Source organism: Choloepus didactylus, assembly GCF_015220235.1.
Source record: "Choloepus didactylus isolate mChoDid1 chromosome 23 unlocalized genomic scaffold, mChoDid1.pri SUPER_23_unloc3, whole genome shotgun sequence".
Lineage (NCBI taxonomy): Eukaryota > Metazoa > Chordata > Mammalia > Pilosa > Megalonychidae > Choloepus > Choloepus didactylus.
Genome location: NW_023637597.1, coordinates 471,923 through 544,011, shown reverse-complemented (window position 1 = coordinate 544,011; position 72,089 = coordinate 471,923). Strand labels below are relative to the sequence as shown.

At 41.5% G+C, this 72,089-nt stretch overlaps 1 protein-coding gene and 2 pseudogenes across 1 annotated transcript; 2 read left to right on the top strand and 1 right to left on the bottom strand.

Moving 5' to 3' along the window:
* Positions 1-1,926: 1,926 nt before the first annotated feature.
* On the bottom strand, positions 1,927-6,412 carry LOC119525019 (basic proline-rich protein-like). The gene is made up of 3 exons (XM_037823712.1): positions 6,213-6,412; positions 3,928-6,150; positions 1,927-3,215 (listed from the first exon to the last, which is right to left on the bottom strand). Exons 1-2 carry the CDS (start codon positions 6,410-6,412, stop codon positions 4,923-4,925), a joined length of 1,428 nt encoding a protein of 475 aa, XP_037679640.1. The 3' UTR covers positions 1,927-3,215; positions 3,928-4,922.
* Positions 6,413-43,036: 36,624 nt separating this feature from the next.
* Positions 43,037-44,092, top strand: LOC119525036 (annotated as a pseudogene).
* A 21,379-nt stretch (positions 44,093-65,471) lies between these two features.
* LOC119525018 lies at positions 65,472-66,332 on the top strand (annotated as a pseudogene).
* Positions 66,333-72,089: the final 5,757 nt, after the last annotated feature.

Here is a 72,089-nt window from a genome sequence, read left to right as displayed (position 1 = left end):
GAAGCTGGGTCCCAGCTTAGAGCCCAAATTCCTGCAATGTAGATATGTGGAGGCTAGGACCTGGCTTGGAGCCCATATTACTCTGCTGTAGATATGTGGACATGTGAGGCCCAGCCCGGAGCCCATATACATGTGGAGTAAACAACTGGAGGCTGGGACCTGACTCTAGGCCATATTACCACAATGAACATGAGTGGAGGCTGGGACCTGGCTCAGAGCCCATATACCTGTGGTGTAGACAGGGAGAGGCTGGGGTCTGGCTCGGAGCCCATGTACCCACAATTTAGATGGATGGAGCTGGGGCCCTGCTCAGAGCCCACATCACCACAGTGTAGACTGATGGAAACTGGGGTCCGGTTCGGAGCCCATAACCCCACAGAGTAGATGGGTCTAGGCTTGGGGACCAGCTTGGAGCCCATATACCTGTGGGGTAGACAAATGAAGGCTGTGGCCCAGTTTGGAGTCCATATCCCCAAAGTGTAGATGAGTGGAGGCTTGAGACCAGCTTGAAGACTATCTATATACATGTGGTGTAGACTGGTACAAGCTGGGGCCTGGCTCCGAGCCCATATTCCCACAATGTAGTCACTGGAGGCTGGGTTCTGGCTCAGATCCCATATCCACATAGTGTAGATGGGTGGAAGCATGGTGCCTAGCTTGGAACCCATATAAATGTGGGGTACACAGGTGGATGCTGGGGCCTGGCTCAAGCCCAAATATCCACAGTGTAGATGGGTGGAGGCTGGGGCAGGATTCAGAGCCTAAATCCACACAGTGTAGACAGGTGGAGGCTGGGGCCTGGCTTGGATCCCATATCCACATAGTGGATGGAAGTATGGGGCCCAGCTTGGAACCCATATAAATGTGGGGTAGACAGGTGGAGGCTGGGGCCCAGCTTGAGCCCAAATCCCCAGTATAGATGGGTGGAGGCTGGGGCAGGACTCAAGAGCCCATATCCACATAGTGTAGACAGGTGGAGGCTGGGGCCTGGCTAGGAGCCCATATCACTGTGGGGTAGATTGCTGGAGGCTGTGGCTTAGCTCAGAGACCATATTCCCAAAGGGAAGATGGGTATAGGCTGGGGCCCAGCTTGGAGCCCAAATCCCCACATTGTAGACAGCTGGAGGCTGGGGACAGGCTCAGTGCCATTATTCCCACTATGTGGATGGGTGGAGGCTGGGGGCCTGGCTCGGAACCCATATCCTCAAATGAGTGGAGTCATGGGTCCCACCTTGGAGCCCATATTCCTGCCATGTAGACGGGTGGAGGCCTGGGGCCTGCCTCAGAGCCCATATACCTGTGGGGTAGGTGGGTGGAGGCTGGGGTCTTGCTCAGAGCCCATATCTCCACCATGTAGATGGGGGAGGCTGGGTTCAGCTCGGAACCCATATACCTGTGTTGTAGACAGGCAGAGGTTGGGGACCGGCTCGGAGCGCATATCCCCACGATGTGGGCAGGGTAAGGATTGGACCTGGCCTGGGTGTAGGATTGGAGACCACAGGGCTCCTGAAATCCCCTCTGCCCTTGAACCCCCACCCCCACCCCCAGCATCCACTGCTTCCCTTTTCTTTCCCTACAGGCTCTGACAGTGGAGGCAGCGTGGTCTCCGGCTTCAAGCAGGAGGATCCCCTGCTCTGGGAGGGTCTCAGCTGGGGCCTCCTGACCTTCCCCCAACCCACAGGCATGGGTGAGTGGGCAAGGCCCATGGGGGCCCTCCACAAGAACCCCCCCCCCCATGCTCACAACCCTGGGACACAAGCATATATGTGTAATGAGAAACAGTTTTCCCATTCGATGAATATTTTTCAGGGTCTCCCAGTGCCAGAAACTGTGTTTTTGAATCCAAAATTCTCTTTACATTAAAAAGAAAGAAAAATAAACCAGTCCACATAAGAAATATGTAAATACTGCGTTGTCTTCTACTCTTTTAAAGCCTTTGCCAATTAATGATCAGGGCACAGACTCACAAATAAAGCTACACAGTCAGATGCTCTCGTGAGCATCCACAGGTTTACCAAGCAACACCCCACTCACCAAGTCACACACTAACTAAACAGCGTGGACGCTGACCACTGGGCATTGAATCCGCAGTCTGCCGGCACGCGGTTCCAGGGTCAAGGGCCTGGGTGCACAAAGCCAAGGACAAACAGACGAAAGCACAGACACACACTTGTCGCCCTAGCAAGTTCTCAACGAGCCCTGGAAGCTTTACTTCCGGAGCATGTGGAGCCCACCCGCCACACTTCCCAGCAGCAAAAGGTTTGTTGGCTAGAATTAACCCTCCAATCCACGTCTAAGGGAGTTTTCCTTCAATTCAGAAAGGAGAAGGGGCTGGAATGATTTCCGGCCTTCCAGTGCCTGCTTCAGGTCCCACAGCCCACAGACAACCCCACAGTTGTGGCCCCATGGAGTTGCTTCAGCTTTTTGAAGGATTATTTTTTTTTAATCCTGCAATTTCATTAAGTATCGACATGGAGGCCTCTTTACCTTCGCTGCAGCGCAGTGATCAGTGAAGTGATTCAAAGACAGAGAAAAATAGGATAAAGTCTTTGCAAAAAAGTAGATGGAAAGTATTTCTATACTTCTGCGCTTTGAGATCGGATACACTTAAGGAGGTGAAGGCACAGCTGCCCCCTGTCCCCTCTGGGCACACTGACAGGACACCCTCCACTCCCCAATTAAGCAACTCAGTTTTAAACGAGGTTCCCATATCCTCCCGGGCCCACTGCAGCCCACGTGGACTATGGTCAGAAAAGCAAAGCACCTGCCCTCCCATCAGAAGCAAAGAAAGGTCCCTGCAGCAGAGGAGGGTGGGGGCACCCCGAGGGAGGCAGAGGGGAGAACAGCGTGCTGCCCAGGGCCCTGGGGCACCCCGAGGGAGGCAGAGGGGAGAACAGCGTGCTGCCCAGGGCCCTGGCAGGCCACACCCGTCCTCTGTCCCTCGGTGCATCATGGCCCATGCCCAGTGTGGGCTGGACCGCAGGGCCTCTGCCCCGCAGGGCCAGGCCCCGCTGGGAGGCAGGCCCACTGCTGGCAGAGACCCCCTGTCAGAGCTGCAGCCCCAGACCACAGCAGGCCTCTCCCTGGGTTCTGTGTTGGGAACATTGGCCAACAGATGGGCCCAAGGGGTGTCGATTAGCCACAGGGTGGCCTGCAGTGCCACACAAAAGCTGAAGTGTGGCGAAACGGCTCCCTGGTTTCTCCATTTTTCACCCCTGAAAGAAACAGATCCAGGGAAATGGCTATTTAAACAGCTCTTTCCCACTCATCCCCAGACAACAAGACACAATTGTCCACCTGCCGTCTCTTCTCCCTCCCACTGACTGGGACGCAGTGGGACGTACAACCTGGTTTCTAGAGAGGGCCCTGGCCAGGGTCCCTGCCACCCTCCCCAGAGCTTCACGTCCCCCAGTCCTCTGCCAAGGCTCCTGAGCCCCAGTGTCATCTCAGTGAGGATGGGATGCAACTCAAGCCCTGACCTTTCCAAGAGGAGCCAGGGTTATAGGAATCCAGTGGAGCAAGCGCAACAGTTGTAGGATCTGTAAAGCATGACTCGCAAGGCTCCTGGAGGCTGGGCAGGCCTGCACTTGCACCCCATTGCCTGGCTGTGCCTTCAGAGAACACACCTGACCCTGGCCCCATGGCCCACATCCCCGTCAGTCACCTGTGTGCAGGAGGTGGACCCCCATGTGGCTGCTTCGTGTAAACCTTGTTTCTGCGAAGGGTGGTCATGACATCTTTCCTCAAAATCCACTCTGCTCATGAACACAGTTATTCTTTTCAGTATTAACGTGCCCCACCCTCCACTCTCCCATCCAACAGACAGGTACTCTTTCTTCCTGACCAAATAGTGCTGTCTCCTTACAACCCAGCTTCTGGGAATGTGGTAGTGTCCCTAACACACCCAGGGGAGACCCTGCCATGCACCTTGTATCAGCTGGTGTCTCTGCTCTGTCGCCAACCACAGCTTACAAGTGAGAGAAAATCCTGGCAGCACAGTAAACCATGACCTGACTGGGGCTTCCGACCACAGAAAAAAACACCGAGAACTGAATGTGCGCCTCCTCCAACTGTTCATTTCCCTGAGAAGGAAAGATCAACAGGAAGGGGCAGTGAGAATTCAGGCCAGGCGGAAGAGCCGGGCAGCACTGAGGCCTGGAGAGCTCCGGGTGGATCCCACCGTCCACTGGGCGTGGGCACCGGTCGCCAGCTGAGGGCAGCCCTCTGGGTCCTAGGGTAAGTGGCTAGGGTACAGAAAGGCCACAGAGCCAGCCCTGGGGGGCCCACTGCTGAAGTGGTCAGTAAGCTGGGGGGAAAGCAGATAACTTTAGGAAGGATCCGTCCACCCTGGCTGGGCAGGCCAGGAACCCTCCCATGGCCGCCTCTCTCTCCCAGGCCTGCTTCCACCTCTGCCGGTGGCTGCACCTGCACCAACAATGGGACACCTCCTGGCACCCCCTTCCCACCCCTACCTGCTTTCCCAGGCACCAGCGCTCCTTAATCAGGCAGAGAAACAGATGAAGTGGCAAAGCCCTTTGTAGGAACCAGAGCTAATGAGATCAGGTGCTAGGCACCCGCTGCACCAGCCCTCTCTGTGCTGGGCTCTCACTGCCAACCCGCCAGCGTTGGCGTGGCTGGCGCGCAAGGGGCACTCGGCCGACATTTGACTACAAGCAGGGAGCACTGGCCGACCACAGGCGGCGGGCGCTTCCTGTCTCAGCCTTCCAGTGCCAGCCCTTCACGCTAAGGGAGCGGTGCGCTGGGGATGCGGAGAGGGGAGCCCAGGGCTGGGAATTTCTGAGAGTGCGCTCGGGGTGCCCGGGGTTCCTGCAGCCTCTTGCGAGAGCGCCCTGTGCCCCGAACTCTCTGCGGGAGTCTCTAGACCGAACAGCCCCCACAACCGCAAGGGTCTCGCCGACACCCTATGCGCCCGCAGCCGAAGTCCCAAGCATGGGGACCCGGGAGCCCCGCGCTTGGACCGCCCAGAGAAAGGAGGAGCCCAACGCTGCGCGAGCCCGGCAGCCGAGCCCTGCTCCTGGAGAAGCGCGACTTGGGGAGCGGGGTGTCTGCCGCGAAGCCCGGTCCGGCCGGCGTGGAGCGCTGGTGCAGGAGACCGGCATGGGGATGGAGGCTTCGGCTTGGGGCGGGACACGAGGCTTGACGCGGGAGGGCCAGGGCCCCCGCACCCGGACCCCGAGCCGCCCGAGTCCCAGAAGGGCGCGGGGACCAAGGGCTGGGGCTGGCCAAGGGAAGCGGTCGGTGTCTTTCAGGGCGCGTGGAGGGATGGGGGCGGAGCCGGGGAGGGGCGGGCGTGGGGTCGGGAGTTTTAAAAAAATCTCGGGCCGCGGAGGCCGCCACTCTAACCGCTCCGCCACCATGGCAGGCTGCGGGGTGCGGGCGTGGGGGGCGACCCGCCACGCCCGGAGGAGCGCGCCTGCCGATCCCCGAAAGCCCCGGCCGTACTGCGCAGCAGCTGGGCCGCGCGAGGTCCCGTCGATCGCCGCCGCTCTGCCGCCGCCTCCCGCGCTCTCTCCGGCGGGGGAATCGGGGGGCCGCCGCCGCCGCCGCCGCCAAGGACCAGGCTCAAGACTACGCGCGGGGCGCTGGGCGCCGCACCATCGCCGCCAGCCGTGGCCGCCCCGGGCCGCGCGAACTGCTGCGCCAGGGGGTGGCGGACCGCCTCCCTGGGTGGCCGGCCCCAGGCCCGTCTCGCCGTGGTCGCCCGAGCCCGCGCCGCAGCGGTAGCGACGAGGCCAGGACGAGGCCGGGCGCGAGCCTCCCGGAGCCTCCGGGTGATGGCGGCGGCGGTGGCAGCGATGGCGCCTACAGGTAGGTTGCCCCGGCCTGGCAGACGCTCGCGCGCTGGGGTGGCCCGGGCCTCTGAAAAGCGGCGGGCCGGGAGCGCGATGCCGTCGCGGCCACTCCGGACTGCCAGGGCCGGTGGTGAAGGCTTGGACCAGGCCCAGGGCCCGGCCCCGCGGCGTCTGCGCTTCGTCCGAGCCGCAGAGGGGACTCGGAGGAACCGGAGCCTGGCAGTGTTCCCATGGTGCGCCCGCAGTCCAGCTGAAGCCTGCGGGTCGGGCTCCACCTAGTGGCGCGGGGGCTTCCCTGCAGAGCCTGCCCGGGTTGGGTGCGTGTGCCTCGGGCCGCCTGCGTGGTCAGGGCGCCCCTTTCCCCTGCCTTGCTCCAGGGTTTGGGAGAGGCGGGCGCACCGGGGCCCAGGAGCTGGCTGCTGCGCGGAGGTCTCAGGGCCGGCGGCACTTGGGAGGGAGAGCCCAGGGTTCTGAAACAGGCACAGGGGCCTGGAAACACACTCAGGCAGGGGCCCGCACACGCCCACCTCCTGGCCCCAAAGTGCCACATCCCTCAGGCCAGCTGCTTGGCTCCCCAGCGCGTGGCTCCCTGGGCACATTCCCCGCCCCCCTCCTGCTCCAAGTGCCACAAGCCTGCACCTTCCTGCCGCTGGCTCCCTCCTGCCACTGGGAAGGGCAGGTTTTTGTTTCTAACCCAGTTTCCTCCCAGCCTGGGCTAAGGGCCGGGGGCATTGATGTGTCACTCAGAGGGTTACCCTAGATGCCAGCACAGAGACCCTGGTGGGAGCCTCAAGACATTTCTGCAGGGGTTGAACTTCAAATTCAAATTCAAACGTGGCTCCCAAATGCCCAGCAAAGAGTGTGGAATGGGTGTCAGGAGGCAAGCCATGGACTGTAGCTGTGTCCTTGGCTGGTTGGGGTGGGGTGGCTGAGAGGGTGCTGGAGCTCGCCTGGAGGGCAGCCCCTGTGATTTGCCCGAAGGTTGCTTTCTTCACTCACAGATGCTTCCTGAGCACCTACTGTGTGCCAGGAGGGGGAGGGAGCCAGAACCATAAGGGCTCTCTGGCTCAGCTACATCAAGTACATTTGGGGAAAAGGAGGTCCAGAGAGCCAAGGAGATGGATACCAAGTCAGGTATCGCCTCGAGGGCAGAGCCCAGCTCGGCGCCCCTGCCTGTCTCTTCTGGGCCCTGCCACAGAGGGTGGCAGATCTGTGCCTGCTGCTGGCAGCCCCTCACCCCAGAAGATGCCTTTGAGACAAGAATGCTGGGCCAAGCACAGCACACCCCAAACAGAATTGATCCAAATAGACCTATTCCAAGATACTAAACAGATTTTCAAATGTCAAAGACAAAGACAGGATTCTGAAAGCAGCAAGAGAAAAGCAATCCATCACATACAAGTGAAGCTCTATAACACTAAGTGCAGATCTCTCAGCAGAAAACATAGAGGCAAGAAGGCAGTGACATGACATGTTCAAGATACTGAAAGAGAAAAACTGCCAACCAAGAATCCTATATCTAGCAAAACTGTCCTTCAAAAATGAGGGAGAGTTAAAAATATTGACAGATAGACACTGAGAGAGTTTGTGAACAGGAGACCTCCTGTACAGGAAATACTAAAGGGAGTGCTACAGACAGATGGGAAAAGGCAGGAGAGAGAGGTTTGGAGAAGAGTGTAGAGGTGAAGGTATCCGGAAATAGAGGGTAGTGATCAGACTTTTGATGTTGAAGGAACATAGAATGTTCTAGGGGGTTGACTGTGTAGTTCTAGAAATGGATAGCACAATACTGGGTGATAGTAGCACAATATTGTAAGTGCACTGAACAAACATGACTGTGAATATGGTTGAAAGAGGAAGGTTAGGGGTCTATGTGACACCAGAAGGAAAGACAGAAGATAAAAACTGGGAATGTATAACTTAGTGAACCCTAGAGTGGTCAATGAGTGTGATTAAATGTACAAATATATGAATGTTTTTGCATGAGGGAGCAGAAAGAAGGAATAAAGTTATGAGGCATGCAATGAAGTGAAGGGACAAGGAGGACAGTAGGTTGAAGGAAATAAAACAGAAATGAAAAGACAAACATTATAATGCCTCACTAAAATAAACTAATAACAATGTGTAAACTCTGAGAATTGAATCTGGGAGCATGGGCTAGAAGGAAGGTTTATGTAAAGGTTCCTAGATTGTAAGCTCTTACAGCTGTCACTTTTATTCATGAGTTGTAACAGATATTTCTAAATTTTGAGATTCTGACATGTTTGTGTGTGACATGGTCAGTCCCTGGAGCTTCAGGTGTCTGTGTGGCACCTGGAATTCAGAGCCAGAGTTCGGCAGCTGGGAGTGTCAGCACTGCCCCATGAATCACCTGCTAAAGAGGCAGAAAAGGAGATTAAACTTCGATTGGAGATATAAACAAAATGGACTTGGTTGAGATTGGGGTAGATCTGACTAAAGGGTAGAGGATGATACTAACCATGTTTTGAAACATTGACTTCTGTGTGGGACCAAAGGAAGAGATATTTATTTGGCACAAAATCTATATTTTCTGTAGCACACTATATAATTTAACTTGTATGGTCATTTTACTCAAATGCAATAATTACATGGAAACTTGACTAGGGAGTGAGACCTTGTTGTTGTACAGGTTAGCATAAAGCCGCCATACAACCCAGAGTAATTTGGGCAGAGAATAAAAAGTATTTCCAAAGCCCCCTTGAGAGACTGTGGAAAAATGTGGAAATACTGAACTCCCCCAGCTGGGGAATTCCTGATATTCTTGCAAGCATTGGGGACCCCCAGGTTAGTAGGCTGAGCCCTTGATCTTGGGGCTTTTCCTTACAAAGTTTGATACTACAAAGGAGAGGCTAATCCTACTCATAATTGTGCCTGAGTCACCCCCACAGGCCCTCTTTTGTTGCCCAGATATGGCCTCTCTCTCTAAGCCAATTCAGCGGGTAAACTCACCGCCCTCCCCCCATGTGGGAAGAGAATTGAAACAAAGTTTTAAAGGCTGAGAGATTTCAAATGGAGTTGAGAGGCATTCTGGAGGTGACTTTGATGCATTATATAGATATCTCCTTTTAGTTTTTAGTTTATTAGAATAGTTAGAAGGAAATATCTGAAATTGTTGAATTGCAATCCAGTATATATGATGAGACTGTGAACAACTGTTTTACACTTTGGATGATTGTATGATATGTGAATATATTTCAATTAAAAAAAGTAAATGGGGGGAGTTGGGGCATGGGATGCTTTGAGTGTTCTCTTTTATTTTCATTTTTATTTTTTGGAGTGTTGAAAATGTTCAAAAAATGATTGTGGTGTCAAATGCACAACTATATGATGCAACTGTAAACAACTGTTGTACACTTTGGATGATTGTATGTGAATATATTTCAATAAAATTACATTTAAAAAAAAATTAAAAAGCATATGATCTTTTGAAGAAACTTTAAAAAAATCAAGTAACAAAATTAAACATCCCTACTTGATAAAACACTAAAAAAAAGTAGGCACAGAATGGAACTTCCTTGACCTGATAAAAGTAATCAATCAAAATCCAGGAGCTAACATCAGAGTTAATGGTGAAAAAATGAAAGTTTTAACCAAAGAACAGAAAAAAATACAGGGATATATGCTGTCACCACTTGTGTGCAATGTTGTATTGAGGATTCTAACCACAGCTAATAGGCAAGAAAAATAAATTAGTCGTGTCCATATTGGAAGGGAAGAAGTAAAACAATCTTAATTTGTAGATGACATCAAAATTTAATTCATCCAAAATGTATACATAAATGTTCATAGCAACATTATTCATGATAGCCAAAGAGGGGAAACAACCAAAATATCATCAACTGGTGAATGGATAAACAAAATGTAGCATATCCATATGAGGAATATTAATCAGTTATAAAGAGGAGTGAAGTATTTGTACATCCTACAACATGGATCAACCTGGAAACATTATACTAAGTGAAAGAAATCAAGACACAGAAGGCAAAATATTATGTTCTTCTGTTTTTATGAAATGACTATTATAGACAAATCTGCAGAAACATAACATAGTTACCTTGGCTGGGGTGGGTATAATTGGGAGGGTTTCCTTTTGGAGTGATCAAAATATTCTGGAATTACATAATGGTTATGGTTGTACTACCTTGAGAATATATTAAAAGCCCATGAATTGCCCACTTTTAGCAGGGTGAATGTTATGGTATGTGTATTATATATCAATAATAAAAGAAGACGCCTTAACATTTTTCTAGTTTTTCCCTAAACCATTACTGTTGAATCAACTGAATGATTAAGTCTCCACAGTACGTTGCATGTGGCAGGTTGTAGGTTGTGATATTTGATGGTCTGTCCTTGGCTTTGGGCAGAAGCCCATTTTGATGCTGTTGAACCACAGCTGGGGATGAGCCATCCATTTTCAAGATGGTCCATCAATCCTTCTGTGCATCCCATGTTTGAATCCATTAATATCTGTTTCTTTTCTTCTTGTATCCTTGAGGCAAGGTCCTGGAAACTGCATTCACAATATGGAGAATTATTGACATCTTGCTAGGAGAAGAGCATGGGGAAAATGTTAATAATATATGCGAAAGTCAAAATTGTGAACTCACTATTCAGAAAGTGCCTGAATCAAAATTTCTATTAAGCAGGTGGATCTTGTACTTTGGTGCACAGTTAAAATACTCAACAGATTAACTGAATGGACAATAGATGAGACAATACAGGAAGGCTGCACAGCGCAGTGACTGAGAGCATCCCACTCAGAAGCCACATGTTCCTGGGAAGGTAGCTTAGCCCATCTGGGCCTCAGTTCCTGGTGTGGAAATTTTAATAAGGCTTTCTTATTAGTATTATGAGGCTAAAAATGCGTAAATATATGTAAAACCTTAAAAAAATGACTGGTATTTCATACAATTTTATCAATTGCCTGGAAGAATAAGCAGAAAACATGGTAATGGTTGCTTGCAGAAAGGGTTCTTGTGTGGTTTCAGGACAGGAGAGGATGGAAACTAACTTTCAGCCTTTCCATGGGTGTTATGCATTACAGCTCATCGAGAATATGTGTTATCAAAATAGTTAAGGACACTGATGTTTGGGGAAGTTAGGTCACTTCGTAAAATCAGAATGTTGATGTATGTTGGATCTGGGGAAGGGAGTGTGGATGGATCCTTGGGGACAGAGATCCTCAATAACAATAAAAATTATTGCCCTGGACCCCTGGACCAATAGTGCCCTTCACTCCTTTGGGGACTGAATCACCTCCCCCCACAAAAGATATGTCCAAGTCCTAATTCCAAGTCTGCTGGGTGTAAATCCACTTGGAAATAGGACCTTTGGAGATGCTATTATTAGTTGAGGTGTGGCCCAACTGAATGGGGGTGGGCCTTAATGCAATGTGTCTGAGGTCCCTATAAGCAAAGGACTTTGGATGTGGAAGTAGAAGAGAGAAGTAGGAGAAGCCACAGAGAGTGAGAGAGCAAGATTGCCATGTGATGGGGGATTTCTAAAGTCTTTGGAGAAAGCATGGCTCTGCTGACACCTTGATTTTGGACTATTAGCTTCTAAATCCATGAAAAAATAAATTCCTGTTTCTTACACCAACCAGTATGTGGTATTTATCAAAGCAGCCCTGGCAAAATAAGCAGCCCTGGAAAAATCCCTTTCCTTTCCTGAACCAAGTGAAGGACCCTAATCCTAACCCAACTTCATGCCTCTACATTTCAATCCCTGACCTGAAATACAAAGCAGTTTTCCCCAAATGAAGTGCCTCTGAAGGATCAGGAATGTCCAAACTTGTGGCCATGCTCCTCAAGCATCTTCACACTGTCAGTTGCCTCATGTGAGCCTTCCTGGGGATCAGGTGACCACACAAAGTAACCAGTTGTCTGCTTGGCTCCCATGCTGGCTCAGAACCCAGAACATTCCAGACCAACTGCCATGTAACAGCTCCACAAAGAATTAGCAACTGACATGTAACAGCTCCACAAAGAATTAGTTTCACCTTCAACCGACCAACCCTGGGCCAGCATCTGGCAAAGTCACCTGCTGGGCTGGGGCTTGCCAGTTTAATGAGTTTAATGAGTGAGGTCCATGGACCCCAATTGTCTCCTTGACTAAGGTGTGCACACCTGTCTGAGCAGCCTGGACTGAGAGGGCAGTGGCTGCAGGAGCACTGGGTGTGCACCTTTCCTCCTAAAGTCCTTCCTCACCCAGATTGTGTCCATTCTGTTAGATATGGGAGTGAGGCCTTCTAGTTTTAATATGCATTTTGCTGATTACTGATGACATTGAGCACATTTTCATGCCCCTTCTCCTGCTGAACTCAATGTAGACACTGATGTATGACTTTTACAAGAGGGGAACTGGTGGATCATTTTTCTCTTTCAGAGAGCGCCACATCCTTTGAGAACCCCAGCCTGCTGTCAGAGTGATCCCAAATCCCCCAAGGGAGACACCCCCCTGTTCTCAGAGTTATTCCACAGCCCTGATTCCCAGTCCCCTTGTGACTTATCAGAGACTTGCAGCCCTCCGTTAAGGAGAATTACATCCCTATGCTGAAAAACAAAAAACAAAAAACAACCACAGAAGAAACCATATCCCTCAGAGGAGTCCACAAATACATAGTAAGCTCATCCAGAGCTGAACCCAAATGCTGTTATATAAATTAATTAATCACAAAGTCTCAAGAGTGAAAAGTTTCACCACCATGAGTTTTCACAAAGCTTTCCCTCTTTAGCACAGATGGCAGCAGCAGGGACATAGTCAATGAGTGCAATGCTAAATAGAAGGGAACACAAAAAGATACACTATGTAAAATGTGACAAAAAGACTAATTCCATCCACTAATCTCACCACAGCCTTTGTGATTCAATTTTCCCATCACTTCCTGCGTATTCAGAAAATAATGTTACAAGTATGCACAGGCAGGAATTACAATGAACTCTGTTGAAGTGGGCTGGAATTTTTTGAATTGATGTGAATTCAGGTGTTTAATGAATTGATAGATATAGGATTAACTGTAAGGAGGGTGAAAGAGCTGGAAGGATGCCTGGCTCTGGAGTCTGAGATGGTCTCAGTCTTCCACATGCCGCAATGCATTGTTGATGCTCAAAAGTGCTGCTTCGTTTTCTAGTCTATATCCTCTGCAGCAGTGGGAAGTCTCCAGTGGAGGTACATTAGCTTGTGGTAACATTTTGCTGCATGAGCTCGTGGGAGAGGACTGGGAATTCTGGATGGATCTGCTTTCTGGGGTCTTGGAATGGAGGTTTCTCAGGAGAGGCTCAGGCCTGCAAAGGAAGGAGAGGGCTCCAGTGACCTCAGGGGCCTAAATGCAGAGTGAAAACTACCTGGTCCAGGTGTATTCTCTGATTATCCTGATGGGTCCTGGAGAACTGGGGAGGTCAAAGGCATGAAGGGGTCTTGTATGACATAGCCCTCATATTTTATAGAGATGTCAAAAGAAGCTGTTATCCATGCAGTTGTGAACAGGCTGCACTGACTTCCACAGAGGACCGTCCACTCAGTGAGCAGCAGAAGGTCCCCAGGGTAGAGGAAGCGTGCAGTGCATTTCTGAAATCCCAGAATTTACTCATTTGTAGGAGTCAACTTTTTAAAGGTTTCAATCCACAGAATTCTTACTAATAGACTTGTTTTCCAGATGCTTAGTAATTGAATCATGGTATAATGTAACTGGCAGGATTTTATGTGTACATAAATGTTTTAAAATCAGTAAACAGAATTCAATCAGTTCATTCTTTCTAGAGGTTATTTCTAAAATTGTTCTTTGAAATGCAGTATGGACAAAAGTTAATTATGATCCTTTGGACAATGTGATATACATAAGTTACTTTGGCAGATCTTGGTGTATATGCCTGATAATAGGAAAGCCTTTTGGTGGTAAAATCACAGGTCCAGCTGAAATTATTCTGAACCTATGTGATTAGCAATAGAAATAAATTTTAAAAAACAAGTAAAAATAAATTGCCATCATTAAAACTAAATTCCTAAAATTTAAGACTCTGAAATCAAATTCCTCAAATATAAATGATGAAAAGCAATGAAAATGCTTCACAAAAATGTAATCAGAAACAAAAATTTAATAATTTTATGAAAAATATTCATAAATATAAGTTGAAATTCAGAAACCATATGCATTTTAGGACATATAATTGAAAATGTATTTAAAGGCAAATTGATACTGAATATACACACATTTAAAAGTAATGACTAGATTTTGACAAGATAGTGGAAGTTGTTTCCTTCCAAGATAAGACTCTAAACAAGGGGCAATGATCAGTGATCAGATGGAGAAACAAAATAGAGAAGGACAAGTGCAGCAGAGATAGTGAGAGTGAAGACCCAAACTTAAGAGTGGATGAAATACAGAAGCAAGAAATACCAAGAAGCAAGCTGCCATAGATTTTAGAATTGCCCAGAAATAACAGGAGAGAGAGACAGCTTGGGAGGTTGGGAAAGCTACCCTGAATCATACTAATGTGTACAATATTGAGAAAAAAATTCATATAAAATGATCAACAGGAAGAGTATTCATGACAACTCCCATGCAAAAATAATATAGGGGAAAAAGTAATAAATGCAGTGTAACAATATTACAAATAAATGAAAGGTCTTTATCTTGCTCTATTTTATATACTGTAATGAAACACATATGAGAATCAGATAGAAAAACCTTAAAAAATGATGATCTTAGCTTAGGAAATAAGAAAAAATAAAATGAAAAAAGACTTGATAAATGAAATGTAAACAAGAAGAAACACAGTGACAAGATAATGCCTTCAGGAAACATAAGGTGAACAAGGGGACAATATTAAAGATATCAAACACAGATTGTAAAAGATTGAGGAGAAATGGCAACAGTTGAAGATAGGACTAGAACATCCAATATATGAACCACTGGAGTCCCTAAAAGAGAAACCCACAACAGAGATATGAGAAAAACATGAAAAATTGCAATTCAGTTTTTTTCTGGAAATGCAAATGCTTTAAGCTGCATATGTGAAATAGATATTAAGCATTGCCTAAGAATGAATAATAGCATAGAATATTATAATAAAATTACTGAGTATTAAAGAAAGAAAAAAATGCTTTGTGCATCTAGAAAAAAGCAAGTGGCCTAATGGAAATAACATAAGAATCTCATCAATGATTTTGAGAATAATACTTTGTATCAGAGGAAAATGGATAAATGTATTTGTGTAAAGAAACTGTGGGTCATGACTTTTATCCCCAACAAAACTGACTTTTATTGTAAGTAAAATAGGCATTGACATCCAAGTTATCCTGTTAGACCTTCTTTAAAATTGTTCCCAGTATTCCTTCCAGATGAGTGAACTGATGCCAGTGAGAAAATATCTACAAAGACATTGGCTTAAGGACAGATTCTAAGTACTAAATTTGAGTCATTTATTCAACAAAGAGGGAATGAAGGTTCTATGAGAGAGGGAGAGACCTTGGTTGTAGCCACAAGGGGACAGCCTTACAATCATTCATTAAGATCTAACTTTGTTCATGATGCTTTCTTATTTATGTGTTTATTTCATGGAAAAATATTAAGAAAAACAACTACTAGTAGCATAGTAGTGTTTACTATACTAAACCAAACATTAAATATAAAACATTTCTAAAATTAACACTAAATTTATAGAATTAAAAAAACTAAACTCATTTAATTGTTTGATTAGGGAATGGGATATAAGCGAATGAGCATGAGGTGGCTCTTTTTCCTTTGGATCTTGTCTGATGTCAACCACCAACCACCATATGATGCCAGGATGCTTGAAGGCTTAGACTGAGGTCTCCAGCTCACCACCACTCCCATTTTCCATGGTCGGATCTGCAACAAAAACATAGGTTCTGGAATCACTGGGGTGGCAGAAATGTGGATGAAGGAGGAAGCTTGCTGGGGTGGGTTGCAGGACCCAGTAGGCACCTCAGACTCTGGAGAGGTGACACTGGTTCCCTGACATCCCCAGGAGTCAGACCCACAGGGCATCAAGGCCCCTTTGCTACTCTGTGCTGAAGGAGTTGTCTTTTGGCATAGACTGGCTATAAATGCTGCTTGGCTGGGCTGTCTTAAGGTAACTTTTCCCTGATGAGTGAAACTAATGCAGAGGAAAGGGGAGGGCTCTAGGAGTCTGGGATGAAAGGCAGATGCCACATACTCAGGCTGTGATGAGCAGTTGTGAAGGAACAGGGGTGGGAGTTGTGACCTTGCTTCCTCCATCCTTCTTTTCAACACAGTCCACTCATACATGCCCTCATTAAAAATGAACAGCTTCCTGGAGCTCTTCCTTTTACTCTCTTAATAATCATTTTTCTTTCTAAATCTACTACCAAACTTTGCCTGTGCCTTTATATTTTAAAAAATCATGAAGTTTGATTAAAAAAATGAAAATATTCTTACTTTATCATATTCTGAGGTATAAAGGTTACAAAAGACACCCCTTCTAAAAGTATAATAACAGCCATACAAGCACTAGAGTCCCCTCCTCCAAATTAAGGAGCCAGTGGAGGGCATGGCTGAGCAAGCTCAGGGGCTTATATTGAATGGGTTTCTGGTTCCAGGAGAGAGGTTCTCAGAACATCATTTCACTTGCCTGCACTTATTTTAACCATCAAGATCTTGTCTCCACATCCATGTTCTTGCTCAGTGGTGACCACCCCAGTGAGCTCAGTAATGCTTATTTTCCTGAAGTGCCAGAAAGAAAGTTGGGAAGCAATGGAGTGTGTGTGAGCTTTTCTCCCTTCCCCCCTTCATCCTACCCACTCCACATTCACATTTCCTCTTCTTCATTTTCCTCTCGTTTCTCCTGGTTTATGTTCTCTTCCTCCTGACAGACAGTAGAGAGCTGTAGGAGAGAGAACAAACTTGCATGTCTGGCGCCACCATGTGTAGGAACAAGCTTCTGAGGGGGGAGCCCAGCCCAGAATGAACTACACAGGTGTCCCCTCTTCAGTGTGTGGCCCAAGGTATCAGACTTGCAGCACGGCTTCTTCCCTGATCCATTCAGGATTATGTGAGAATATTCAAGGTATAAAGTAGATCTGGAAATCAGGGCAATGCTAGAAAAGTAGGGGAGGAGGTTGCAGAAAGTTTTTATAAAAATTGTCATTCCCATGACCTAAATTTCCTTGGTGAGACCATGAACTTGTGTGACTATCAAGTAAAGATAGGAAGATGGAGTAGGGAAGAGGTACAAACAGAAGCTTAAGAGATAAGAAACACAGTGATTAAAAAAGAGACCAATAAAAGAAATAAAGTACATGGAAATTGTCTTCTCTGTCAGAATCCTCAAAATCAGTAAAGAATGCCTCTGAATGGATGAGGGCAGTAACCATGATGGGGCGGCCTTGGAAAAGGAAAGAGTTGAGTTAGAGTTGAGGGGAGAACTCGAGCCCTTTTGTTGGTGTAAGGGTGTGATCATATCCCAGGACACAATTCTGTCCTCACCACTATACTCTCCCAGGGCCTCAATCACTTCACCTCTGCCATGAGGAAGTGGGTCTAGGATCTTCAGAGTCCCTTTTCTGGCCTCCAAGTACTGTAAATGTGGAGAGGAAGAAATGCCCTGTCTTCCCTTTTTTGTAAGGTGGCAGACATGGTCTCCATATCTTTCTGTGCATGATGAAGCCTTTCTTCCTTCTTTCTCTCCCTCAATACCACCTTGCTTCTTCTTTCCCTCCTAAGTACTGCCCATATCCTTTCTCTTTTCCCACTTCCACTAATCAAATTGTTCTCTAGCATGACATCATTACAGGAACAATCAAGAATGTACTGTGAACCTCTCCAGTTAATCAAGTGATCAATTATCCGAACCATCATTACACATGGAGCAACTGTCAGAGGCCTGGAGTTGAATCCAGTCCTGTGGAAGAGAGTGACCACCAACCCAACAAATCAAGTGATTGTCCTGTACCTGGTTTACTCTTAGGGTCATGAGAGACACTTTTCCTCACAACATCCCTATCGTTTTCCTAGCCCATTAGGATGAACGTGAAACTAGAGATAAAGTAACTTACCCAGATTCCCTTAGTCTTCAATTCAGACAATAATTGTACAGGAGGTGTGACCACTTAAGTCTGTGGAAGCTTCCAGTGTTTTATCAAGCCTTGGAAGAATTGGGAGGGAAGTGCACCTGGACAAGACTGAGGAAGGAGAATGGCTGGAGTGTGGGGACAGGGCAGAGCTGTCTGGCTGGTGCTGTGTGTTCTGAGAGGAGAAGTGTCACCCTGGTCCAGCTACCCAGAGGCTCTGTCCTGGGCCTGGTCAGTTCCAGGAGGCCAGGACTGTGGGACTGTGTGAGCCAGTGAGTGAAACAAGCCAGCAGCCCCTTCACACTAGCCCTCCAGAAACCCTGCCAGGCCTTGGAAGGTATGTAGAGGCCAGCTAGGCACAAACCACTGTCAAGTGGAAGAAAATTCTGATTTTATTGCTAATCCCAGGATTTATATTTCTATCGTAAGTGGAGACTGCAAGTTTGTTCAAGTCTATGCTTCCCAGCACACCTCTCCAGGACATGGGAACATGGGCAGTCAGCCTAGAAAACCAAAGACTCTGAGCTTTGGTGGTGGTTGAGGCATGAAGAGAACAGAGCTAGTGGGAAAGCAAAGCAAGAAAAGATGATGGCAAACACAAAACACTTAAAGCCCATGGTTGTAATACCTCTATTATGTACTTAAAATATGATAAAGAACAAAGCAGCCCTCCAGATACGTTTTCTCTACTTTCAAGTTTCTCATTCCTTTGTTCAGTCTAGAAATTAGCAGGTGGAATACAAACAGCAGGTGCTCCTGGCACCCCTTTCCTATTGGATCCCTCCTTGAGAATTGTTACCTACCTGGATTGTCATCTTCATCACTGGTAGAATCATATCTTTTACCTGCCATCCAATCTTTAGGAATGCAAAGATCCACAGAAGATTATTAGAGTGGCACACCCATCCCTCCATTATACACTTGAGACCTTACTGGCCAGTGAAGATCACTGTGCTTTTCCCCTTTGGCCTCAGACCTTCCCTGGGCTCCATGCAGTCAGAGGCCTTCAACAAGACACTGCAAGCAGTTTCCAAATGAGAGGAGGTGAAGGAATCCCCTCTCAACTTCCCACTTCCACATTTAGCTGGACCATCACAACATTCATATCCTATCGTAGTCTGAATTTCTGACTGTTGTGGACATGCTCTGCAATAGGTGAGTTCGATGAACAGACCCAGTGCCAGTCTCTAGGCAGTTGCCCAGAGAGTATTTTATGAGGATGGAAATGTTCTCTCCACATTGTCAGTACCACAGCTAACTAGTAGAGAAGCCTACTTGCCTTCTGAAAAATGGCTACAATTAAAATGTGCTACAGATACCCTGACTGTGTGGTGCTCAGCAACAGAAATTTAAATCACGTTTTCCCCAAACATTAAAAAACATGCACATTGAGAATCACATCACATACAATCACATATGGATACACACCTCTCATATGTGCACAAACTGATGCTACCTAAACAGAACCCAAATACTCCAGGAATATGACCCTAGTTCTTACCTGGAATATTGGTTTCCTTCACCACATCCCAATTCTTATTTCCCCCAGACAGCTGAAATTGGGGGTGGAAGTGGGGTAGAGCCTCTCTAGACTAAAGCCAGCAAGGAAGACTCATCTTTCTTATTTAGGTTTTTCCTCATGAAATTACAATCTTGAATACCTACCATTGTTGTCTATTATCCAGGCTGCCTGTAGTTGCAGAAAAGAAAACACTGTGAGGACCAGAAGTGGATGTATAGCACTTGCAGAGATTTTTGTCCTTGTGTTGCTTTTAGAAAACCATTTGAGAAAGAGTGGTCAACTCAAGGAAATCCAAAAGCAGGTGAAGCAACCTCTGTGGAACATACATGAGCTTTTCCTGGATGGTGTATCTCTGGTCAAGGAGAACATATTTCTGCTAAGGAAAATACACCCTACCATAAAATATAAGTGATGCTGCCATTTGTAATTTCCCTTTTGAATCATGGATCAGTTAGTATAGACTCTCATTGAACACTGCCCCTACCAAGGAAAACTGTATATATCAGCTATAGTGTACATGGTCATATTTCCATATCTGAATTGGATTGAAAAAGAAGAAACCAAGAAAGCAACAGTTTTATCTCAGACAAAGAAAGGCAACCTTCCCTCAGAATTACATGGGGTCTCCTCTACTACCCTGGCCTTCAGAAGTTCCTCTTGCAGGCCCTCAGGAGGAGCTAGGAGGACACAGATTAACAGTCAGTACATTGGGGGTACTTTGCTTGATTGGGAAAAGGTCAGAGTAATATGGAGGTGGGTAGTGAAGAAGCATAGAATGAGCTTCTGTGGGATGGAAGGAGGCTGGCAAGGAGAAGGAGCAGGAGAAAATAGGAGGGAGTCCTTGGTTTTGTAGCTAAAGACATCCCAAAGCAATGTGAAATAGTCAGTCTACAAATGCTATGAAAATACATGCTATTTTTCAATGTCAGATTCTTATTACTCCTCCTGCCTATTTTGAAGCCCAACTAAAATGCCACTATCTCCTTGACATGTTCTAAGATCATCTCAGTCTCCATAACTATTGTGCTCTGAAGGTGGGAAAAAGCTGGGGAAACAAACACACTCATCCCCATCACCATCTTCACAATCACACCATACAGACTTACACAAAGACTCTTCCCAATTCCTGTACACACCAACATTCACCATCTAAACAGACACAGCTGCTTGCAAGGACTGTAGAGCATGGCCATTTTTCTTTACCTACAATGTAATCACATCCCCAGTCCTCATTCCCACTTGGAAGCTGGAATCTGGGTGCCTCTCCAGCCTAAGGCAAGCACAAAAGTCATAGTTTTTAATCTAGAGCTTTCTCAACAAGTGATTCCAAAATACATACCATTTTCACTCAACTCTGAGTTCACCTGCAGTTAGAGAAAAGAAAACACTCTGAGGAAAAGAGCATACTGTGTTGTGTTTGGAGAAGACCTTTGCTCTCTTGATGTATTTAGAAAAGCAGATCAGAAACAGTGGTTGAGTCAAACACCCCATAAACAATTATAGCAGACACATGTGGGAATGCACAAGCTTTTCCTGTATGATGTATCTATTTTGTTTGGGAATTAAAAAATTCTTAACCCAAGGAGGAAAACCTACTTCTGAGGAAAAGGCCCCATGTCATACAGCTGACTCCTTCCTGCTGCCCTCTTGAATCGGGGATCTGTAATAGGCACCTGGTAAACATACCCCTGACCTTGGAAATCATATATATTTCTGTAATCACATAGACATATCTTTCTATCTGATCTCATTTGAAAAAAAAAAAAAAAAAGAAACAACAGCTTTTATCTCAAAGTAAGGCAACCTTACCTTGGAATGAAATGGAACTTCCTCATCTGCTATGTCACCATGAGGCTGCTCCAACAGGCACTCAGGGTTTTCTAGGAGGACACAGAGTTAGTGTCAGTACATCAAGCTGTAGCTTATGGGTTATTTGGGGAGCTGCACATATCTTGGGAAGGGGCAAGAGAATAAGGAGGTAGGTGGATGAAAAACCTGGAAGGAACTTTTCTGGGCCCTCCTCCTTGGAGAAAAGGATGGTAGCAGAGAGGGGCAGGAAGCAAATGAGAAATAAGATTCTTTGGCTGTGTAGCTAAAGGCATTCATATGCAACCTGAAATAGTCCATCTACAAATGGTACTTAAATAGATGCTGCAATTCACTCACATAGTCCCACCACTCCTCCCACTTCTGTTGAAGTTAGGCTAAGTGTCAGGGTCCTAATGGAATTTCTCAGATCATTGCAAACTCCATGGATCTGATGAGCTGCTGTGAAGTACTCTTTTCTTTATTATAAGCAACCTATTTTGGTGAACTGAGTTTCATTCTAGGAAACTTCTTTTCTATCAAGTTACTAAGATTTGTCATAAAGATAATAATTATAGAGGTTTCCTTACTACTGTTGCATTATTTCTTAAAATAACCGTTGTACCGGTTTGTATATATTATGTCCCCCAGAAAAAGCCATGTTCTTTGATGCAATCTTGTGTAGGCAGACCTATCAGTGTTAATTAGATTATAATTCTTTGAGTGTTTCCATGGAGATGTGCCCCACCCAACTGTGGGTGATGACTCTGCTTGGATAATTTCCATGGAGGTGTTGGCCCGCCCATTCAGGGTGGGTCTGAATTAAATTACTGGAGCACTATATAAGATCAGACAGAAGGAGGAAGCTGCTACAGCCAAGAGGGACACTCTGAAGAATGCTCAGGAGCTAAGAGAGGAGCTGTGGATGAGAGACAGTTTGAAGATGGCCGTTGAAAACAGACTTTAGCTCTGGAGAAGCTAAGAGAGGACAAATACCCTGTATTAGTTAGGGTTCTCCTTGGAAACAGAATCAATGAGAGATGTCTCTTATTATCAAATTGTAAAAGTGACTCACGCAACTGCGGGAGCGCACGAGTCCAAATTCTGCAGAGCCGTCAACAAGCTGTCAACTCCAAGGAAGACGTCCGATGAACTCCTCGGGAAATGAACAGACAACTTTGACGAACTCCTCAGGAAATGAACTGGCAACTTTGAAGAACTCCTCAGGAAACGAACCGACAACTTTGACAAACTCCTCAGGAAACGAACTGGCAATTTCGACGAGCTCCCCAGGAAAAGCTTCACTGAGCAGCTGAAGAAGAAGTGAAGGTTCTCTAACCGTCCGGCTTATAAGCCTCCAACTGATCACCCGGCCCAAATCCAGCCAATTGCATTCTCTCACTGTGGAAGCACGCCCCTTGATGAGTCATCAGTCAGCTGCAGTCAATTGACTGATGATCTGACAAACCAACCAGCCTTAAATAGCCTCACAGGAATCGTCAGGCCAGTGCCGGCTTGACCAGACAGCTAGGCTACCTAGCCAAGTTGACACATGAACCCAACCATCACATACCCCAAGAGCAACTGAAAGTGACATTTTTGAGGAACTGCAGCCTAGAGAGAAATATCCTGGCAGAAAGCCATTTTGAACCCAGAACTTTGGAGCAGATGCCAGCCACATGCCTTCTCAGCTAACAGAAGTTTTCCGGACACCATTGGCCATCCTCCAGTGAATGTACCCGATTGCTGATGTATTACCTTGGACACTTTATGGCCTTAAGACTATAACTGTGTAACCAAATAAACCCCCTTTTATAAAAGCCAATCCATCTCTGGTGTTTTGCATTCTGGCAGCATTAGCAAACTAGAACAACCATACAATATTTTTCCTTTGTCTTCCTATTCATTACCATGTATTTGTACTCACTGGGTGGTGTGACTCTTTGTGCTCACAGTAACCAGCCCACAGTGGGACATTTCTTAGGACAGAGGAATGTGTTGAGTACTGAGGCTGTGAGCCAGATAAGAGAGACACATGAGGGCGATGAACATTAGGCTATTGACTAAATGGGCATTTGAGATCTCAGTGTTTATTGTCCCTTTTTGTGTAGCTCACAGGTTTGATCACTTGTAGGGCTTGAGGTCATGAAGTTATCAAACAGATGAAAATATCTTCCTGATTCTTGTCTGCTTGTGCCATGTGCTGAGAAGTGATGAGCATGGGCAGAAGTTGACTAGCCTGTCCTACTGATGCCTCTCAATTCCCAGAACCTCTGAGTTTTCCATAAACTTTTGGGGATTTCAATGTGCTTTTCACAGTAATAACTATGTCTAAATATCTGGCATAAAGCGCATAATGCTAACTAGCACTTTATGGCTCTTGAGTCCACCAAATATAGTAGAGCACTGTTTAGGATCCCTGTAAACTTGAGCACTTCCTGGAATATATAGAGATTATAGAAGTCCCTTTCATGGTTACTGATGTCCCATAGCTGTGACAATAGTTCAGAGTATCAGCAAAGGGGCCACTTGCCTGGGTTTATATTCCTGTCTCTTCCACTTAGGGACTTGAGATCTGGGGTCACTAGTCTCCAAACCTCAGAATCTCTATGTAAAGGATGGCTAAAGTAAACATAATGAGGGAGAGGAGTGACTGTTCTGAGCATTTTATGAATGACATTATATACAATGTCTTAGGTGTCATGGGATTATTAGTGAAAAATTTGCAATGGCAGTTATGCAAATTGAACAAATCTCTTGGGGGAAACACAAACACTAACTCCCTTTTGCCCACCACATTCACAATCACACCACACAGAGTCATACATGTCCCACAACCCCCATACTCAAAAATCCATGCCACCTAAAGGCAGAACAGTGGCTTTCAGGACTGTAGAGCAAGCCCATAGTCCTTCCCATGGAAAATACTTTTTATTAACCACATCCCCAATCCTCATTTCCACCAGGAGCTGGAACAGTGATGGCTCTTGAGGCAGACCTATTAACAATGCCTTGGGTGACTTTCATGAAAAATTGTTCACAGTCAGTAATTCTAGATACATACCATTTTCACATGGTCCAGGTGGCACCTGCAATTAGAGAAAACCCTATGAGGATCAGATCATGCTGTGTCCCATTTGAACAGGAATTTTGCCTCATTGGCAACATTAGAAAAGCAGTTGGAGACAGTGGTGTAGCCAAAGGTCCCATAAGCAAGCATGGAAGATACATCTGGAATTCAAGAGCTTTTCCTAGACATATACCTCTGAAGTCCAGTTCAGTAGGTGATTATAAAATTCTTAATCCAAGAAAAAAAAATCGCAGCTGAATAAAAGGCCCCCTACCATGTACTTTAGAACCAGCTTCTACCATTTGTGGATGCCCTTCTGAATCATGGATTATTTGGAAGAGGCTCCTATTTAACACTTTCTGACCCAAGGAAATTGTATATATTGTATATAATGTACAAGAGTAGACATCCTGACCTGAAATCAATTGGAAAAGAAAAAAACCAAAAAGCAACCTATCTTAAACAAAGAATAGCTACTTCACCTCCTCATTAGGTGGGATCTCCTCATCCTCTTGGTCACTTGGAACTGCCACCATCAGCTGCTCCTGGGGAGCTAGGAGGATACAAGGGAAGTCTCAGCTTTTTGCTGTGTTATTCATGAATTGCCCAGGGAGTATTCTGGTTTGGAACAACATGCAAAAGTGTGTAGAGTTGACAGTTTAACAAGCATAATGTGAGCTGCTGAGTGGCCATCTTTCATGATGAAAGAATGATGGCAAACAGAGTAGCAAGAAAGAAACAAGAATCAAAGCCTTAGTTTTGTAGCTAATGGCAAGCTAAAGCAACTGGCAATAGTCAGTCTATGTATGCTACTAAAGTGCATGCTATTATTCATTGACAGAGTCCCATCACACCCCTTGCTTACTAAGTATCTCACCTAAATTGCCGGTATTTTCTTTACATTTTTAGATCAATTTCCACTTGATTAGAAGCAACCAATTAGAAGCAACCTTGTAGGTGTACTGGATTCAATTCAAGGCAATACATTTTTTTTTTTGTATTTATTCACTAATACTTTGTTTTAAAGATAATTATAGAAGATTTGAAAATATGGAAAATCTTAACCATTTAAAAATCATCACTTATTAATCATAGAGTTTTCATGCAGTCTTCCTTTTCTATACTATATTGTGTATTCATTGAATTGTTGGTTGTCCATCATTGGCCCTCAACAGTGGGATGGTCATTATGGAGGGATGCATAGTTTGAGTGCTGACACTGTCTAACCCAGGTGTCTAGCAGTATTTCAACAAAGGTATTGGACAGCAGGGGAAGAACCAAGTCTTATTTGAGTTCTTATTTGTCAGTGACACTAGTATGTGTCACTCACAGGATTTGACTATTTCTAGGGTTCATGGTGATGATGTCATCAAATGCAACAAATTATCTTCCTGATGCCAATCTACTTTGGGTGAGCTGCTGAACCATGCCCTCAGTCCTGGTTGTTGACCAGGTTCTCCTACATGATGCCAACAGATCAGAATTTTGATCTGATGGAAGTATGTGGACTTTCTACATGCTTTGATGCTGAAAACTATACAATTGTCTGCAATAATCACATAGCTGGCTTCCCTGGCCCATGGGTCCACTGAGGCTACCTTATGATGATGGATAGTTTTGGACTCTGTAGGCTCAGGTAATGCCAATCACATACAGAAATGCTGGAAATCCCTTGTACAGTGTCTAGTGATCATTTGGCTGTGTGATAAGGGCATCAACATTGGGGCCGTAAGCCTGAGTTCACATTTAGGACCTTCACTGTTAGCAACCCAAGAACTTGGGCCATTCATCTCTGCACCACAATTTCTCTATCTATGTCACAGGGGTGGTAAGCAAACCACAGATACAGCTGTGGTGAAGAATGTACATGAAATGTGTAGTGGTAATGGGATATATTTGAGAAAATTGTTACTAGCAACTGTCCAGTGTAGGTGGGACATATCACCTGTGGAAATGCACACAGTCACTCCCCCCATGCACATACAAACTCACAATTACACCACAGAGACTCACACATAGACTTCCCTAATCCCCCACACACTCAAACCTGCACCACCTAAAAGGAACACAGGCCCTACTAGGGACCACAGAAAGGACGACAGGTTATTTAACTGAATTTTTTCTTATATCCCCAATCTTCATTACCCCATGAAGCTGGAAGGAAGCTGGCTCTCCAGGCAAAAGCTCCTAAGAAGACCCCTATTTTATCTTGATTTCTTCCCATAGCAGTTGGATGAGCCTAGAATACCTACCATATTTGCTTGTTTTCAAGGTCATTGCAATTGCAGAGAAGAAAACACCATGAGGATAGGACCATGCTGTATCATGTTTGGACAGATCTTGACATTTTATAAAAAAACAGATGGAAAACAGTGGTAAAGTCAAGATCCCATGAATAATGTGTAGCAGCCTCCTATGGGAAAGGCTGAAGATGTTCCTGGAGGATGTATCTCTTAAGTCCATTTTGGTGGTAATTACAAAAATCTTATTCAGGAAGAAAATGTCTGCTGGGTTGAAAGTCCTCTCCCATACAGTTTATAAACAAGCTGTAATTTGTAATGCCCCCTTGTACCAGGGATCTGTTATAGGAGTCCCCCTCCAACTTTTCCTTCCCCCAAAATAGGTAAAATGTATAATGTACATCATCATATCTTAAGATCTATATTCAATTGACAAAAATGAATAAGAGAAGAAACATTTCTATCTAAGACACAAACAGATATCCTTACCTTGGCATTAGGCAGGGACTCCTCATCCACCCTGTCACCAGGAGCCTCCTCTGTCAGATCCTCCAGGGGAGCTACTGGAGACACAGAGGAACCATCAGTACACTCAGGATGCAGCTCGCACATTGCTCAGGAGACTTTGCTTGACTTGGACAAGGGGCTACAGTGTATGGGGCTGGCTGGTTAGCAAGCATGGACCCTGGTGCTCTTGGCCTTCCTTTGTGGAAAAAAGTGAGGCCCAGGAGAGGAACCACAGAGTACTATGAAACAGAGGCCTTGGCTTTGGAACTAAAGACAGTCAAAATCAATATGAAATTGATCATCTCCAAATGGTACGAAAATATACACTATGATTCGATGACAGAGCCCTAACATTTCTCCTGCCCATGTTGAAGCCCAACTAAATTGCCAGTATCTCCTTGACATAATCCAAAACCATTTCAGCCCCTGTGGATCTTTGTCTACTGTCATCATTTTTCTTATCTATTCTACAGGTTTGTTTAAAAATTTTAATGAGGTAGCACATATACTATAAAGTGTGCCATTTTAACCGTTTTATGTGTATAATTAATTCAATGTCAGTAATCACATCTACAAAGTTGCATTTTCATCACCACCATTTATTTCCCAAACTTTTTCTTTATTCTGAACAGAAAAATTATATTCATTGCCTATTTACTATTTACCCATTCCCCATTCTCCCTTCCCTTTGAAACCTCAAGTCTCATTTCTCTATGAGTTTTCTTATTCTAGATATTTCATATAAGTGGTATCATACAATATTTGTCTTTTTTGGGTCTGGTTTGTTTCACTCAGCATGAAGTTTTAAAGGTTCATCCATGTAGTGGCATGTAACAGAACTTCCTTCCTTTGTAGGCCTGAGTAATTGTGCCCATTGTGCAGATAGACAACTTTTCTTTATCCCATTTATATGTTGATGGATACTTAACTGTTTTTGACATTTTGGCTATTGTGAATAATGCTGCTGTGGCCCTTGTTTCACAAGCATCTCTTTGGTTCCTTCTTTTCAATTCTTTCGTATATATATACCTACCAGTTCGATTTCTGGTTATATGGTAACTATATGTTTAGCTTTTGAGAGACTGCCAGATTGTTTTCCACAGTGACTGCTCCACTTTAAATTTCTACCAGCAATGCTTGGGGAAACGGAGAGGTAGTTGGGAGGGGACTGTTTTGGAGAGATATAAGAAGGAAACACACCAATATTTTAACAGGGTAAATTAGGTTACAACTTGGTTGAAAGAGAGATTTAAATATTTATTAAATGGGTAATTATCAAATGACATTAGAATTAATTGTAAAGACTCTTTTAAAAGTGCAATGAAGTGTTTATCATAAAGTTTTAACCCTCCTGACTAGAACTTGAAGAAGGAAACAAGAAAAGAAAGAGAAAAAATCAGAATAAAGTTTGCAGGAACTCTTTTGGAGATAGGAAATTAAATTAGACCACTCCAGAAAGAAATGTTTCCCTAGCCAGAACAGTTCACTGATGGAAAGACAGACATTTAAGCCCGTACCCTAACTCCCTAACCCCACATGACTGCTGTCTTACGGAAAGAGAAGGGACACAGACAAAGACACAGACACAAAGGGGAGAAGGCCAAGTGAAGGTGGAGGCAAACTCATGTAGCCACAAACTGGGGGACCCCAAAGATTGCCCTCCTCCACCAGAAGCTAGGGAAAGGGAGAGGAGAACCCCTCCCTAAAGCCTTCACAGAGAGCATGGCCCTGTGACACCCTGGTTGCAGATTTTTAATACAGAATAAATAGATATTTATCCCCTAATGAATAAATATCTGTTTTTCTTTTAGATACCAAGGTATTAGCACTTTTTATGGCAGCCCTAGAAAACTAACACAGTGCCCTTCATGGCATGGGAAGCTGCAATACAAATGCTCATCACTGTCTCACCACAGATTGTTTCAACTAATCAGTTAGGTTGTTGATGAGTTACAAAACTGAATATAAGTGGTGTCATATTATCCCCAGTGCTTACCTAAGTGAGGGGAATATTTGAGCAAGTTTGGGAGTTAACAGGTAATACACTAATATCCTAAATGGCCCCCAACTTGATAGAAAAATAAGAAAAATATAGATTGAGAACAACAAAAAGTAGAAAATGGGTTGATATTTCTGAATGCCATTTGGAAAAGAACTGAAAAAGAATTAGGAAACATGTTCAGAAAAATGCAACCATCCAACTGGAGGAATGGCATTCTAAAGGCTGTGCTATGACCACTGTAGACACTTCATGTTTTTGGAGAACATTTCGAATGGAGCAGAGTATGACCCTCCCAGCTGCCTTCTCTGTATAGTCACATACATGAAGACCAAATGAGTAAATAAAGGTAAAGCCCTTAAAAAATGGTGGTGCATTGCAAGTGTGAAAGTTCAATTACTAAATCTGGAAGGATATGCAAAAACTTAGGAGTTGTTAATTGAAAGGCAGAAAGTAGAGGCTGCAAACAGGGAAGGAAGGTCAATCAGATTTCAGTGTGCATTCTTGTGTACCTTTTTCAATTTTTTACAAGTGTGTTATTTTTTGCTCTTATACAAAAAAACAACAACCCTATTTCCAAATTAGTTGCATTAAACAACCTTTTAACTTTGTGCTTGTTCCATGGGGTTAGCAATCAAAAGAGGGCAAGTGGGGATGGCCATTTGTACTCTTCAATGTCTGGGGTTTTAATGGAAAGATTCACTGGCCAGAGGTGGCTTGACAGGCAGGAGTTGGAAACATCTGGGTTAGCTTCACCCATGTCTGTGGGTTGAAGCTGGATTTCAGTGGGAAGGTCTATATGAGACGTCTCCATTTATTTGTAACAGCACCATCCCATTTCCCAGTACCAAAATCTGTATTAGTTTCCAACAGATCACACAATAAATTGCCACAAATTAGGTGGCTTAAAACAACAGAAACGTATTCTCTCACAATTCTAGAGATGAGAAGTCCAAAATCAAAATGTTGGCAGCACCATGCTCTCTGAAGTCTACTGTGTACTTTTATGAATAATATATAAAAAAGATTTAAATGAATTTGCAATGAAACATGCGAAGAAACAAGTGGACTGTTATTGACAAACTTGATAACCAGAAAGAAATGGAGAGGCAAAAGACGGGATTAAGAACGAAATGAGAAACAGATTCCTTGGTTTACCACCAAGGCAAACTAAAGTGACTTGAAATAGTCAATCCACAAATTGTTACACACTAAAATATCCACTATGATACAAAGACTGGGTGTCTTCATTCCTCCTCCCCATTTTTGAAACCCAGCCTAAGTGCCTCTACTTTCTTAACAGCTTCCAAAACCATTTTTTCATGGATCCACAAATGCTGCTTCTGCATTTGTCATCTATTTTATGAGATTCTGTACTCTATCAAGTACTCTGATTGAATTCTAGGCAAAATGTTCTGTTGAATTTAAATACTAACTTGTTATAAATGTAATCAAGTATTGAAAATTTGAAACTATTGAAACCCTACTATTTAGATATAACCACAATTTGATCACATATTTTCCTTCCAGTCTTCCTTTTCTAGTCCATGTGTGTGTTTTCTTGAAGAGACCTGGCTCTCCTTGCTCACACTAACCAGCACACAGTGGGAGAGTCCCTTAAGGAGAGCCACCATGGGTTAAGCACAGATGCTGTCTAACTCAGGTGCACAAGATTGTTCCAAAGGGGTGGTGCAGGCCAAAACCCAAGGTGGATTTTGAGTTCTTATTGTCACTCTCCATAATATGGGCAGCTTGCAAGACAAGAGTATTTCTAGGGCACATGGTAATGGAATAAATACATTAAAGTTTCTCCCCAATTCTAATCAGATATTGGCCAGGTAATCTATCAGAATTTCTCTATCAGATTTTTACTTAACTGTCCAAATTGGTGACTTTGAACTCTGAGATCTGCAGCTCACAAGAAGCACATGAAAGTGGCAGTAAGATGTCCTGGGTGATGTGACTACTGAGATTACCTTCTAAGGATGGTCAGTGTTTGGGAACACTGCTGGTTTGGGAAATTTCAGGCACATTCACAGCTGCTATACATTCATTGCACAATGTCTAATATTCCTATGGCTGAGTTTTAAGTGCAGGTCAGGTGTTCAGAGTATCAACACTGGGCTCACATGATTGGGTGCACACTTTATCTCTTCCACAAAGAAGCACATGAGACTGGGGATATGTATCTCTTCCTCCATTACTCTGAGTCGTGTGTATAGTAAACAAACCCACCTCCTATGGCTCTAAGGATTGAATGCGCTATTATACATAAACTGTGCTGTGCTCGGATGGGATTATTTTCTTGTCATAGTTGACACTGGCAATTGTCCTGTGGTAAATAGGACCTATATCAAGTATAAATACATATAAGCACTTGTGAATACACACATATACATTCACAATCAGACCACAATGACTTACCCACTGACACCTCTGAAATGCAACTCATGCTACTTCACATCACCCAAGGAGAACCTAGCTCCTTCCAGGGACTTAGAAATAAGGTTAGAGTTCTTAACCTGGAAATCAGTTTCTCTCACCACACCACACATTCTCACTGCCACATGGAATCAGGAATCACTGTGGCTCTCCACACTAAAGCTAGCAAGGAAACCTCACCATACTCTTCTAGGTTTCTTTCCTTAGCCAGTGAGTGAATCCAGAATACACACCTTTTCCTCTTGTTCTTGAGGTCACCTGCAATGAAGAGAAAGAAACACTGTGAGGATCAGAGCATGCCGTACACTTGTTGTGTAGGTTTTTTGCTGTCTTAGTTGCTCTAGAATACCAATGGGAAACCATGGTTGAGTCAAAGAACACAAAAGCAAGAGTAGAAGGCACTTGCAGAAAAGGCATATACTTTCTGAAAGGATTTTTCTGTCAAATCTGCTTTGGCAGGAAATCACAAAATTATTTATCCAAAGAATAAAAGAATCCCACTTAGGAAAAGTCCCTTTACAATACAGTTTACAATCTGATGCTACCAAGATTGAGGGACCTTCTAGAACAAGTTGACAGTTGGTCAGAGATTCTGCCCACCTCCTGCCAAATAGAAAGTCCCTAAATTGTATAATCTACATGATCAAGTTTTCAAATCTGAACCTGATTATAAAAGAAAGAAACCAAGAAATCAATACATTTATTTCAAACAAAAGAGACAACCTTACCTTGATGTTTGATGGGTCCTCTTCATCTGCATTGGCATGAGAAATGTCCTCTAATGGGGCCCCTGTGGGAGCTGAGAGGATACAAAATAACCATCAGTACACTGTTGGTGCTGCTCATGAATTTCTAGGGAACATGACTTGACTAGGATAAAAGGCCACTGTTTATGAATGTTGTTGGTTAACATTCATGAATTGAAATGTTCCTGGGCCATCCACTTCATAAATTTTATTGCCCTTCTCATCTATGTACATTCCCTATTTTCCTGTATGTGTAAATAACTGTCAACATATTTGGTTATTTTTCAGTCCCTATAAGTTCAATTGGCCTATTTTTCTGTCTCCAACTATTTGTTGAAAGATGGATTCTCATTGGTTAACTGCCAAAAAGTTACTCGCTTCTCACCATACTTATCTTTAGGGAGATGAATGGGTTGGGTGAAAGTTTACATAGTTATAGCTGTAAAATGGGGGTTGGGGTAACCACCATATATGAAAGGTTTTGGCTTATAAATTAGACGTACATATTCTTAAGGTGTTTTGGAAAACTAGTTATAAGAATGGAAGCAACAGGCACCCAATATACTGAATGAAATAAACATTTCAATGTGAAAAGTAGCAGGAAGGCATGATAAAACCAAGATAGGAGCCCTTCCTTGTGTGGAATACATTCCTACTCATCTCAACCTATACAGATTCACACCAAATTTATGAAATTAGTAATATACTATTACCTTAATGAGTACAGAACAGTAAAAGAGATATTACCATATTCTCCTGAATGAATAACTAATGTGGAAGCAGTGAGGGGTGCAGGACATCATAAGAAAAACTAAATTTTTCTAAATGGAGACTAATTTTAATAGCCATCAGCTTGGTAGTAAAAACAAAATATAAATAAGAAGTAAGATAAAACCATAAAACATTTAAAACTGTGTTGCAAACTGTAGAGGAGAAATTGATTTAAAAAAAAAGATGAGAAACAACTTTAGAAAAGTTAAATTAGTGATTTGGGGGACTGAATTAATTAAGCAGGTCAATATGAGCATACCTTTTGAGCAGCAATTGAGATTTCCCATCTCTGGACTGAAGCTGAGTGCTTCTCTACCTGCCACCAACTTTGAATCTCTCTCTGCTCAGAGTGACAGAACTGTGAGCCATATGTGCATCGTCCAATAACCATGGCGATGGCTCATGACAGAATTTTCAGAGTGCATGTGTTCTCCACAATGCAAGGTCCAACAGCTACTATCTAGACAAGAGTGTTTTTTTACATGTATATGTGTCAATTAAGAGCAACTGTTTTGTTTTAAAAACTGAATCCTGTACCCACATTACTTTTTGTATTTGATAATCAGTTATTTGAAAGAAAGTGATATACTCTCCCTCCCATATAGTCAATAGTGAGATTGCAGGATGAAGAGGAACAAAGCTGACATTCTCAGAATAGAGATTTCATTTTCATTTGTAATAACACCCTTTACCCAATTTTACAATTCCTGAGTCAGCAAACAGTTCTAAAAGAAATAATTTAAAACTTTTTCAGTATTAAATAAAAACAGCATTAATATAAATAGTTTAAAAGGTGTTATTTCTATAAGGATTATCAGATTATATATATCCTTTTCTAATCATCTCTGCATATTACCTAGTTTTCCCCTTTCTGCAACTAAGTCTGTATACTTGGCTTTCTCTCTCTCTGTGAATTCACTAAGCCATGTGTTTATTGTTGGGCAGGTGAATGGCTGGCTTTTCACTAAGTAATTAAGAAAAAAATCACTATATTTTCACCAGGGCATTCCTGTTGTGGATGAACATGATGGGTGAAAACATGTAGCTAATATAAATGTAGGATTGTGATTGTGGTCTCATATATTGACACCCAATCATACAAATTTTTAAACATCTGTCTATGAAAACTAGCTGTATGAAGGGATGTGATCTGCCCTGAAATATAAGGAAAGAGTGAAAATTTTAGAATGAAGAGGAGAGAGCTCCCATGTGTCAAACCAAGTAGATATACCCTCTTATGGTATAAAATGCTACTCTACAAATGACCATCATTGCTGATTCATCTCAAATTGTTAGAAGCAATAAATCAAATAACTCATTGACCAGGTATAAAAACTGCATTATTACAGATGCTGCAATTTTCTCACATTATTTACCCATCTAAGGAATTTGACTGAATGGATGTGAAAGACAATAGTAATAGTGTATTTTCCTAAACAAACCTCAAAGTCACCTAGCTTGACAAAAAATTATATACACTTTGTTAAAAAACACAACAAAACTAGAAATCTGTTTCACAGATGAATGTCAAACTGGGAAAGAAAATGAAAAAATGAGTAGAAATATGTAAGAAAATGTAAACATCCTAGTGAAGGAGTAGCATTTGAAAGGCAAGCAGTACAGGCTTCCCATTTTGGAGAACAGTTGGATGAAGATGAGCACTTTCCTTCCTCCTGCCACCTAAGTGACCACAATAAGTGAAGGGAAATCATTAGAAAAATGGCTTTCATGTTGCTGCAGCAATGGGAATTTTCCACTAATATATCTGGATGGATATGCGTAAATATGAGTTTTTATTTCCAGAGGCAGACCTGTATAGCTGCAGAACAAGGAAGGAAGGAAATTCAGATTTTCATGTACATTCTTTGTACCATTTGACTTGAATACAAGTGAATTATTCTTGTTGCTATTACTAGGCAGAAACCCTACAGTATAAAATAGTAGCATAAAATAACCATTTTACTTTGCTCATGTAAGAATTCAGCAGGGCCCAGTGGGGGTGGCCATTTCTGCTTTATGAAGTCTGGTCCTCAGCAAAGAAAGCTCCTTCACTGGGGATTTTTCTACAGCCAGAGGCTGAAATCATGTGTATCGATGTCACTCAAATGTCTGTGGGTTGAAGCTCTGCCTGGAAGACCTACCTGAGTCATCCCCATGTCACCAGGGATTCCTGGCAGCAGGGAAGTCTCAGGGTGTTCAGAACCTTCCCTGGTGGCTGAGGTCTCCCTGATGAGTGACTGACATGAACCAGGTAGAGATTCATGGCCTTGTCAACATAACCATGGATGCTACACTGCCTTGTTTCCATGGCATTCTGTGAGTGACAAGTGACAACTAATGTCAGCCATGCTTAAAGGGGAGGAGCCTAACCCCTGCCTGTCAATGGGAATTAGGTCAAAGAACTTGCAAACATGGTTTCAATCCACCACAGGCACGGAGCAGTTTAAAAAATACTCACTGGCAGGAGAAAATCTGTGATGCAGGAGATGTTGCCCATGGCAGAGGGACACAGGTTGGTTTGTACAGTGATTATGTTCCCTGTAGCCTTGAAGCTCTGTGATGACAGAGGCCACAGGTCTTTTGCTCCTTCTCAGCTTTTGACTCAGTGATGAGCACAGAGAAGAGCTCCACAGGTGGCACCATGTCTCTCCTGCTCCAGTTCCCACTTTTAAGAGTTTCCCTGCCCAGAATGCAAGATCTTCCTATAGCCTTCCAGTGTCCTTCATGTCTATTTCATGCTTTCAAAATTCTGGGAGGCCTTTTACCCAGAGTCTTCATAGAATCTGAATGACAGCTATGTCTTCAAGAAAATTCCAGAGTTTTAGGCAACATCCCTATAAAACACATGTGGTTGTAGCTGTGGTACGTATTTAGTGAACAGATCAATGAAACACTCCCAAAACTGAGTTGTCTGTATGTATTTGATATATAATAAAAAGATATGTAAAGAAGTATAATTATTCAACAAAAATTATTTGAAGAAATGGCCATAATATGAAAAAATATTTTCCACTTCACATTGTATACCAAAATCTCTAGGTCATGAAACTGCTGAACTGCAACCTGGTAGCCTTGATTTTTGAAGATGATTGCATAACTATATAGCTTACCCTGTGTGACTGTGTGATGGTAAAAACCTTGTGGCTCGCACTCCCTTTATCTAATATATGGACAGATGTGTTGAAAAATGGGGACAAAATTAAATGAATAATAGGGAGGGATGGGGGATGGGATGTTTTGGGCATTCTTTTTAACTTTAATTTTTATTCTTATTCTTTTTATTTGAGGCAATGAAAATGTTCAAAAATTAATTGTAGTGATGAATGAACAACTATATATTGGTAGTGTGAACAATTGTACACTGTGGATGACTCAATATATCTCATAAAATTGAATTTAAAAACGTCTAGGTCAATTTGAAGTTTAAATATAAATATGAAAATATACATGGACAAATATTTATATATTCTTGGAGGAGGGAAATTAACTACAATGTGTAAATTCAGAATTGAATCTCAGAGCAGAGCCTAATAGGGGAACGATTATTGTAATGGTCCCTAGATTGTAAGCTCTTACAGCAGTCAAATCTGTTCCTGAATTGTAATGGCTATCTCCAAACTCTGAGATGATGATCCCTTTGTGTATAACCTGATTGATCTCTGGAACATTGGGTATCTGTGTGACACCTGAAACTCAGAGCTAGAGCTTGGCAGATATGAGCATCAGTATTAGCACATACAGCAACTGTTAAAAAAAAAAAAAGCTGAAAAAGAGCCTAGACTTCAATTAGAGATATCAATGAAGCAGATCTGGTTAAGACTAGGGCAAATTGGGCCAAAGGGTAAAGGTTGCAACTGACTGTGTGTTAAAACTTAAACTTCCATGTGAGACCAAGGGAAGAAATGTTGATTTGGTGCAGGATCTATATTTTCTAAACAATGTAACTTCTACAGTCAGTTTTTTCAGACACCACAATTACATGGAACTTTGAATAGGAAGTGAGATATGGTAGGTTTGTATAGGTTAGACTGAAATAGTGTCACATCCCAATGTAATTTGTGTGGAGAATAAAAATATATATGCAGGGCCTCCCTGAGGAGCTGGGGGAAATCGCGTTAAGTGTTGGACTTCCTCACCTGGATTGTTGCTGATGTTCTCACAAACATTGAGGACTGACAGATTGGTATGCTGAGCCCTCTATCTTGGGGCTTGCCCTTATGAAGCTTGTTACTGCAAAGGAGAAGCTAAACCTGCTATAATTGTGCCTGAGTCTCCCCCTGAGTGCCTCTTTGTTGCTCAGATGTGGCCCTCTCTTTCTAGCTAAGCCACCTAGGCAGGTGAACTCACTGTCCTCCCCTCTATGTGGCACCTGACTCCCAGGGGTGTAAATCTCCCTGGCAACACAGGATGTGACTCCCAGGAATGAATCTGGACCCAGAATCCTGAGATTGAGAACATCTTCTTGACCAAAAAGCAGATGCAAAATGAAATGAAATAGTTTCACTGGCTGAGAGATTTCAAATGGAGTTGAGTGGTACATTCTTACACATTATATAGATAACCCTTTTTAGGTTTAATGTATTGGAATAGCTATAAGTAAATACCTGAAACTATCAAACTGCAACCCAGTAGCCTTGACTCTTGAAGACGATTGTATAACAATGTAGTTTACAATGGGTGATGGTGTGATTGTGAAAACCTTGTAGATCACACTCCCTTTATCCAGGTATGGATGGATGAGTAGAAAAATGGGGATGAAAACTAAATGAAAAATAGGGTGGGATGGGGGGATGATTTGGATGTTCTTTTTTACTTTAATTTTTATTTTTTTTATTTTTTCTGGTGTAAGGAAAATGTTCAAAAATAGATTGAGGTGATGAATGCACAACTATACGATGGTACTGTGAACAGTTGATTGTACACCATGGATGATTGTATGGTATGTGAATATATCTCAATAAAACTGAATTTAATTTAAAAAAAGTTACTATCTGCACAGATTAAATATGTACCTAATTGTATGTCAATAATGCTTTGATAAAATGGTATTAAAATTATAAAGATTTAAAGGAGCAATGTCAGACATTCATGACATCTAGGGGATAAATGAAGCAACAGGAAGGGAGAAGCACCCCATGGCAACTGCATGGTAAAGGGGCCAAGAAGCAAAAAGGAACCTTTTCTGAGACTACAAAACCAGAGAGAAATGCAAAATAGAAGGATTCACGATCCCAAGCATAGCAGCCAAACTATCAAGCATTCAACTAAACAACACAATAATTTTGGATTTTGCTATCCTGACAGAACTGGACACCATGAGCTAGGAGTCTAAAAAATTACACCAAATGGTATTAAGAAAAAAATACTGAGCAGCTGAAGTCAGCATACTTCCCAGAAATATTGAAAAAAGTCTGGATATGAAATTTCACATACATCAACCATAGAAAACTCATCCAGGAACAATAATCAACAGGAAAAAACAAACAAACAAACAAAAAAACTGTAGGATAATGCCAAAAGCAGAATGCAAGATTCTGAAAGAAGTATTTGAGTATAGAAAAAATCACCTTTATTCAGAAATTCAAATACCAAAAGCATAAATTGTCAAAAAAGTGTGGGGTATGTGAAAAGAAATGAGAATAGACTGATCATAGGAAATATTAAAACACTGAAAATTGGCTCATAAATATGAATAAGTTATAAGGGTCACAAAGGAGAATGAACTCATGAAAATTTAATAAAGGATATGAAGAAAGGAAAAAAATCCAGAAGATGAAACAGCATAAGTAAAGAATGAAAGGGTATGATTGCGACCGATAAAATGGAAGAAAGCCTGAGAGAGATAACATTTGTATTCTCAACACCCCCATGAAACAAAAGTAAAACTATTGATTAGAGTAAACATTTAAAACAACTATCCAATGAAACTGAATATACACATTGGAATGGCTCATCAGGTAACTGGGAAAATTAACCCAGAATGCTCAACTCACAGTCACATCCAAAGAAAACTATTAGATTTCTGTAGTAGAGATGAATTCTTCAAGGCTCCCAAGAAAAAAGAGCCAAAAACTATTAGATGGGCACAAGAATTTTCAAAATTAACCTACAAAGTGAGGCAACAACAGAGCATAGTTGAAACAACAACAACAACAAAGCTCAGTGAAATAGTGACCCAAGGATTTTAAACCTGTTCAAGTTTCCCTTCAAGTATCAAGGCTGTCAAAAAAGTCTTCAATATATGAGAACTTAAGTATTTCTTCTCCATTAGTGCTTTTTGAAGAATCTGTTAGAGGATGAATTTCATCTAGCCAAATGCTAACTGCAAAAGTCACATCAAAAGGACTGTTGGTAGGTATTTTAAAATTCTTCAATGCACATCTGAGATTCAAACAAACTTGAGAAAAAGGGTGGGTGACTAAGTTTAAATGTTATACATTCTGATAAGTAGAAATACTACAACTAAAAAATAGGGGTTGGGAGAGGGAGACAGAAAGTGGAGAAATAAATGAACTAATGGTTATAACAGGTCCAAGGATAACAATTAACACAGATAAACCAGGCTGTTGAGGATATAAGGAAACAGGAAAATAAGGCCATCAAAAGGCTTCAGTACAAAGGTAACCAAGGGAACAATATTAAACTTCATAAATATGAGCTTTTAATAAATAAAAGAAGAATTTACATAATTTAGAGACAGAAATATGGAACATATACTTTCCAAAGACATTGGCCCAAGGACATTCTTGAGGCAGCATGGCTTGTAAGAATAAATTTTGAGAACCATATTTGCCCATCAGTGTGATGCTGGGCAGTGTATTTGGTATATTGCCATCTGTGCAGGTTTATATATTTATGTCCCCCAGAAAAAGCCGTATTTATTAATGCATTCTTGTGGGGGCAGATGTATTAGTGTGGTTTGGGTTGGAACTTACTGGTTCGGTGTCCATTAAGATGTGACCCACCCAACTGTATGTGATAACTCTGATTGGACAATTTCCATGGAGGTGTGGCCCCACCCATTCATTGTGGGCCTTGTTTGGTTTACTGGAGCACTATATAAGCTCAGACAGAAGGAGCTCATAGCTAGTTGGAGCTGACACAGACATTTTGAAGATGGCCATTGGAAGCTGATGCAGACATTTTGGAGAATGCCATTTTAAAACACAACCTGGGAGAAAGCAGACACAAGCCATGTGCCTTCCCAGCTAACAGAGATTTTCTGGATGCCAATGGCCTTTCTCCAGTGAAGGTACTCTTTGTTGATGGACACTTTATGACTTTAAGACTGTAACTGTGTAAACAAATAAACCCCCTTTTAAAAGCCAAGCCATTTGTGGTGTTTTGCATTCCAGCAGCATTAGCAAACGAGAACACCATCTTAGCAAAAAAGGAGATAGGCAGCTTTTCTATGCTTAGGATAACTCCTTGACATAGCATGGTTTCCTGCTGGGGAGAGGAACTGTAAAAAATTGTGTTGGAGTGATAAAATAAATTTTCTCTGTACAATTTATCATTTGTGTATTCAGTCTTATAATTTTTAAATGAACACATACAAACTTTTTAAAAAGTAGAAATAGAACATTAAGTGAAAAACAGGAGAATAGGAATAAAAAAGGTGTGAGTTCTGCCTGAGACCATAAGAACCAGGAGACCCACTGAAGAACCCACTTCAATCTTTGATAAAGGCTATTTTCCCAAGAAAATTTATTTTCTTACTCCATCCCAAATGTTTTCATTTCCCCTCCCCAATTTCAAACAGTGGTGACTACATCCTTCCAGAGATATCCATTGAAAAAGTGCATAACCATTTTTAAATAGCACATTTATTGAGATTTAATTCACTCATTGAAAGTGCACAATTCAGTGGTCTTCAGTATATTCACAGAATTGTGCAACCATCAACACAATAAATTTTGTAACATTTCCATGACCCCAAAAAGAAACTCTACACCATTAGAAGTCACTCCCCATTTCCTCCCAACCCCTCAGTGGTGACCAAGTACCAGTCAACTTACTGTCTCCATTGTCTCCATGGATTTGCCTAGTCTGGACAGTTCTTATCAATGGAATCATACAATATTTGGTCCTTTGTGAATGACTTCTTTCAGTTAGCACAGCATTTTTGAGACTCATCCATGTTGTAGCATGTATAAGTTCTTCATTCATATTTATTGCCAAACTAAATTCCATAGCATGGGTATATGAATATATTACATTTTATTTATGTATGTATGATTTGATGAACTTTTGGGTTTTCTCCACTCTTTGGCTATTATGGACAATGCACACATGGAATTCAAGGACACATTTTTGAATGAACAGCTTTAAAACTCTCTTGAGAATGGAGCTAAATTGCTGTTTTACATAAGCACTTTATTATTGAGATGGTAAATAGAACAGTTCTGAACCTCTCTTTGCTTATACTCAGCAAAATATCTTGGTGTGGGCTCTTTCATTAATACATGGAAGTTTATCATTTTTATTTATGTCTGCTTAGTATTCTATTTTTATATGCAATGTGATTATTTTGCCATGGATTTCTGGAGAGTTCCCACCATTCCTTGATAAAGAACAGCTCACCATGCCTAAACAATTTGTGCAGACACTAAGGTTTATGATAAACACCTCTTTCATTCTGAGATATTTAAATTCATGCACATGCTAGGTCAAGGGGGTCTATATGAGCAGTCTCCTATACAAACCCTGGGCAATCAGTGTCTAATAACTTTCTTTGGCAGACAATATTTAAACATGTTGTCACAACTTTTTGCTGGAGGAATTCAGTGTGTCTGTGTGACTCCACTTGGGGAGGCCTCTTGGAAACTTGAGACTCTTTCCTCTGAACTTCACCCCGTAGACATTTTACCTTTGTAGATTTTTCTTGGTGTCCCTTCACTGTAATGATTCACAGCCATGAATACGACTAAGTAGTGAGTCCAGTGAGGACTCCTAGAGAATCACTAGACTGGAGACTGGTCTTTGGATCCCTTGACACCAACCAATACATAAGGGGAAAAAGCAATCACTAGAAACTATCCCTGAGTAAGTCCAGGCATTGGAATTACATATTAAGAAACTGAATTACAAAGATCAAACTAAACCCAAAGAAAACAGAACAAAGGAAATAAAGATTAGAGTGGAAATGGGTAAAATAGAGAATAGAAACACAGTAGAGAAAATCAATGACCAAAGTTCTCTGAGAAGATCAACAAAGTGGATGAAATTTTATCTAAGCTGATCTAGATGAAAAGAACTCAAATTAATAAACTCAAGAGTGAAAAAATGGTATTAATACCAACTCTACATACATAAAAAGGGTTATAAGGTAATACTATGAAGAATTCTTTGTCAACAAATTATGTTACATAGAGGAAATGAGCAGATACACCTTAATGAAACTGACTCAAGAAGCAACAGAAAATCTGAATGAACTAATAAATAAGTAAGGAGATTGAAATAGCTAAAAAAAGAGAGAGAAAATAAAGCTTCCTATAAAGAAAGGATTAAGAGCAGATTGATTCTGATTCACTGTCAAATTCTCACAAATTTTGATAGAGAAATTAATACAAAAATTTTACAAATTCTTCCAAAATATAGAAAAGAAGGGATCGTCTCCCAACATCTCATTCTAATACCAAAACAAGTCTTTGATATCAAATAAAATAACAGCTCAGTATCCCTTATTACTAGAGATACAAAAATATTCAATAAAATTTATCAAACCAAATACAGCAATAAAAAAGGATTATACATTCTGATCAATCCCAGTAATACAAGTTTGTTTGCATAAATGAAATACAATCAATGAAGTCCACCATATTAACAAAACAAATTTTAAAAAGTATATCATTGCAGCTTGGGCCTGTGGGCAGGTAGCAGCCTGGGAGTCTCCAGTGGCCTGCAGGAGGGAGCAGAAGCCCCGGGTGGGCGCAAGCAGGGTGGGTGAGCTCCGTGCTCCCTTCCTATGGCCAGGAGCGGGCAGCAGTGGCAGAGTTGACAGGCCCCGGGTGGGGCGGGTGGACTGGGGCCTGGGGTTGAGGGGACGATGAGAGCCCTCCTAGAGCAGAAGGAGCAGCAGGAGAGCTACGAGAAGCTGTGACCCTGGGGGACATTCGGGAGGTACAGAAACTGGTGTAGAGCAGGGTGGATGTGAACTCCCAAAATGAGGTCAATGGCTGGACCTGTCTGCACTGGGCATATAAACGCAATCATGGTCAGGTGGTCTCTTACTTGTTAAAATCAGGAACTGACAAAGAGATTCTTACCACAGAAGGAGAAATGCCACTCCAGTTAATATCAAGGAGAGAAATCAGGAAGATTATGGGAGTGGAAGATGACGATGATGATGACAACCTCCCCCAGCTGAAGGAGTCAGAACTGCCCTTTGTTCCCAACTATTTGGCCAACCTAGCCTTCCCTTTTATATACACCCCCCAGGGCAAAGGATTCAGCCCAGCTGCAGAATGGAGCTCCTCCACTCCTCCTGTATCACCCCTCACAGATGGCTGGCCTCTAGTGCTCCTGCCCCGGGAACCACCCCTGCTAGGGCCTCTGGTTCAGAATAGTGATGCATCTGTCCCCTCTGCCATACTCAGAACACCAGAAAGCACAAAACCAGGTCCTGTTTGTCAGCCACCAGTGAGTCAGAGCCGCCCCTTCTTTTCTTCTGTCCAAGCCACCAGTGTCTCTGGAGTCTCAAAATGGGACATATGAAGAACCTGTGCCAGCATTCCAGCCATTTTTCTTCACCAGAGCATTTCCTTTAATATGCAAGAGCTGGTACTCAAGGTGAGGATGCAAAACCCATCAGTTTGAGAAAATAATTTCATTGAAATTGAACTGGACCAACAGGAGTTCACCAACAAAGAATTGCTCAGAGTGAATTGCTATGAACTGGGGGTTAATCCAGATCCAGTGGAGAAGATCAGAAAGTTACCCAATACTCTGTTAAGAAACGACAAAGATGTTGCTCAACTCCAAGATTTCCAAGAGCTGGAACTGGTTCTAATGATAACTGAAAATAATTTTCTCTCTAGGAATACTGCATCCACACTGACTGAGGCCTTGCTATAGCAGGAGAGCTTCAAAACTGACTTACTAATGCAGCAGGGACTTTTACAACTGAATATTGTGACCGTGCATGTCACCTCTGGGCCAAGGACAAGCCATTGATCTAAGTCAAGGCTAATATTCTACACTTCTGCCTTGGATGCCTGGAAAGGCCCATGGTACCATTGCATAGTAGACACTAACACTGTCTGCCAAGGTAGGAAGCCTCTGATCCTCAAACAGTGGTGCCACTCTTCCAAGCCTCTTGGTGTACAATAAACCTATGGCTTGAAGCTCTGAGCAGCTGAGAAGTGGTCTGGAGAGGCAGAAGCCAAAGACTTTATATCCAGTGTATTTTATGTGTAGGATGTAAGAGAGTTGTTGAAGCAGGAGATGAGAGAGAGCAGAGCCTGTTTCTAGCCACTCCTGTTGACAGTGCACCTGAAGGGCTGGGATGCACTTTCCTTGGTGTTGCATGTCCACAACTCCCCTGAAATATGAACTAATGAGGGAGGAAAACTGGGGAAAGCACAGGTACTAGCTGTGAGGTTTCATAGAACATATTTATAAATGTTACTCAGATTAAAAGTATTTAAGAATACAGTTACCTAATTGTAAATATGCTGTTAGCCAAAACAGCATCCCCTCCCCCACTTTTCCTTTGTAAACACTCATGACTGCTTCTCTGTCCCTAGTCTGCCATTGCCTAGACAGTCACATCTGCATTAACTCCCCTTCCTGGTCACTAGAGGAATCTGTTGCTTTTGTAAATGAATTGTTTGATCTTAGGGATCCCCACCACCAATCTACTTAACAAAGCCAATCAAGAGCCTATCAGACTTTGTTCTGAAGTAAACAGGAAACAAACAAACAAAACAAAAAACAAAAAACAAATCCTGATTAAACTCTTAAGCTTGGCATAATTTTTTTAAAATAATGCATTAAGGATTATTTTCCTTTCCTTCAGTGTGATTAATGTTAGAAGAAAAGCCCGTCTTGTTGAAACAAACAGCTTTACTTTAGAAATGAGAACTAGCATATGTAGACACACAGGAGAGCAGGGTTCAAAGCCAGCTGTTGAAGAGCATCTCTGCTGTCTTAGGCTTTTTCCCCATAGTACCTATGGTTTCCAAAGAAACTTAACTTCTAACTGTGTTAACTTAATTTTATTGGGACACTACAATGGAGTGAGAATATGCAGAAGATGTCAAAGGAAGAGGATGTTGTGCTAAGATAATGGTCTCCTGCTGCTGCCTAAATGCTGAAAAGAGGTTGAGGTGTTTTTCAAGGCCAACTTCATGGAGTCCCTGTTTAGTGACTTAATTGTATTCCACCAATTATTGATAGTCACCCTTGTAAGGAAAGTTTGCATAGCAGAGTAAAGGTTACTTAGTAACCCTTTCTCTGTACTGTTTTAAGGATGAAAACTTCCTTGTGTTTCAACCAATCAGAAGCCAGTATATCAGGATAAACTAACCCCTTTTTGGTCTTTGTTTTGAAAAAAAGTTAACACTTTACTGGTACAATTAAGGCTGGTTTTATCCTGGAGGGAATAAATTCAGTATTAATTCACATCTAAATTACTGGGGTTGAAACTCTCGCAGCCAGCTAGATTAATGAGAAATTCTCAGAAACAGTGGAGGCCCCTGTCTGGGAGTTTGCCTACAGAGGAGTTGCCACATCCAACCAGAGCTTTTCCCAGGCATGGAAGCATCGAGCAATGTAGCCTCTCCCTCCCTTGGGCTCACACCTCTGTTAAAAGTCCTCTGTTGGCAACTGACTCCTGCAGATGGCAGCAAGCTAATACTGCGCAGTTGTTGGGAGGTGAGTTTAAAGTCTTAACCTATGCATTCAGAGAAATATTTTTATATGCTTTGTATAATTTATAACAAGGAATATTTTTAGCTTTGTTAACTGTGAATTCACCCCTCCTCAACTGCATATTTAAAGCATGTGTTCACACTGTGTGTAAGCATTCACTGAGGATTTTTTTCTTTATGCATTGTTGACTGTTCAAACAAGTATTATTTAAATATTGGGGAGAACCTAAGATGGCGGCTAGGTGAGACAGGGGAAAAAAACACCTCTGTGAAAAATACTAGATAAAAGTCAGAAAGTGACCCAGAACACCAGTTCCAGCAATGCACCAGCTGGACAAGGTCTGCTAAACCACAGGGACCGTGCATTTGGTGAAACCGGGAGTCTGCATTCTGAAACGAGTGAGTAAGCTGGCTGAAAGTCCGGTGGCTGTGCTGCAGTGTGGGGAAACCATGGGTTGGCATTTGGAGATGGACTAGTTCTTTTTTTTAAAAAAAAAAAAAGCCCAGGAGTGACTGGTTATGACGGTGAGAACTGTGCAGTGAAGCATGGCAGGAGCGGGCTGTGCCAACCTCTCAGTGTCTGGTGTGGAGGATAGCCTGCTGCTGATTGTCTCAGGGCCAGGGGGGCAGAGGGGAGCCAAAAGGAGAAAGAAACTGCACCCCTTGCAGCCATCTCCCCAGTGGGCTGGGAATGTTCCTGCCCAGGGCTGGAACTATAGCCCAGAGCTGCACCAAGAAACCCAGTGTGATGGGGAGTGTTTCCCACAGCACTTTGCACACACCACAATATCAGCCATGGACAGTGGCCTTTAGTGCAACCACAGCTAATTGTCCCAGAGTTGGGAAGGCAGAGCTGCACAAAAAGGGGGAAATTAACACACCCCATTCAACCATCTATACAGCAGGCTGGGAACGCCCCTGCATGGCCCAGCAGCCCAGGGCTTCCCTGGAGTGCCGACGTGCACTTGTGACATGGCACAGCCTTCCCTCAGCAGAGGTCCTGGAAAACCACAGCTGGGAAGGGGGACCCAATTGGAAACCCCAGGGACCCAATGCCAATACCAAGGATTTGTGGGTCAGCGGTAAAGACAATCTGTGGCAAGACTGAAATGAAGGCTTAGACTCTTGCAACAGCCTTAAATCACCTGGGAGGATTGACTATTAAAGCTGCCCTGCCTCCCTAACCACCCAAAGACATGCCGCACATTCAGGGTGGACAGCACCAACAGCACACCCAAACTTAGTGTACCAATTGAACCCCACAAGAATCAGATCCCCACACACCACAAAGTTGGGGAGAACTGACTTGAGGGGAATAGGTGACTTGCAGATGCCATCTGCTGGCTAGTTAGAGAAAGTGTACACCACCAAGCTGTAGATCTGACAAATTAGAGATCAGTATTTTTTATATCCAGAAAGAACCCTATCAAGTAAAGCAAATGCCAAGAGGCCAAAAACAACAGAATATCTTAAAGCTTATGATAAAACCAGACAATATGGAGAACCCAAACCCAAACACCCAAATCAAAAGATCAGAAGAAACACAGTACTTGGCGCAATTAATCAAAGAACTAAAGTCAAACAACGAGAGCATGGCACAGGATACAAAGGACATGAAGAAGAGCATGGCACAGGACATAAAGGACATAGAGAAGACTCTAGAAGAGCATAAAGAAGAAATTGCAAGACTAAATAAAAAAATAGAAGATCTTATGGAAATTAAAGAAACTGTTGGCCAAATTAAAAAGACTCTGGATACTCATAATACAAGATTACAGGAAGTTGAACAATGACTCAGTGTCCTTGAGGACCACAGAACAGAAAATGAAAGAACGAAAGAAAGAATGGGAAAAAAATTGAAAAAAATCAAAATGGATCTCAGGGATATGATAGATAAAATAAAATGTCCAAATTTAAGACTCGGTGTTCCAGATGGGGAAGAGAAGGGTAAAGGTCTAGGAAGAGTATTCAAAGAAATTGTTGGGGAAAACTTCCTCAACCTTCTACACAATATAAATACACAAAGCATAAATGCCCAGCGAACTCCAAATAGGATAAATCCAAATAAACCCACTCCGAGACATATTCTGATCAGACTCTCAAATACTGAAGAGAAGGAGCAAGTTCTGAAAGCAGCAAGAGAAAAGCAATTCACCACATACAAAGGCAACAACATAAGACTAAGTAGTGACTACTCAGCAGCTACCATGGAGGCGAGAAGGCAGTGGCATGACATATTTAAAATTCTGAGAGAGAAAAATTTCCAACCAAGAATACTTTATCCAACAAAACTCTCCTTCAAATTTGAGGGAGAGAATAAATTTTTCACAGACAAACAAATGCTGAGAGATTTTGCTAATAAAAGATCTGCCCTACTTCAGATACTAAAGGAAGCCCTACTGGCAGAGAAACAAAGAAAGGAGAGAGAGATATAGAGAAATTTAACAGACATATATAGAACATTACATCCCAAATCACCAGGACCACATTCTTCTCTAGTGATCATGGATCTTTCTCCAGAATAGACCATATGCTGGGACATAAAACAAGCCTCAATAAATTAAAAAAAAATTGAATATATTCAAGGCACATTCTTTGACCACAATGGAATAGAAATAGAAGCCAATAACCATCAAAGACTTAGAAAATTCACAAACAACTGGAGGTTAAAAATGAGGGGGAGATGAAAACATTCCTGGATAATCGAAAGCTGAGGGACTTCACCAGTAGATCAGTCCTATAAGAAATGGTAAAGGGAATTGAGCAGGCTGAAAGGAAGGGACTCTAAACAGTTGACTGAAACCACATGGAGAAATAAAAATTTCCAGTAAAGATCACATGGTAAATATAAATACCAATAATACTGTATTTTTGATTTGTAACTCCACTATTTATTTCCTACAGGATCTAAAATACATAAACTGAAATGATAATATCATCAGTGGTTTTGAACTCAATGTAAAATATGTAATTTTTGACAAGAACTACAGAAAGGTGGGTTAATGGAGGAGTATAGGAATATAGTCTACGTGTCCTATTGAAGTTAAGTTGGTATCAAAGAAAAACAAGATTGTTATAGATTTAAGAGGTTAAATTTAAGCCCCATGATAAACACAAAGAAAGTATCAGAGAATATGACCACAGAGATGAAAAGTAGAGTATGGGTTATGAGAAGTGGGGGAAGGGGCAATGGGGAGTTAAGAAATGAGTGTAGGGTTTCTGTTTGGGGTGAAGGGAAATTTCTAGTAATGGATGGATTCTAAATGTGATTAATCCCACTAATGGAATGCTAGGGAGGGGTTGGAATTGGGAAGATTTAGACTGTATATATATTTCCACAATTGAAAAAAAAAAAGACAGTCTAAATAGATTATGAAAATTAAATGCCAAGGATGATCCTGGGTGGGATCTGAGGATGGAGGAGAGGAGGCTCAAAGGGACACAGTGGGGACATAAGGGAAAAAAAAGGAAATATAGAATCTAAGCTTTGTATCAATGTTGAATTTCTTGAACTTCTTAGCTGCACTTAATGGGATTGCATAAAAGAATGTTCTTGTTCATGGGAAATGTATATGTGAATTATATTGTTTGTTCAAGGATGTATGCAGCTTCCTCTCATATGTTCAGAAGACAGAGCAATAGATGATGGATGACAGGGAGGGAGGGAGGGAGGGAAAGAAAGAAATGGTGGCATGACAGGATGTTAAAGTGGGTGGATTGGGGTATTGGGGGAGGGGGGTCGGGGTGTGCTGGAGTTCTGTGTATGGGGTTTGTATTGTTTTTGCAACTGTTCCTGTAAGTTTGAATTTATTTCAAAATAAAAGTAAAAAAAAAATTAAATATTAACTGAAAAAAAAGCATATCATCTCAAGAAACTTAAAAAAATCAAGTAACAAAATTAAACACCGCTACTTGATAAAACACTCAAAAAACTAGAAGGGGACTTCCTCAACCTGATAAAAAGAATCAATCAAAATCCAAGAGCTAACATCAGAGTTAATTAATGGTGAAAAACTGAAAGCTTTAACCCCAAGAACAGGAAAAAAAAAATACAAGGATATATGCTGTCACCGCTTGTGTGCAATGTTGTACTGGTGATTCTAGCCAAAGGTAATACAAAAGAAAAATAAATTAGTGATGTCCAGATTGGAAAAGAAGAAGTAAAACTATCTCAATTTGTAGATAACATTGAAACTTAATTCATCCAAAATGTATACACGAATGTTCATAGCAACAATATTCATGAGAGCCAAAAAGGGGAAACAAACAAAATACCTATCAGCTGATGAATGGATAAATATAATGTGGCATATCCATACAAGGAATATTAATCATTCATAAAAAGGAATGATATATTTGTACATCCTACAATATGGATCAACCTGAAAACATACTAAGTGAAAGAAGTCAGACACAGAAGGCAACATATTTTTCTACTTTTATGAAATGTCCAGAATAGGCAAATCTATAGAAACAGAAACAGTTATCATGGCTTTGGGTGGGGATAATGGGGATTGACTGCAAATCACTAGAGGGTTTCCTGTTGGAGTGATGAAGATTTTCTGGAATTACATAGTGGTAACAGATGTACAACCTTGTGAATACGTTAAAAGCCTGTGAATTGTTCGCTTTGACAGGGCAAATTTATGGTGTGCATATTATATATCAGTAATAACAGAATATACCTTAAAGTTTTTCTAGTTTTTCCCTGAATCATTACTCTTGAATTGACTGAATTGTTAAGTTTCCACAGTACCTTGCATGCAGCATATCATGGGGTGTGATATTTGATGGTATATCCTTGACTTTTGGCAAAGGCCCATTTTGATGCTGTTGAATCACTGCTGGGCATGAGCCATCCATTTTCTAGTTGGTCAATCAATCCTTATGTGTATCCTATGTTTGAATCCATTAATATCTGTTTCTTTTCTTCTTGCATTCTTGAGGCAAGGTCCTTGAAACTGCATTCACAATATGGAGAGCTATTGACATCTTGCTAGCAGAAGACCATGGGGGAAAATATTAATAATTCATTGCAATGTCAAAACTTTGAACACCTTATTCAGAAGTTGTTGAATCAAAATTTGGATTAAGAGGGTGGATCTTGTACTTTTGTGTACACTTAAAATACTCAACAGACTAATTGCATGGGCAATAGATGAAATAGATGAGACAATACAGGAAGGAAGGCTGCACAGCGCAGTGACTGAGAGCATCCCATTTAGAAGTCACATGTACCTGGGAAGGGAGCTTAGCCCCTCTGGGACTCACTCAGTTCCCTATTCTCTGGTGTGGAAATGTTAATAGAGCCTACTTATTAGTATTTTGTTGAGGCTAAAAAATGAGTAAATACAGGTAAACCTTTAAGAAAAATGGCACTTCATACAGGCTCTGTAAGTTCAATTATTAAATGCCTGGAAGAATAAGCAGACAATGTGGTAGTTGTTGCCTGCAGGGAGGGTTCTTGGGTGGCTTCAAGACAGGAAAGGATGGATGCTGAACTTCAGTGTTTACATGGGTATTAAGCTCATTCAAGAATATCTGTTATCAAAATAGTGAAGGACACTGATGTTTACAGAAGTTAGGTGACTTTCCAAAGACAGAATGCTGATGTGCGTTGGATCTGGGGCAAGAAATGTGGCTTGTTTCCTGAGGACAGAGATCCTCAATAAAAATAATAATTATGGCCCTGGACCCCTGGACCAAGAACTCCCCTCACTTCTTTTGGGGATTAAATAATGCCCTCCCACAAAAGATATATCCAAGTTCTAATACCTTGTCCCCTGGGTGTAAATCCACTTGGAAATAAGATCCTTGGAGAAGCTATTATTAATTAAGGTGTGGTCCAACTGAATGAGTGCAGGCCTTAATCCAATATGTCTGAAGTCCTTATAAGCAAAGGAATTTGGATACAGAAGTTGAAGAGAGAAGTAGGAGAAGTCGTAGAGAGTGAATGAGATTGCCATGTGATGGAAGATTACTAAAATCTTTGGAGAAAGCATGGCTCTGCTGACACCTTGATTTTGGCCTTCTGGCCTCCAAAACCATGAAAAAAAATAAATTCCTGTGGCTTAAGCCAGCCAGCATATCATATTTGCGAAAGCAGCCCTGGCAGAATAAGACACTCCCTCTCCTTGCCTGAACCAAGCAAAGGGCCCAAATCCTGACCCAACCTCATGCCTCTACATTTCAATCCTGACCTGAAATACAATGCAGTTTTCCCCAAATGAAGCACCTCTGAAGGACCAGGGGGTGTCTAAACCTGTGGCCATCCTCCCGCAGCATCGTCACACTGTCAGTTGCCTAGATGTGATCTCTCCTGAGGGTCAGGTGACCACCCCAAGTGACAGCATGGCTCCCATGCTGACTCAGAACCCAGGACATTCCAGACCAACTGCCAAGTAACAGCTCTGCAAAGAATTAGCTTTATCTTCAACCATCAAGCCCTGGATGCTCATCATTTGGCAAGATTACCTGCTGGGCTGGGGCTTGCTAATTTAATGAGTGAAGACTGTAAGCCCCCAGTTGTCCCCCTGACAAAGATCTGCACACCTGTTTGAGCAGCCTGGACTGACAGTAGCTGCACTAGCACTGAGTATGTATATTTCCTGCTCAAGTCCTTCCTCACCCAAATTGCATCCATTCCGGAAGATATGGAAGTGAGGCCTTCCAGTTTTAGATGCATTTTACTGGTCACTAATGATATTGAGCATGTTTTATCTGCTTGCTGATGCTGAACTCACTACAGATACTCTGATTTGTGGCTTACAAGAGAGGAGACACAGTAGATTGTCTCTTTTAGAGAGCCCTGCATCCTTCTGAAAACCCCAGCCTGCTCTCAGAGGGATCCCAAATCCCTCAAGAGAGATTCACAGCCATGTTCTCAGAGATATTCCATGTCCCTGCCTCTGAGACCCCATGGGACTTACAGGAGAATTGTGGCCCTCCCTTCAGGAGGAGAATTACATCTCTATACTTAGTGAACCACAATATCTCTCAGAAGTTCCTAAAAATTCTTACATAACTAGGTTAGCCAGATCTCAAGCAGAGCCCTTCTCGTATTATATAAATTAACCTATCACAATCTCACAAGAGAGAAAAGCTTCACCACCATTTGTTATCACAAGGCTTTGCCACTTTTAATAGAGGTGATAGCAGCAGTGAGAGCAATGCTGGATTGAAGGGAACACATCAAGAGACCACTATGTAAAATGTGACCCCAAAATGATCAGTTCCATTCAATAATCTCACCACAGCCTTTGGCATCTTGTTGATCCATCCAATTCTTTGTTGTATCCCATCTACCCTCTGTATATACAGAAAATAGGTACAAATTTACAAAGGCAGGAATTGCAATGAAATATGTAGTGGGCTAGAAATTGGATACATTGGTGTGAAGTCATGGTGTTTAATATATAGATAGATAAAGGATTGACCATAATGAGGGTGAAAGGATGGGAAGACTGCATCCTGCTGCAGTCTGAGATGATCTCAGTCTTCCTCCACCCACAATGCACTGTTGACCCACCAGTGCACTGCTTCCTCCTCTGAGTCTAGATCCTCATCAGTGACTCGACAACCTAGCTGGGGCGGGGCGGGTGCCAGCAGCATCAGAGGGTCCCTTGCCTATATGGCAGCAGAGGAATCTTGCATTTGTGGGACCTCGAACTGTCTAACGTGGGTAAGCCATTCCTCAGCTTTATAGTGTCTGTCCTGAGGTTCTTTCTGAAGACTTTTTACATTGGATCTTCCTCTGGGCTACCACAGAGGCTGACAAGATATAGCAGACCAGTAGCCTTACTTGATCACCTTTGTGGACGTGAGGTGGGACTGGATCCCTCCCCCTCTGCTGTGGTGGGAATCCTGTAGTGGAGCTGTGTGAGTTCATGCTGGCCTTTTGTTTGGTGCATGAGCTTACAGGAGCAGTCAAGGCCATGGAAGTGAGGCAGAGTTGGACTAGAAACCCAGCTCTTATTCAGTGCTCATCTGTCACACATACATGTCACACTCTCTGTCATCTATGAATTCAGCCTTTACTTGAAGAGTCTTTACAGAGCTGGAGAGATGTGAAGCATGAAGGGGCCATTTATAATGCAGCTTATGTCTTTCATTTAGGAGAGATGCCACAAGAAGGTGTTACAGATGCAGCCATTAATCTAGTTCAACTAATTCTACCAATGACAGTCTAACCCCAATGAGCAGCAGAATATCCCCAGGGTATAGGAAATCCAGGAGTGCATTTCTGAGATCCTGGAATATGACCCCATTTGTAAGAGACCAACATTGTTGTGATTCCAAGTCACATAATCTTCAATAGGATTCATGGCATAATGTGGCTGATATATTTTTCATATGGTCTTAAATTTTAAAAAATCAGTAAGGAAACTAAAAGAGATTTTTTAGAGGTTATATCTAAAATAGTGCTTTTAAATGTAGGATGGGGAATATTTAAGGAAAATCAGTGGGAACCTGTAACATATATTAGTGTTTATGCCTGATAATAGCAAAGCTATTTACTGATAAATTTGTAGGCCAGTTTGATGTGACTCTGCATGTACATATCTGGAAATCTAAGGAATTGGAAATAAGTAACTAAGAATATATTCCCATTGCTAACACCTAGTCCCTCTGAAAATAGAGAACTATAAATATAAATAAAATGAAAATTTATAACTCTAAAATCAAATTGCTCAAACCGCAACCAAAAAGTTGGAAAATTCATGACCAAATAAAAATAAGAAACTAAAATTAATAATTTTAAGTAAACATATATAAAGATATGTAAACAATTCATAAATGAAATTAATCTTTCAAATATGTAATTAAAAATAACCTTAAAACTTAATAATTCTAAAATATACAATGATTTAAAGGGAATAACTATAGACGTTTTTCCTTTCAAAGACATGCCTTACAATGAGGAAAAATAATCAGATGAAGAACCAAAATAAAGAAGGAAGGTGCGGGGGCAAGATGGTGGACTGGTGAGCTGTATGTTTTAGTTACTCCTCCAGGAAAGTAGGTAGAAAGCCAGGAACTGCGTGGACTGGACACCACAGAGCAATCTGACTTTGGGCATACTTCATACAACACTCATGAAAATGTCGAACTGCTGAGATCAGCGAAATCTGTAAGTTTTTGCGGCCAGGGGACCCGCGCCCCTCCCTGCCAGGCTCAGTCCCGTGGGAGGAGGGGCCGTCAACTCCAGGAAGGAGAAAGGAGAACTGCAGTGGGAGCCCTTATCGGAAACTCATTCTACTGATCCAAACTCCAACCATAGATAGACTGAGACCAGACACCAGAGAATCTGAGAGCAGCCAGCCCAGCAGAGAGGAGACAGGCATAGAAAAAAAAAAACAACATGAAAAACTCCAAAATAAAAGCAGAGGATTTTTGGAGTACTGGTGAACACAGAAAGGGGAAGGGAGGAGCTCAGGCCTTGAGGCGCATATGCAAATCCCGAAGAAAAGCTGATCTCTCTGCCCTGTGGACCTTTCCTTAATGGCCCTGGTTGCTTTGTCTATTAGCATTTCAATAACCCATTAGATCTCTGAGGAGGGCCCTTTTTTTTTTTTTTTAATCCTTTTTTCTTTTTCTAAAACAACTACTCTAAGAAGCCCAATACAGAAAGCTTCAAAGACTTTCAATTTGGGCACGTCAAGTCAAGAGCAGAACTAAGAGAGCTCTGAGACAAAAGGCAATAATCCAGTGGCTGAGAAAATTCACTAAACACCACAACTTCCCAAGAAAAGAGGGGTGTCCGCTCACAGCCACCATCCTGGTGGACAGGAAACACTCCTGCCCATCGCCAGCCCCATAGACCAGAGCTGCCCCAGACAACCCAGTGTGACAGAAGTGCTTCAAATAACAGGCACACACCACAAAACTGGGCGTGGACATTAGCCTTCCCTGCAACCTCAGCTGATTGTCCCAGAGTTGGGAAGGTGGAGCAGTGTGAATTAACAAAGCCCCACTCAGCCATCATTTGAGCAGACTGGGAGCCTCCCTACACAGCCCAGCAGCCCAGAACTGCCCTGGGGGGGACGGCACTCACCTGTGACATAGCACAGTCATCCCTCAACAGAGGACCCGGGGTTCACAGCCTGGAAGAGGGGCCCACTTGCAAGTCTCAGGAGCCATACGCCAATACCAAGGACTTGTGGGTCAGTGGCAGAGACAAACTGTGGCAGGACTGAACTGAAGGATTAGACTATTGCAGCAGCTTTAAAACTCTAGGATCACCAGGGAGATTTGATTGTTAGGGCCACCCCCCCTCACCGACTGCCCAGAAACACGCCCCACATACAGGGCAGGCAACACCAACTACACACGCAAGCTTGGTACACCAATTGAGCCCCACAAGACTCACTCCCCCACTCACCAAAAAGGCTAAGCAGGGGAGAACTGGCTTGTGGAGAACAGGCGGCTCATGGACGCCACCTGCTGGTTAGTTAGAGAAAGTGTACTCCACGAAGCTTTAGATCTGATAAATTAGAGATAAGGACTTCAATAGGTCTACAAACCCTAAAAGAATCCTATCAAGTTCAGCAAATGCCACGAGGCCAAAAACAACAGAAAATTATAAAGCATATGAAAAAAACATACGATATGGATAACCCAAGCCCAAGCACCCAAATCAAAATACCAGAAGAGACACAGCACCTAGAGCAGCTACTCAAAGAACTAAAGATGAACCATGAGACCATAGTACGGGATATAAAGGAAATCAAGAAGACCCTAGGAGAGCATAAAGAAGACATTGCAAGACTAAATAAAAAAATGGATGATCTTATGGAAATTAAAGAAACTGTTGACCAAATTAAAAAGACTCTGGACACTCATTGTACAAGATTAGAGGAAGTTGAACAATGAATCAGTGACCTGGAAGATGACAGAATGGAAAATGAAAGCATAAAAGAAAGAATGGGGAAAAAATTGAAAAAATCGAAATGGACCTCAGGGATATGATAGATAATATGAAACGTCCAAATATAAGACTCATTTGTGTCCCAGAAGGGGAAGAAAAGGGTAAAGGTCTAGGAAGAGTATTCAAAGAAATTGTTGGGGAAAACTTCCCAAATCTTCTAAACAACATAAATACACAAATCATAAATGCTCAGCGAACCCCAAATAGAATAAATCCAAATAAACCCACTCCGAGACATATACTGATCACACTGTCAAACACAGAAGAGAAGGAGCAAGTTCTGAAAGCAGCAAGAGAAAAGCAATTCACCACATACAAAGGAAACAGCATAAGACTAAGTAGTGACTACTCAGCAGCCACCATGGAGGAGAGAAGGCAGTGGCATGATATATTTAAAATTCTGAGTGAGAAAAATTTCCAGCCAAGAATACTTTATCCAGCAAAGCTCTCCTTCAAATTTGAGGGAGAGCTTAAATTTTTCACAGACAAACAAATGCTGAGAGAATTTGCTAACAAGAGACCTGCCCTACTGGAGATACTAAAGGGAGCCCTACAGACAGAGAAACAAAGAAAGGACAGAGAGACTTGGAGAAAGGTTCAGTACTAAAGAGATTCGGTATGGGTACAATAAAGGATATTAATAGAGAGAGGGAAAAATATGGCAAAAATAAACCAAAGAATAAGATGGCCGATTCAAGAAATGCCTTCACGGTTATAACGTTGAATGTAAATGGATTAAACTCCCCAATTAAAAGATATAGATTCGCAGAATGGATCAAAAAAAATGAACCATCAATATGTTGCATACAAGAGACTCATCTTAGACACAGGGACACAAAGAAACTGAAAGTGAAAGGATGGAAAAAAATATTTCATGCAAGCTACAGCCAAAAGAAAGCAGGTGTAGCAATATTAATCTCAGATAAAATAGACTTTAAATGCAGGGATGTTTTGAGAGACAAAGAAGGCCACTACATACTAATAAAAGGAGCAATTCAGCAACATGAAATAACAATCGTAAATGTCTATGCACCCAATCAAGGTGCCACAAAATACATGAGAGAAACACTGGCAAAACTAAAGGAAGCAATTGATGTTTCCACAATAATTGTGGGAGACTTCAACACATCACTCTCTCCTATAGATAGATCAACCAGACAGAAGACCAATAAGGAAATTGAAAAGCTAAACAATCTGATAAATGAATTAGATTTAACAGACATATACAGGACATTACATCCCAAATCACCAGGATGCACATACTTTTCTAGTGCTCACGGAACTTTCTCCAGAATAGATCATATGCTGGGACATAAAACAAGCCTCAATAAATTTAAAAAGATTGAAATTATTCAAAGCACATTCTCTGACCACAATGGAATACAATTAGAAGTCAATAACCATCAGAGACTTAGAAAATTCACAAATACGTGGAGGTTAAACAACACACTGCTAAACAATCAGTGGGTTAAAGAAGAAATAGCAAGAGAAATTGCTAAATATATAGAGACAAATGAAAATGAGAACACAACATACCAAAACCTATGGGATGCAGCAAAAGCAGTGCTAAGGGGGAAATTTATAGCACTAAACACATATATTAAAAAGGAAGAAAGAGCCAAAATCAAAGAACTAATGGATCAACTGAAGAAGCTAGAAAATGAACAGCAAACCAATCCTAAACCACGTAGAAGAAAAGAAATAACAAGGATAAAAGCAGAAATAAATGACATAGAGAACAAAAAAACAATAGAGAGGATAAATATCACCAAAAGTTGGTTCCTTGAGAAGATCAACAAGATTGACAAGCCCCTAGCTAGACTGACAAAATCAAAAAGAGAGAAGACCCATATAAACAAAATAATGACAGAAAAAGGTGACATAACTGCAGATCCTGAAGAAATTAAAAAAATTATAAGAGGATACTATGAACAACTGTATGGCAACAAACTGGATAATGTAGAGGAAATGGACAATTTCCTGGAAACATATGAACAACCTAGACTGACCAGAGAAGAAATAGAAGACCTCAACCAATCCATCACAAGCAAAGAGATCCAATCAGTCATCAAAAATCTTCCCACAAATAAATGCCCAGGGCCAGATGGCTTCACAGGGGAATTCTACCAAACTTTCCAGAAAGAACTGACACCAATCTTACTCAAACTCTTTCAAAACATTGAAGAAAATGGAACACTACCTAACTCATTTTATGAAGCTAACATCAATCTAATACCAAAACCAGGCAAAGATGCTACAAAAAAGGAAAACTACCGGCCAATCTCCCTAATGAATATAGATGCAAAAATCCTCAACAAAATACTTGCAAATCGAATCCAAAGACACATTAAAAAAATCATACAGCATGACCAAGTGGGGTTTACTGCAGGCATGCAAGGATGGTTCAACATAAGAAAATCAATCAATGTATTACAACACATTAACAAGTCAAAAAGAAAAAATCAATTGATCATCTCAATAGATGCTGAAAAAGCATTTGACAAAATCCAACATCTGTTTTTGATAAAAACACTTCAAAAGGTAGGAATTGAAGGAAAATTCCTCAACATGATAAAGAGCATATATGAAAAACCCACAGCCAGCATAGTACTCAATGGTGAGAGACTGAAAGCCTTCCCTCTAAGATCAGGAACAAGACAAGGATGCCCGCTATCACCACTGTTATTCAACATTGTGCTGGAAGTGCTAGCCAGGGCAATCCAGCAAGACAAAGAAATAAAAGGCATCCAAATTGGAAAAGAAGAAGTAAAACTGTCATTGTTTGCAGATGATATGATCTTATATCTAGAAAACCCTGAGAAATCGACGATACAGCTACTAGAGCTAATCAACAAATTTAGCAAAGTAGCGGGATACAAGATTAATGCACATAAGTCAGTAATGTTTCTATATGCTAGAAATGAATAATCTGAAGAGACACTCAAGAAAAAGATATCATTTTCAATAGCATCTAAAAAAATCAAGTACCTAGGAATAAACTTAACCAAAGATGTAAAAGACCTATACAAAGAAAACTACATAACTCTACTAAAAGAAATAGAAGGGGACCTTAAAAGATGGAAAAATATTCCATGTTCATGGATAGGAAGGCTAAATGTCATTAAGATGTCAATTCTACCCAAACTCATCTACAGATTCAATGCAATCCCAATCAAAATTCCAACAACCTACTTTGCAGACTTGGAAAAGCTAGTTATCAAATTTATTTGGAAAGGGAAGATGCCTCGAATTGCTAAAGACACTCTAAAAAAGAAAAACGAAGTGGGAGGACTTACACTCCCTGACTTTGAAGCTTATTATAAAGCCACAGTTGCCAAAACAGCATGGTACTGGCACAAAGATAGACATATAGATCAATGGAATCGAATTGAGAATTCAGAGATAGACCCTCAGATCTATGGCCGACTGATCTTTGATAAGGCCCCCAAAGTCACTGAACTGAGCCATAACGGTCTTTTCAACAAATGGGGCTGGGAGAGTTGGATATCCATATCCAAAAGAATGAAAGAGGACCCCTACCTCACACCCTACACAAAAATTAACTCAAAATGGACCAAAGATCTCAATATGAAAGAAAGTACCATAAAACTCCTAGAAGATAATGTAGGAAAACATCTTCAAGACCTTGTATTAGGCGGCCGCTTCCTAGACTTTACACCCAAAGCACAAGCAACAAAAGAGAAAATACACAAATGGGAACTCCTCAAGCTTAGAAGTTTCTGCACCTCAAAGGAATTTCTCAAAAAGGTAAAGAGGCAGCCAACTCAATGGGAAAAAATTTTTGGAAACCATGTATCTGACAAAAGACTGATATCTTGCATATACAAAGAAATCCTACAACTCAATGACAATAGTACAGACAGCCCAATTATAAAATGGGCAAAAGATATGAAAAGACAGTTCTCTGTAGAGGAACTACAAATGGCCAAGAAACACATGAAAAAATGTTCAGCTTCACTAGCTATTAGAGAGATGCAAATTAAGACCACAATGAGATACCATCTAACACTGGTTAGAATGGCTGCCATTAAACAAACAGGAAACTACAAATGCTGGAGGGGATGTGGAGAAATTGGAACTCTTATTCATTGTTGGTGGGACTGTATAATGGTTCAGCCACTCTGGAAGTCAGTCTGGCAGTTCCTTAGAAAACTAGATATAGAGCTACCATTCGATCCAGCGATTGCACTTCTCGGTATATACCCGGAAGATCGGAAAGCAGTGACACGAACAGATATCTGCATGCCAATGTTCATAGCAGCATTATTCACAATTGCCAAGAGATGGAAACAACCCAAATGTCCTTCAACAGATGAGTGGATAAATAAAATGTGGTATATACACACGATGGAATACTACGCGGCAGTAAGAAGGAACGATCTCGTGAAACATATGACAACATGGATGAACCTTGAAGACATAATGCTGAGCGAAATAAGCCAGGCACAAAAAGAGAAATATTATATGCTACCACTAATGTGAACTTTGAAAAATGTAAAACAAATGGTTTATAATGTAGAATGTAGGGGAACTAGCAGTAGAGAGCAATTAAGGAAGGGGGAACAGTGGTCCAGGAAGAACAGATAGGCTGTTTGGCGTTCTGGGGATGCCCAGAAATGACTATGGTCTGTTGGATTCTGATGGATGTGGTAGGAACAAGTTCACAGAAATGTTGCTATTTTATGTAACTTTCTTGGGGTAAAGTAGGAACATGTTGGAAGTTAAGCAGTTATCTTAGGTTAGTTGTCTTTTTCTTACTCCCTTGTTATGGTCTCTTTGAAATGTTCTTTTATTGTATGTTTGTTTTCTTTTTAACTTTTTTTTTCATACAGTTGATTTAAAAAAGAGGGGAAAGTTAAAAAAAAGAAAAAAAAAGAAAGAAAAACAAGGAAAAAAAAATGATGTAGTGCCCCCTTGAGGAGCCTGTGGAGAGTGCAGGGGTATTTGCCTAACCCACTTCCATGGTTGCTGGCATGACCACAGAGATAGGGGACTGGTGGTTTGATGGGTTGAGCCCTCTACCATAAGTTTTACCCTTGGGAAGACGGTTGCTGCAAAGGAGAGGCTAGGCCTCCCTATGTTTGTGCCTGAGAGTCTCCTCCTGAATGCCTCTTTGTTGCTCAGATGTGGCCCTCTCTCTCTGGCTAAGCCAACTTGAAAGGTGAAATCACTGCCCTCCCCGCTACATGGGATCGGACACCCAGGGGAGTGAATCTCCCTGGCAACGTGGAATATGACTCCCAGGGAGGAATGTAGACCCGGCATTGTGGGACGGAGAACATCTTGACCAAAAGGGGGATGTGAAAGGAAATGAAATAAGCTTCAGTGGCAGAGAGATTCCAAAAGGAGCCGAGAGGTCACTCTGGTGGGCACTCTTACGCACACTTTAGACAACGCTTTTTAGGTTCTAAAGAATTGGGGTAGCTGGTGGTGGATACCTGAAACTATCAAACTACAACCCAGAACCCATGAATCTCGAAGACAGTTGTATAAAAATGTAGCTTATGAGGGGTGACAATGGGATTGGGAAAGCCATAAGGACCACACTCCACTTTGTCTAGTTTATGGATGGATGAGTAGAAAAATAGGGGAAGGAAACAAACAGACAAAGGTACCCAGTGTTCTTTTTTACTTCAATTGCTCTTTTTCACTGTAACTATTATTCTTGTTATTTTTGTGTGTGTGCTAATGAAGGTGTCAGGGATTGATTTGGGTGATGAATGTACAGCTATGTAGTGGTACTGTAAACAATGAAAAGTACGATTTATTTTGTATGACTGCGTGGTATGTGAATATATCTCAATAAAATTTTGATTAAAAAAAAAAAAAGATGGAGGAGAAGGGCTACTATTCCTTTCCATGTACAAATACTCATTTTAGACCCTCCGAGCATCCTGTTTGTTATTCTAAATTATTTTCACAAATTTAGTTTGTTTCAGTTAACCATAGTTATTTTCTTTTTGTTGCTCAGTGGTCTCAGGCTGGCTGCTGGCATTGTTTTTAATCTGGCTCCTTTGCCCTTCAGCACTGACCCTTACATCACAGCCTTCTGGCTGTGCTAGGAAGTGCCAGACCAGTCTTGATTGTTTTCTTGCCCCAAGACATGGGGTCTTGGTTCCTTGTGGTGGAGGGTAATACTGGGACCAAACTCTGGGCTCAAGGGAGTCCATGCATGGTGGTGACCAGCAAGGGCACTGCTGCTGCTGTTAAACTAATTTTAGTGACAAAGCTTTGTTTTCCTTTCATTACAAGATATTTTCTGCATACAAATATATATATGTGTAAGACATATATATAAGAAATAAAAATTTAACACCCATGCAGTCACTGCTCAGCTTAAGAAAAAGAAACATTACTAAACTCCAGAAGTTCGCTGTGTATTGTATCACTATGGACAAAGGTGGGAGAATGATAAAATACAAAAATTAGGACCTTTCAACTCCAAAGAAGTAATGACCATCCTAATTTTTGTATTTTATCATTCTCTTACTTTTCTTTATAGTTTGATCACTTATATGAGTACCACTAAAGAATTATTTTTTAGTTCTTGTCTTTGAATTTAAAATATCTTACTTTTCATAAAACTTACTTTTTTCACTTAATATTATTTTGAGATCCATGTTGATGCATAGCTTTAGTTCATTCTTATTCGCTGCCTTATTGTATTCTGTTATATGTAAATGTCACATTTTTTAAAAATTCAGTTTTGTTTATATATGTTCACTTATCATACAGTCATCCACGGTGTACAATCATCTGTTCGCAGTGCCATCATGTAGTTGTTCATTCATCACCCCAATCTATTTTTTGAACATTTTCCTTATACCAGAAAAAGTAAAAATAAGAGTAAAAAATAAAAGTGAAAAAGAACACCCAAGTGAAAAAAAGCACACCAAGTTTTCCTATTTTGTTTCTAGTTTTTTGTTCTTAGGAAAATGCTGCTATGAACACTCCTGTACATGTTTCCTTGTGTGCATGTGTGTAGGGATTTCTCTAGGTCATTGTTTTGCCAAGTGTTTTGAACCATGGCCCTGTAGTATGCACACATGCACATACTCAGTATACATACCCCTGAACCAAAAATTTTGCTATACTTGTGTGTAATAAGGTAAAATACAATACTTATATGTATTAAGGATAAAATATAACAAATGTTCTGTTCCATTCAGTTTCATTTAAATAAAACACTTTTTGTGACCCACTAAAAAAAAAAAAAAAAAAAAGAAGGAAGGTGCAAATTCGAGAAGTTAGAGACAAGGCTCATATGACAATGGGAAAAAATCATAGCCTTGAAATCTCAGGAGGCAAGCTGCTCTATTTTTTAGAATTTCGTAAAAACAACAGGTGTGATAGCTCTGTGAGGTTGGAAAAGCTTTCTTGAATCATATTACTTTCTCCAAATTCAAGAAAACATATTTCATATAAAAATGAGCAAGAGAATTAAATTGATGTCAAATCCCATTCAAAGATATTATGGGAAAAAGTAAGAAACTTACAGAATAACACCACTGCAAAACATGAAAGCACTTCATCTTGATGTATTTTAGGCATAAAGATGTACTTTTCAAAAATGAGGTAAAGTCAATACGTAATGATAAAGATATGAAGGGACCTCAAAAATCAGAATTAGAAAACTCAAAAATGAAGGTGCCAAATTCTGGGAAATTTGAGAGAAAAATTGAAAAATCATTTCAGAAATGAAATATCAACTAGAAGAAGTACAGTGAGAGAGACTGTCTTGAGAAACAGAATATGAAAAAGAGGAAACTAAAAGATTTTAAATAAAATTCATTGGAGATAAATTTTTTCAAAGATTTGAGGAAAATGTCAAGAGGTAAAGGTCAGCATAGATCTCATGTATGAATAATTTAAGTGTCTGAAAAAGAAAACCAATGCAAAGACACAATGAAAATATAAATATCAAAATTTAATTTTTGCCTGGAAATAAAGAGTTGATTTGAAACTTAATATTAAAGAGAACACTGAGCATCAACTCAGAATGGCTTATGTCCAGGCATATTCTAGTAAAATTACTGTATTTTAAAGAAAAAGAAAAGTCCTTTGTGCATCTAGAGAAAGAGAGAGGACACATAAGGAAAACAAAATTACAATCTCATCAACCTTTTTTACAGTAATAATTTGTGCCGGAAGAAAATGGAACAATATGTTTAAGATATTCAGGGAAAGAAATGGTGAGCCTTGAATTTTATTCCAAACTGAATTTCAGGCTAAAAGGCACTATATTTAAGTCATCATGTAAGACCTGGGGAAATATTCTTTCTAGGATCCCTTCCAGAGAAATGAACAAACTTCATGTAACAGAATGCCTAGAAAGGTGCTGACATAAGTATAGCTGATGAGTACTAAATTTACACTTGTTTGCTTAATTAAGAGTAAATGAAGATTATAGGAGAGAGGAAGTGGTTGCCTTATAATAATTCATTAAGTTCTAACTTCGTTAGAGGTTCTTTTCTATATATATGTACGCGTTAGTTTACAGAAAAAAATATTTTTCAGGAAACGACGAGAAGGGGCAAGAGCGGGGCTCGGCGGCCAGGCCTCTAGTTGGCCTCCCGGGTCTCCTAGTTGGCAGCGGTGGCGGTAGTTCGTGGGGTGCGGTGGTTCCTGGGGTCCCGTAGCAGAATGAGCCTGAGTGGAACGCAATGGGACGGGCCCAGAGGCCGGGACGCCACGGTAGCAGGTGGCGCGGCACGGTCGGGACCGGGTTCCCAGGGAGCAAGGTGAAGAGCGAGGACATCTACGGGCCCTTCTACCACGAGCTGCTGCATGACCGCCTGAGCCGCCAGCTGCTGAGGCAGGCGCAGCACCCCCGGTTCTGCGAAGCCTGGGACCACACCAGCTCTTCGGATGACTCCTCTGCAGCAGAGGGCGGCGGGGCCCCCCCATGCCCCGCACTCCAGGGCATTCTGCCTCTCCCCCACCGCTCTCTCTGCCCAGGTCCACACGCAGGAAGCAGGAAAGCCGGAGGGCGGCGCAGGACCTGGAGGTCTTGGGGGACCAGCTGGGACGCTGGCAACGCCGATTCCTCAGCATTGCCAGTGAAGTAGAAGAAAAGCCAGAACAAAGCAAAACAAATGAAATTGATAAATTACCCAACAGTACAACAGTATTGAACCTTGACAAGCTGGAAGTGCCTTGTTTGCTGGAGGAAATAGGAAAGCAGTCAGAAGTTCTCAAAGATCATCAACCAAAAAAAAACAAAAACAAACAAAAAAAAAAACAAAACCGAAAATAAGCATCTATTTGTTCTTTATGGCTGGGGAGAAAAACAGACAGATACCAGAAGCCAAAAAACTCATAATGTCTGTGCTTCTGCCCCTGTACCTGAGATTCATGAGTCAGCATTATGAGCCAAGAGCAGAAGACAGGTGGAAAAAAGGAAACTGGTTGTTCAAAGGCAGCACGCTCACTCTGAATGAGGAGAAAAACATAAAAGTTAAATTTCTTCCTCGAATAATCCATGGATGACAGAATACTTGAGATGCTATTTGGTGAAAACTTAAAGAAGCAGTTGCCTTGATAGCCTCTTTTAAAAAGTGTAAGTGAAAAAAAGAAAAAGCAAAACAACCACCATCAAAAGAAACTGGGCATGGGTTTAAGAAACCAACGATTATGCAAGGTTTTCCTTAAGGAATTTCCAAATGATTGGTATATATTTTGATGAATCTTGGCCACCTACCTGATCAGTGGGACAGGCAGTTGAAACCATAGATATTTGAAGTTATTTATGAAGATCATTCCCTAAATCTTTGATATTCTAATAAAGATCTTGTTTTAAAGCATCTTAATCTTGTAAGATACTGACCAAATGCCTTTAAATGGCCATGGAGGCTTAACAAATTTAATCTTGTTCTGAATAACTATTCAAATTTTATAGCTAATACAATTGATCATTCCATTTGCAACATAAGATTCACATTATGTGCAGTTTTCTTAGTGAAAGAATTAATATCAAGGCAAAAATGAGTTTTGACAGTAGTATTGACTCCATGTATAATGAAACTAGAAGTTTGATAGTTCCTGAAAAATTAAGCAAACTTGTATTTCAGTTCAGCACCACTTCATGTTGTAGACCATGATATTTAAGACTTATCTGGACTGGGTGAGGGACATGTTTTCTCTTTATATTATCATCCAGCCACTTATTTAATAGTTCAAATACATTCCAATAATCAAAGTGGCAGTGTGCTATGTATTTAAAGAAGTTTCTTTTGAGTCAAAGACTTTCACATTATTATTTTTTCTAAATATTGCAAGTTTAGAAAGCAAAATGAGGATTTAATCACTTACTGGAGTCTGGCTTCTTGGTGTACACTCACTATGGACTTTGGGTCTTGCATAGTAATTAGCAATGACATTTAGAATTTTCAGTCTGAAACTTCATTTAATTTGTAAATTGAGACTATCTGGCCCACTGGGGATGCAGGAAGATAATTATTATGTTACCCATCTCCACTTTCTCTGTTTTCCTGTACCAAACTTAACAATGATCAAGTCTTGATGATGTAAAATATTCACATTTTGGTTAAAATACATTACTATTTGATTCCTAGTCAGAAGATCTCATATATAGAACTTAATGTGAGAATGGTGGTGTATGTACAAGCACAAATGTAAGAATTTAAATGGAATATTCCTTCTCTTCAGATGTTTGCTTTTTGGATAGAAAAACTGTTTCTAAAAATACTGGTTTTCCTGGTTGGTCTCTGGAACATTGGGTATCTGTGTGACACCTGAAATTCAGAGTTAGAGCTCAGCAGAAAACAAATGTCAGTATTAGCGCATACAGCAACTGTTAAAAAAAAAAAAAGCTGAGAAAGAGCCCAGACTTCAATTAGAGATATCAGTGAAGCAGATCTGGTTAAGACTAGGGCAAATCGGGCCAAAGGGCAAAGGTTGAAACTGTGTGTTAAAACTTCAACTTCCATGTGAGACCAAGGGAAGAAATGTTTATTTGGTATAGGATCTATATTTTCTAAACAACGTAACTTATACAGTCAGTTTTTTCAAACACCACAATTACATGGAACTTTGAATAGGGAGTGAGATATGGCAGCTCTATATAGGTTGGAGTGAAATAGCAACACATCCCAAAGTAATTTGGGTGTAGAATAAAAATATATATTCAGGGACCCCCTGAGGAGCTGGGGGAGGATGCGGAGGTGTTGGACTTCCTCACCTGGATTTTTGTTGATGTTCTCACAAACACTGGGGACGACTGCTTGATATGCTGAGCCCTCTATCTTTGCACTTGCCCCTATGAAGCTTGTTACTGCAAAGTACAGGCTAAACCTGCTTATATTGTGCCTAAGAGTCTCCCCAGAGTGCCTCTTTGTTGCTCAGATGTGGCCCTCTCTCTCTATCTAAGCCACCTAGGCAGGTGAACCCACTGCCCTCCCCTCTACATGGCACCTGACTCCCAGGGGTGTAAATCTCCCTGGCAGCACAGGATATGACTCCTAGGGATAAATCTGGACCTGGCATCATGGGATTGAGAACATCATCTTGACCAGAAGGGGGATGCAAAATGAAACGAAATAAAGCTTCAGTGGCTGAGAGATTTCAAATGGAGTCAAGAGGTCACTCCGGTGTACATTCTTACCTGCTATATAGATAACACTTTTTAGGTTTTATTGTATGGGAATAGCTAGCAGTAAATACCTGAAACTACCAAACTGCAACCCAGTAGCCTTGACTCTTGAAGACAGTTGTTTAACAGTATAGCTTACAAGGGGTGACAGTGTGATTGTGAAAACCTTGTGGAATTGCACTCCCTTTATCCAGTCTATGGATGGAAGAGTAGATAAAAGGAGACAAAAACTAAATGAAAAATAGTGTGGGATGGGGGCATGATTTGGGTGTTCTTTTTATTTTTATTTTTTATTCTTATTCTGATTCTTTCTGGTATAAGGAAAATGTTCAAAAAATAGATTGGGGTGATGAATGCACAAATGTATGATGGTACTGTGAACAGCTGATTGTACACCATGGATGACTGTATGGTATGTGAATATATCTCAATAAAACTGAATTTAAAATAAAAAAAAATACTGGTTTTAATCAAAGACTAAGGTCTTCTCTATTTAGCAGAGACAAGAATATACTAGGAGGGTGAGCAATTAAAATTCTTTACAAGAATTAAGAAAGTTCCCCTGCTTATGCCAACTTAACACCTCAAGCTGTGTGAATGAGAATTTGGTGTTAGATGTGAGACTGAGCATTTCCTTGATATTCACACACTGTCATCTTAAAACTGTATGAAGCTGTGAAAACTTATACTGAAGAATTGTAAGTTTTTTTTTAATAAAAACTTTTTACTCCATTTACATACTTTTGAGGTGAATTATTATATGTAGAGAGCTCTCCTAGTCACTGAGGTGATTTAGTAAGATGAAATCTTAATTCTATGTGTTGTCCAAAACAACTTTGATAGTAATTTTGGTAAATTCTGGTGTTACCATTTTTAAACTCTTTAAACATTGCAGGTATCTAAAGACCAAATTAATGTGGCAGTGTGCAATGGTGTAGTCAACTGTGAAAACTGTTACTTTAAAACCACTTCTTGCAAGTTAGGTTTTAGCCATCAAGCTCAAGCTTTTCATGTTGCATGTGAGAATCTTAGGAAAGAGGACTCAAGGAATAACTCATATCCTAGATACATGGAGCCTAGAGTAGGGAATGTGATCTTGTTATTCTGTATAGCATAATATGATACTCTGACACATTCCAGAGTATTCTGGGCAGAAAATAAAAAAATATTTGCAAAGTCCCTTGAGGGAATTTCCTGATAATCTCTCAAGCATTAGGGACTTCCAATTTAATAAGCCAAGCTCTCTATCTTGAGGTTTGCCCATATGAAACTTATTTCTATAATGGTGAAGTTAAGCCTATTTACAATAATGCCTAAGAATCACCTCCAGGAAACCTCTTTTGTTGCTCAGATGTGGCCTCTCTGTCTCTCTAAAGCAAACTCTGAAAATAGACACACTTACCCTTCCCACTACATAAGACATAATTTCCAATGGTGTAAGTCTCCGTGGCAACATGGGACATGACTCCCAGGGATGAGCCTGTCCCTGGCATCGTGGGATTGACAATGCTTTCTTGACCAAAAGAGGGAACAGAAACATAAGAAAATAAGGTTTTGGTGGCTAAGACATTTCAAATAGAGTGGAGAGATCATTCTGGATATCAAGCTTCAGCCAGATATTACAAATTGCCATGGTTTTCCAAGCCCCAACCAACAATATTCCTGAAAACCATAGGAATAACCTTGGCTCTAATACTCTACAAAAGTTTTCCTATTAAGCTTATTTTTTTTTCAGAAACTTAAAACCTCCAGATTGTTCCTATGCCAGATAAGCCCCCAAACCCAGAGGTACCAGTCACTCCAAGAATATTATCAAGTTGCATACCTCTACCCCATAATGCTGACATCCCTTTTCAGCATGAAGAAGTTAGTATGGTCATTGCCCAAATAACCCCGAGGATTGAAAAACTGATCAAATGAGAGGGAGGAGTTGTAACAGAGAAGAGAGGATTTAATAAATGATTATCTCTACTGAATCATATAGATATTTCTTTTTAGTATCTAGTGAATTAGAACAGCCAGAAGGAAATACCTGAAATTGTTGAACTATTACTCAGTAGCCTTAATCTTGGATAATGATTGTATAACTATATAGCTTTTAACTTGTAAATGTGTGATTGTAAAATCTTTGTGACTGATATTCCCTTTATCCAGTGTCTGGTTAGATGAGTAATAAAATAAAGACATACTTGGAAAAAAAAAAAAAACAATCCTACAATATCTAGAAAGAAAAAAAATGCACAAAGCCATAACTTAGATATGAATACATATTTTTTTCTTGAAGTTTATATAGATTGGGAGTTTTCAGTTTGTTTTAGGAAAGCCAATGTTACAAAATATCCGTCTAATTAAGAAATGACTTTGTTACCTACTTTATTCTGTTTTTCACCACAGTAAGTTGATTGGAGCTTCACATTCTGTGACCATTAGGCATATCTAGCTGAATCTTCCATAAAAGTAACCTCCAGGATGGCCTCCCTCCCCTATAGGAAGTCTCTTAACCACTGAAACCTTATTTTGTTACCTTTCTTTTCCCCCTTTTGGTCAAGAAGGAATTCTCAATCTCTCAATGCCAGGGCCAGGCTCATTCCTGGGAGTCATGTCCCACATGGGGGGGAGGTTAATGAATTTATTTGCACAGTTCTGCTTAAAGGGATAAAAGCCACATCTGAGCAACAAAATACGTTCTCTGGAGGTGGCTCAGGCATAATTATACATGGGTTTAGCCTCCCCTTGACAGCCATAAGTTTAACAAGAGCAAGCCTCAAGATCAAGAGCTTGACTTATTAAGTAAGGGATTCCTAATTTCACAAAGCATATTTTCTGTCCAGGTTCAACAATCAATGTATCATGTTCTTTTCAATTAATTGTACAATCATCATCACTTTCAATTTTAAATAATTATCATAACACAAAACACCCCAAAGCCCTAATTATTTAACCCTAGTAGTAGTGTGGTACAAGGTATTCCTATTAAATAGAGTCCATAATACGCAATGGGTAGTTTTTCCCATATACCACTCTGTTTTTCACTCTTTCTACCTAGGTCATACCTTAGAAGTAGATCATGCAAGTACTTATGTATCTGTGTACTGATAATCTGTGGGATACATGCCTTTAAAAACCCCTTTTAATCATGTTGGCCTTCAATACAGCAGTGATACTTGTAATACCATTAACAAACTAGCATCATCCATGTCTATGCCATTACCTTTAAGTTTAACCTTGTTAACAGGTCTGTACATATTAGGTAATCATTTCTCCTTCTCTAGTTTCTATCTCTAGGTCCCCTATATTCTAATTTTAACACACTGATTTTCCATTATTCAGGGAGTTCATATTAGTGATAAACATACAATATCTCTTCTTTTGTGTGTGATTTACTTCATTCAGGATTATGTCCTCAAGGTTCATCCATGTTGTCATGTTTCAGGACCTCATTCCATTTTACTGCTGCATAGCATTCCATTGTATGTGGATACCACATTTTGTTTACCCACTTGTCTGTTGAAGGTCTCTTGGATTGTTGCCATCCTTTGGGAATTGTGAATAATGCTGCTATGAATATCAGTGTGCAACTTTCTGTTCATGTCACTGCTCTCAGGTCTTCTGGCTATATAGTAGGGGAATTGCCGGATCATAGGGTAACTTGATATCTAGTTTTCTGAGG

Bases quoted from the DNA above. Each gene is read 5' to 3' on its own strand.
- LOC119525019 (XM_037823712.1), bottom strand. From the start codon at position 6,412: ATGTGCCCAGGGAGCCACGCGCTGGGGAGCCAAGCAGCTGGCCTGAGG. The intron at 6,151-6,212 runs GTGCGCCCGCCT...CTGACCACGCAG, and splicing joins CAGCCAGCTCCTGGGCCCCG to GCGGCCCGAGGCACACGCAC.